At 43.5% G+C, this 72,089-nt stretch overlaps 1 protein-coding gene and 1 long non-coding RNA gene across 3 annotated transcripts; one reads left to right on the top strand and one right to left on the bottom strand.

The window, feature by feature from the left end:
• Nucleotides 1-26,470: 26,470 nt before the first annotated feature.
• Nucleotides 26,471-31,006, bottom strand: ADCYAP1 (adenylate cyclase activating polypeptide 1). The gene is given in 6 exon segments (XM_055559355.1): nt 26,471-26,801; nt 26,803-26,808; nt 27,866-27,897; nt 27,900-27,964; nt 28,367-28,498; nt 30,616-31,006. Coding segments are annotated over 6 exon segments (528 nt in total). The 5' UTR covers nt 30,726-31,006; the 3' UTR covers nt 26,471-26,618.
• LOC129636084 (uncharacterized) lies at nt 29,651-31,886 on the top strand. Of its 2 annotated transcripts, none has more exons than XR_008706626.1 (3): nt 29,651-30,165; nt 30,909-31,012; nt 31,751-31,886. It is a non-coding gene; the product is annotated as an uncharacterized LOC129636084 (long non-coding RNA). The 2 variants fall into 2 exon arrangements; XR_008706625.1 differs by lacking the exon at nt 29,651-30,165 and adding an exon at nt 30,519-30,649.
• Nucleotides 31,887-72,089: the final 40,203 nt, after the last annotated feature.

Below are 72,089 nucleotides of genomic sequence, written 5' to 3'. Positions count from 1 at the left end.
ATGAGCTCCTTGAGGGTAATTTCTCTCCCTTATGGCCCTAGAACTTAGCTCAAGTGTTTTGAATGAAATGTTGAACAATGTATTATTCAGATCTTTCATTTTTCTCTTTGGAGCAAAAGCATTTCCTACCCTCCTCAATTGTCTCTAATTTCCATATCTAATTGCTGGAGGCCTTTAGCTTTGTCATAATTTAAAGGTAAAAATCAACTTGGTAACATCTTGCATCATGAATTGCAAAACAACCAAACTAAGCTCAAACTATTTGAATGGTGACCCAAAATAGAGCCTAAAACAGAGAACTGCACAAAGTGAACTAATTAAATAAGAAAAACAAGAATTTTGCATTACAAGAATTGCATTACAAGCCCTTGGTTTTACCTAATGAATGATAAAAACCAGTGTGGAAGAGCAAAATGACTTCACAGAAAAACTCTAAGCCCCAGAAGATCTAGCATTCCTTCTATTCTAAACTTAGCTCAGCCACTGGCCCACCATGTGAATGAGTCACTGCTCTTCCTTGACTTAAATCATCCCTCTTATAAAACTTGTTAAAGAAAGACGTCACTGCAAATTAGATGTTGTAGCTAAGTTTAGCCATCCTCAGGACATAAATATTGTAACTGATGTGAGTTCAATCATTTTTGGTTCATGATTTATATTTGGGCATGTGCTTCAATATATGTTTTTATACATAGTGTAGCTAAAGATATACCTTTTACATAGAGATAGGTTTTATGTATATAAATATATTAATATATATGCAAATATCCACAGAAAGCACCTTGCACAGAAACATACTTGAGCTATTTTAAGAGGCAGCATTATTTTACTGACAAATGTTCAGAATTTAACTCTCCAAATTGCCCCCAGCCTAAACTCAATGAATGACTGTTCTCTTTAGAGAGGCTGTGTCTGAGTGAGGGTGTGTGTGGCGGGGAAGGAAGGAAGACCTGCCCTCCCCCGTCCCAGGCATTGCCATTTGCACTGAGCCAGGCAGGCAGCTGCCGCACAGTGGGTCTTAGGGATTCTGTCTACAAGAAATACTCCTCCACAGGCTTCTCAGAGAAGCCTGAGGCGCCAGCCAGTACAAACCCCATTCTTTAAGGGCCTTCCTAAAGAGCTCATGCATTTAACCTGGGTCAGGACATTGTCACTTGGTCATGGTTGCCCATTTAAAATCTGAATGGTTGGAGGGTTTAGTTTGTCTGATCAGCCTATTGCCACCGATTTACAGTCACCCCTTTGAGATTAAGATTCTGAAAGAATGAAGAAGAGGTAGTGTCAGGCGAGTGTATGCTTCTCGGTTCTTGTCTCGTCACAACAGTGTTTGAGTGGACAGACATTAAAGCCCTCAGCGCATCACAGCTCTTGGGTCTTGAACAAACCGTGTCATAGCTCTTAGACAAATTAGTGTTACAGCTGTATTTTATTTAGAAGATAGCAGGAGAATCCCTCCTGAAAGAAGAGAAGAAAGTGGAGGAGCACACCAGCGCGCAGGGGGAGGAGAGGGGGTGCGGAGAGAGAGAGAAAGAGCGAAGGCATGCGGGAGAGAGAAGATGAGAAAGTGCTTGGCTCCTCCTTTTATATGTTTTCTTCCCCCTGGGCCTGCCCTATGCAAATTAGGCTCAGCCAGGAGTGCTGTTCTACCTGAAGTCCTCACTCCAGTCCTTGGACCTTTCTTTGACTTTCCTTTGTTCTATTTTCACGGGCTTTTCCCTTCCTTGTCTTTTGCTGCTGCTGCTGCTGCTGCTGCTAAGTCACTTCAGTCGTGTCCGACTCTGTGCGACCCCAGAGACAGCAGCCCACCAGGCTTCCCTGTCCCTGGGATTCTCCAGGCAAGAACACTGGAGTGGGTTGCCATTTCCTTCTCCAATGCATGCAAGTGAAAAGTGAAAGTGAAGTCGCTCAGTCGTGTCTGACTCCTAGCGACCCCATGGACTGCAGCCTACCAGGCTCCTCTGTCCATGGGATTTCCCAGGCAAAAGTACTGGAGTGGGGTGCCATTGCCTTCTCCGTCCTTGTCTTTTAGCCACCACCATTTTGGACTCCTTTTCCCTATTCTAACTACCTAACAGGTAGGCTACAGACAAGGAGACTGAGAAGTCCTGAATCTTGCTTAGAAAGAGGAAGTCAGAAACCTGGACAGTCTAGCAGCCACATGGAGGTCTAGGCATGAGGGGCAAGTAGCAGAGGAAACTAACAGGGACACCAGAAACCAATAAGTATAAGCAAAAGGCAAGCTCAGGCCAGTGACCACTGCAGGGGAATTTACAGTTTACAGAGATCTTTCTTATCACGTTTGAATCTCATAAAACCCCAGCAAACTAGGTATTATTATTTTCATCCTCATTTCATAGAGGAAGAACGTGAGATTCAAAAACTGAATAGCTTACCCAAGTTCACTCACCTGGTACATAGGTGGACCATGGCTGCTAACTATGATCTGCAAAGTCAGCAAATCTTCTTGATATACCTTCCTGCCTACCTGTGTCAGGCCACACAGTGACTGTCCCCCTCCAACACACACAGAGGTGGTCAGACTCCACCACTGTGTCTCTATCTGCTGTGGCCAGAACCAACCCATGCTCCCTAGCAATAGTCTACAAGCCACTCTTATCAGGGGAGCCAGTTTACCCTAAAACATGGGGTAAATGGCTAAAGGAGAAACTTAAGAGGGAGGCAAACATTCAGATAGGTAAGGAAGGTATCCCTGCCCTCCTAATCCAGGACAGTATGCTGCTAACATCTTCCGGGAATTCCCTGGTGGTCTCGTGTCTAAGACTCTGAGCTCCCAACGTAGGGGGCCCAGGTTCCTTCCCTGGTCAGGGAACTAGATCCCACATGATGCAACCAAGAGTTCAAATGCCACAACTAAAGATCCTGCATGTCAAAACTAAGATCTGGAGCAGTCAAATAAACAAATTAAAAAAAAAAAAAAGTTGGAGAAGGAAATAGCAACCCACTCCAGCATTCTTGCCTGGAAAATCCCATGGACAGAGGAGCCAGGCAGACTACAGTCCATGGGGTCTCAAAGAGTCAGACACAATGGATCACACATGCACACATTATTGGAAAAAACTTGTATCTAAAAATTATATATCTTATATCCAAAAAACTATATCTATATATATATATATTTAGATATATAAATATAATTCTTATAAGAAACTAAAAAAAAAGATAAGTGGATCAATTTTGGACTTTCATGGCAGTCCAGTGGTTAAAACTCCACACTGCCATTGCAGAGGGCATGAGTCTAATCCTTGATTAAGAAACTAAGATCCCAAGGGCCATGTGGCATGGTCTAAAGATTTTTTTTAAAAATCTTCCTGTGGCTTAAAGGGAAATCTGAGACCACAAAACACAAGTTCTAGGAGAGGCCTCCTGGGTCCAGTGCCAATCCTCAATTATCCAGCCCAAGTGGTCATCCAGTCTGCATGAAAATAGTGAAAAAGAAGCATTCTTCAATTTTCCTTAAGAGACCCATTCCCATGTTCAGTCATCTTTTCTTTAAAAAATGTGCTGTTTTATATCTAAGTTAAATAGTTCTATTAGCTTTCTTAGGTCTCAGCTGGAAGAGACCTATGCTATTTAACTAACATATTTAATGTTTTAATGACTACTAAGAATCCTTTCAGGCTTTCCAGGTGGCTCAGCAGTAAAGAATCCCTGCCAATGCAAGAGATGTGGGTTGGATCCCTGGGTTGGCAAGATCCCCTAAGGAGGGCATAGCAACCCACTCCAGTATTCTTGCCTGGAGAATCCTGTGGACAGAGGAGCCTGACTGTCTATAGTCCATGGGGTCCAAAAGAGTTGGACACGACTGAGTAACTAAAAATTAACAAAAGCAAGAATCCCTTCAGTATTTCATCTCCCATAAAATAGGCACATATCCTTTGACAGCCCTATTTTTCATGCCTTTAATCAATTCCATGGCTCATCTGTGGTCCCTTTCCAATTTTACCATATGAACCTTTAGACATGAAGACGAAAACACAGTGCTCTGCTTGTAATACTCTCAGGAACAAACCAATAAAAGGTTGGTATCCAAGCTCCTGAAAGAAAACCACACAATAAAAGCAGGGGTCATGTCCTTGCCCAAATATCACTAATAACAGCACCATTTTGTCGATTCCTTCAACGTGGGCTCCACTTGCGGGGCCTCTCCTGGTGCCCTGCCCTCCTCAGCTGTGCCCCTGTGGCCTGTTGAGTGGTCCTATTATTGTTTACCCCTACCCTGACCCTTCCAGAGCAGGACTACCAGAGAGGAGAGATCAGTTCAGTCTCTCAGTCGTGTCCAACTCTTTGCAACCCCACAGACTGCAGCACACCAGGCTTCCCTGTCCATCACCAACTCCCAGAGCTTACTCAAACTCATGTCCAAGGAGAGACTGAGGCAGCTCAAAATAGAAGGAGGATAACCACTTCTCTCTGTCACAGGTGGAGGGCTTCCCTGGTGGCTCCATGGTAAAGAATCGGCCTGACAGTGCAGGAGACATGGGTTCGATCCCTGGGTTAGAAAGATCCCCTGGAGAAGGGAATGGCTACCCACTCCAGGATTCTTGCCTGGGAAATCCCACAGACAGAGGAGCCTGGCGGACTACAGTCCATGGGGTCACAAAGAGTCAGACACAGGCAAACAACTAAACAACAACAGTCACAGACAACTGGAGAGTCACAGAATTTCAGAACAAAAGGGATGCTGAATCTGGCAACAGAAAGGGACAGAAGGAATTCGCGGTAATGTAACTGCTCAGTGAAGCCTCCATAGGTACAAACAGCCCAGGAAATTGCGTGGATGACTTCTACACCTAGATCTGTCTGTACAAAGGGAAGGGAAGGCCTTGTCCTGATTCCCCAGCTCCCAGGTTTGATCAGCAAAGAGGCTAAAGCTGAGAAGGCCGGAAGTACCTGGAACCTGTTAGGACATCTATCACGGCAGGGCCAGCAGTCACTCAGCCTCCCTTCTAGCTTGTTTTCCCTTTGCACCTGCATATTAAACCAAGCTATTTCCTCCTCACAAAGGGAAGCTGCAGCAACCTAAACTTTCCCATTTTTCTCCCTGAAGCAAAACAAGATTGTGTAAGTAAAAGCCCCAGAAACACTCTAATCAAGAATGAGAACTAAACTCCCCATAACCAAGGTTTAGGCAAACAAGAAACAGCTTCCAGAATCAGCTAAGAGCTGGAAGATGCTGCTAGAGGCATTGCTTGCACATGAAAGTCAGGCCTTGGCTCTTAATAGTGAGGCCCTCACAGCTGGATGCCCCAGGCCTCTCTGCCTGGGGGGACAGAGGCCCTGCAGGCAAATATGTATTCAGGCTCCAAGTGTCCTGTCCAGAGTGGTATTCCTCTTTACTCCGCTGATGGAAGACAGCCACATGGACACCAGGGAGGCAGCACTGTGTGCCACTGACCCTCACAGAACATCCAGCGTGCAGCCTCAGATCAGATCAGATCAGTCGCCCAGTCGTGTCCGACTCTTTGCAACCCCATGAATCGCAGCACGCCAGGCCTCCCTGTCCATCACCAACTCCCGGAGTTCACTCAGACTCACATCCATCGAGTCAGTGATGCCATCCAGCCATCTCATCCTCTGTCGTCCCCTTCTCCTCCTGCCCCCAATCCCTCCCAGCATCAGAGTCTTTTCCAATGAGTCAACTCTTCGCATGAGGTGGCCAAAGTACTGGAGTTTCAGCTTTAGCATCATTCCTTCCAAAGAAATCCCAGGGCTGATCTCCTTCAGAATGGACTGGTGGGATCTCCTTGCAGTCCAAGGGACTCTCAAGAGTCTTCTCCAACACCACAGTTCAAAAGCATCAATTCTTCGGTGCTCAGCCTTCTTCACAGTCCAACTCTCACATCCACACATGACCACAGGAAAAACCATAGCCTTGACTAGACGAACCTTTGTTGGCAAAGCAATGTCTCTGCTTTTCAATATGCTACCTAGATTGGTCATAACTTTCCTTCCAAGGAGTAAGCGTCTTTTAATTTCATGGCTGCAGTCACCATCCACAGTGATTTTGGAGCCCAGAAAAATAAAGTCTGACACTGTTTCCACTGTTTCCCCATCTATTTGCCATGAAGTCATGGGACTGGATGCCATGATCTTTGTTTTCTGAATGTTGAGCTTTAAGCCAACTTTTTCACTCTCCTCTTTCACTTTCATCAAGAGGCTTTTTAGTTCCTCTTCACTTTCTGCCATAAGGGTGGTGTCATCTGCATATCTGAGGTTATTGATATTTCTCCTGGCAATCTTGATTCCAGCTTGTGTTTCTTCCAGTCCAGCGTTTCTCATGATGTACTCTGCATAGAAGTTAAATAAGCAGGGTGACAATATACAGCCTTGACGAACTCCTTTTCCTATTTGGAACCAGTCTGTTGTTCCATGTCCAGTTCTAACTGTTGCTTCCTGACCTGCATATAAATTTCTCAAGAGGCAAATCAGGTGGTCTGGTATTACCATCTCTTGAAGAATTTCCCACAGTTTCTTGGGATCCACACAGTCAAAGGCTTTGGCATAGTCAACAAAGCAGAAATAGATGTTTTTCTGGAACTCTCTTGCTTTTTCCATGATCCAGAGGATGTTGGCAATTTGACCTCTGGTTCCTCTGCCTTTTCTAAAACCAGCTTGAACATCAGGAAGTTCACGGTTCACATATTGCTGAAGCCTGGCTTGGAGAATTTTGAACATTACTTGACTAGCGTGTGAGATGAGTGCAATTGTGTAGTAGTTTGAGCATTCTTTGGCATTGCCTTTCTTTGGGATTGGAATGAAAACTGACCTTTTCCAGTCCTGTGGCCACTGCTGAGTTTTCCAAATTTGCTGGCATATTGAGTGCAGCACTTTCACAGCATCATCTTTCAGGATTTGGAGTAGTTCAACTGGAATTCCATCACCTCCACTAGCTTTGTTCGTAGTGATGCTTTCTAAGGCCCACTTGACTTCACATTCCAGGATGTCTGGCTCTAGGTCAGTGATCACACCATCGTGATTATCTGGGTCGTGAAGATCTTTTTTGTACAGTTCTTCTGTGTATTCTTGCCATCTCTTCTTAATATCTTCTGCTTCTGTTAGGTCCATACCATTTCTGTCCTTTATCGAGCTCATCTTTGCATGAAATGTTCCTTTGGTATCTCTGATTTTCTTGAAGAGATCCCTAGTCTTTCCCATTCTGTTCTTTTTCCTCTATTTCTTTGCATTGATCGCTGAAGAAGGCTTTCTTATCTCTTCTTGCTATTCTTTGGAGCTCTGCATTCAGATGTTTATATCTTTCCTTTCCTAGACCATCTCATATTCACCCGAAATGGGTTTAGTCCCTTCGAATGTTAGTTCAATGCCTGCATTGCCAGCTGGGAACCCTGAGATGATCCTCTCAATAGAAAACTGACTGAAAAAAAATTAGTAAAATTATTCTTTTATTCATTTAAGAGTTAAACACTATCTAGTCCAAAAGAATGTACTGTTATTTATTAGTGTTATTTAGTCCAATTAAGGGCTTCCCTGGTGGCTCAGACAGTAAAGAATCTGCCTGCAATGCAAGAGACCTGGGTTTGATCCCTGGGTCAGGAAGATCCCCTGGAGGAGAAAATGGCAACCCACTCCAGTATTCTTGCCTGGAGAATTCCATGGACAGAGGAGCCTGGCAGGCTATAGTCCATGGAATTGCAAAGACCAATTTAAACAATGAAGAGAACTCCCTGATGGTCCAAAGGCTAAGACTCCATGCTCCCAATGTAGGGGACCTGGGTTCCATCCCATTGAGGAACTAGGTCCCACATGCCACAACTAAGACTGGTGCAGCCAAATAAATAAATTTTTAAAATAATAAAGTTAAAAAACACAATGAAGATAAGAGAGATTTGCACTCCCATGTTCACTGCAGCATTATTCAAAATAGCCAAAAGATTGAAACAATCCGAATATTCATTAACAGATATATGGAAAAAGAAAATGTGGTGCATACATACAATGAAATACTATTCAGCCATGAAAAAGAAGGTAATCCTGACATAAGCTACTTATTAAGATAAACTATGGAGAAGGCAATGGCACCCCACTCCAGTAGTCTTGCCTGGAAAATCCCATGGATGGAGGAGCCTGGTAGGCTGCAGTCCACGGGATCGCTAAGAGTCAGACAGGACCAAGCAACTTCACTTTCACTTTTCACTTTCCTGCATTGGAGAAGGAAATGGCAACCCACTCCAGTGTTCTTGCCTGAAGAATCCTGGGGACGGGGAAGCCTGGTGGGCCGTCTATGGGGTCGCACAGAGTCAGACACGACTGAAGCGACTTAGCAGCAGCAGCAGCAGCAGCAAGATAAACTAGTTGTTGTGCCTTCCCTGGTGGTCCAGCAGTTGAGAATCTGTCTTCCAATGCAGGGACATGGGTTCAATCCCTGGTTGGGAAATTAAGATCCCACATGACACAGGGCTACTAAGCCTGTGTTCCACAAGAGAAAGCCCATGTACTGCAATGGGCTGCAATTATAAAGAGTTGCAATTATTTTAGCACATCCAAAATAATAAAAATATTAAATAATAAATATTAATTGTCTTAAATAGTAAATTATATTTAATAATGTTAATATAAAAATATTAAAATTATAGACCAAATGTCAACTTTAAGCAATTTTTTTTAAGAAAGGGAATTCTTCTTTGATACATCTCAAACAAAGATCCAAGTAAGAAGAGACAGGATCCTCTCTCCATTACTGATGATCCTAGAGGAAAACATGCACTGATTAGATTTATGGAAAACAAAGGACTCGCTTTGGCAGCTTCAGTATCCTTTTTCACCAGGATGCCTAGCCATCAGCAGATTGAACGGGTTCACATTTTTGTTTCTTTTCCTTCCCTCTCACTAACTGAAGCACAATAAATAATCTCATGATCAGAAGATGGTATCTGCAAATGGGATCATCAGCTCCTTACATAATGATGAAAGTTATGTGAGCAAAATGGGTCCCTGCAAAATCACAGTCCCAAGATAGCTTCCATCTAATTAATGCTAAAAGCATCATTTGTTTCCCCAGCTCACTGTAGGATGAAGCATCTGGCTTCCACAGGCAAGTATGTGACACTAAGGGAGTCAGACGGCCTCTCCCTGACTCTCCCTATTTACACTCAGAGTGGGAGAGCCAGAAGAGATCTTAGTAGGGGCTCATCCAAGAACATCTGCATATATCAGCAAGCTGGAAAACACTCAACCACTCAAGAAAGTCTCGTGTCCATTGTTTGAATGCCTTCCTTTTTTTTTAATTTAAATTTTTCATCAAAGTTTAAGTTTTGGAAACATACAAGTCAAGGCACAAGATCAAATATATTGGGGCTTTTGGGCAACTCCAAGGAATCTGGGCTCTAACTTGGTGGCCTATGTTTTCTCAGAAAACAAATTCATTAAGTCAATGGACAACTTGGGAGCACCCAAAGTTCTGTGTGCAAGTTCTGTGTTACTGTTCCCATCTTTCACCTGAGGGCATAAGATTTATCACCTGCTAAAGGAAGAAGAGAATAAGAAAAACACAGAGGGAAACAATCCCAAAGAACTCAGACAACCTCGGCACACAAACACTGGCTATTCAAAGAAGTCTTTGACTCAGGCTTCCCAGGTGGTGCTAGTGGTAAAGAATCTGCCTGCCAATGCAGGAGATGTAAGAGAAGCAGGTTCAATCCCTGGGTCAGGAAGATCCCCTGGAGGAGGAAATAGCAACCCATTCCAGTATTCTTGCCTGGAGAATCCCATGGACAGAGGAGCTTGGTGGGCTACAGTCCATGGATCACAAAGAGTCAGACACAACTGAAGGGACTTAGCACACACGCATGCTTTGACTCAGTCATTCAAAAAGCATTTGTGGCTGCCCAAATCCTTCCCAATAAAAAAACCAAAATACTTCATGTTAGACCTTAATTTTTTTTCCTAGTCTCTCTACAGAGAATAAACATTCACGAACCTCCATGGAATTAATTTCAATTCAACATGCAGTGACTAAGTGTCCATTACGTGCCAGAAACTACAGGCCCTAAGCCTTGGAAGTTGAATAATCATGGTTCTTAGGTTCGCACCCTATCAGCTAAATACACGTACACACTTCTCATAGTATGAAGAGACGCAGCAGGGAAACACAGAAAGGAGCTGCTCCTTCCTTGAAAGATAAGTAGCATTTCCCAGGGGGAAAAAGGACAGAAGAGCATTCTAGAGAGAAGGTGCCACAGATATAGGGTGATTCAGTTCAGTTCAGTTCAGTCACTCAGTTGTGTCCGACTCTTTGCGACCCCATGAACCGCAGCACACCAGGCCTCCCTGTCCATCATCAACTCCCAGAGTCCACCCAAACCCATATCCATTGTGTCGGTTATGCCATCCAACCATCTCATCCTCTGTCGTCTCCTTCTCCTCCTGCCCTTAATCTTTCCCAGCATCAGGGTCTTTTCAAATAAGTCAGCTCTCTGTATCAGATGGCCAAAGTATTGGAGTTTCAGCTTCAGCATCAGTCCTTCCAATGAACACCCAGGACTGATCTCCTTTAGGATGGACTGGTTGGATCTCCTTGCAGTCCAAGGGACTCTCAAGAGTCTTCTCCCACACCACAGTTCAAAAGCATCAATTCTTTGGCACTCAGCTTTCTTTATAGTCCAACTCTCACATCCATACATGACTACTAGAAAAACCATAGCCTTGACTTTTGTTGGCAAAGTAATGTCTCTACTTTTTCATATGCTATCTAGGTTGGTCATAACTTTCCTTCCAAGGAGTAAGCTTTTAATTTCATGGCTGCAATCACCATCTGCAGTGATTTTGGAGCCCAGAAAAATAAAGTCTGACACTATTTCCACTGTTTCCCCATCTATTTGCCATGAAGTCATGGGACCAGATGCCATGATCTTAGTTTTCTGAATGTTGAGCTTTAAGCCAACTTTTTCACTCTCCTCTTTCACTTTCATCAAGAGGCTCTTTAGTTCTTCTTCACTTTCTGCCATAAGGGTGGTGTCATCTGTATATCTGAGGTCATTGATATTTCTCCCAGCAACTTGATTCCAGCTTGTGCTTCTTCCAGCCCAACGTTTCTCAAGATGTACTCTGCATATAAGTTAAATAAACAGGGTAACAATATACAGCCTTGATGTACTCCTTTTCCTATTTGGAACCTGTCTGTTGTTCCATGTCCAGTTCTAACTGTTGCTTCCTGACCTATATACAGGTTTCTCAAGAGGCAGGTCAGGTGGTCTGGTATTTCCATCTCTTTCAGAATTTTCCACAGTTTATTGTGATCCACAGAGTCAAAGGCTTTGGCATAGTCAATAAAGCATAAATAGACAGTTTTCTGGAACTCTCTTGCTTTTTCCATGATCCAGCAGGTGTTGGTAATTTGATCTCTGGTTCCTCTGCCTTTTCTAAAACCAGCTTGAACATCTGGAAGTTCACGGTTCATGTATTGCTGAAGCCTGGCTGGGAGAATAGGTATGAAGAGAAAGAAGGTTAGTGGGAAATTACTAAAGTCATACTAAAACTTTGGACTGCATCCAACAAGCCAGAGGAAATTGTAAATATTTTTCAAGCCAATGTAAGGAGGTAAGATGACCAGAATTATTTTTCTGGCCATGCCATGTGGCACGTGGGATCTTAGTTTCCTGACCAGGGATGGAACTTGCACCTCCTGCAGTGAAAGTGTCAAGTCTTAACCACTGGACCACCAGGAAAGTCCCCAGAATTTTATTTTAGATAGCTCTTTCTGGAGGCAGAGGAGAATGACTAGGAAGAAGTAAGTGGAGCCAGGGACTTCCTTGTGGCTGTGGTCCAGTGGCTAAGACTCCATGTTCCCAATGCAAGGAGCCCAGTTTGATCCCTAGTCAGGGAACTAGATCCCACACGCTGCAATGAAGATCAAAGATCCTGAATGCTGCATAATTAAATAATTTTTTGTTTTAGAAAGGCAGAGCCAAAGTGGTAGGAGGCTGTTGCAAAAACAGCAAAAGATTATGTGAATATGGAGTTGCAGAGAAGATAGGATTGAAAAATCTGTTAAGACTTAGTGGCTGATTAAATAGATAGAATAAGGAGCAGGAAGGGCTTCCCTGGTGGCTCAGCTGGTGAAGAATCCACTGGCAATGTGGGATTCCTGGGTTCGATCCCTGGGTTGGGAAGATCCCCTGGAGAAGGGAACAACTACCCACTCCAGTATTCTGGCCTGGAGAATTCAATGGACTATTCCATGGGGTCACAAAGAGTGGGACACGACTGAGTGACTTTGACTTCAAGGAGGAAGAAAAGGAAGGGAAGAATACTCTGAAGTATTTACATTGGGAAACGTGATGGATAATAATGCCACAAGCAGAGAGAAGAAATGAATGCAGATAATGGTTTCATATTGAGCTTGGGGTGCCTGGGGAGCTTGGACATCCAGGTGAATATGTCAGCTGGACATTCAGACTCTGACAAGGACTGCACCAGACAATCATAGATGAGATCACCTAAAGTAAAGGTATAGCCCCAGGAGAAAGGCAAGGACAGAACTTGAGACCATCCACATTTAAGAAGGAAGAGGAGACAATGTGCAAGATGGGAAAAAGAAGCAGATGGTGAAAAAAAAAAAAAACAGTAGAGTCAAATCCCTGGAACCAGGAGAAAAAACAGTTTTAGGAATGAAGGAGATGCTATAAAGATGTAACATAGGGTGCATGCATGCTCAGTCACTCAGTCGCATCCAACTCTTTTCAACTCCATGGACTATAGCCAAACAGGCTCCTCCGTCCATGGAATTCTCCAGACAGGAGTACAGGAGTGGGATGCCATTTCCTATTCCAGGGGATCTTCCCAACCCAGGCAGGGATCAAACCCATGTCTCTTATATCTCCTGGATTGACAGGCAGGTTCTTTACCACTAGTGCCACCTGGGAAGAAACCACAAAGATACTGGTTTTGGAAAATATGGGGCAATATGAAGACATTTCAATACAGTTTTAGAAGAAATAAAGACAACAAGGAATTGAGATGGAAATTTGAAATGAAAAAAACATGCAGAAGTAGAGGGAAAGAAACTGAGGGAGTTTTTTTGTTTTGTTTTCAGGAAATGGGCAAAGGCTACAATGATTCAAGGGCAGATGGGCTGGGGATCTTGAGAAGAACTTTAGGAAAAGGAAAGAGAACTGATTAGAAGTAAACGCATAAGGGATTTCCCTGGCGGTCCAGTGGTTACAACTCCACGCTTCCAATGTGGGAGAGGGAGGGCACAGGTTCAATCCCTGGTCGGGGAACCAATATCCCACATGCTGTGAGGCTAAAAAAAAAAAGTGAATGCATTATACATCTAACAGATATAGAAAATCATATGTTTATACTCGAGCTGGAGCAAAACAGCCAAGATTTTTCCAGGAGCCCTCAGCAACTGAGATCAGTTGATCTAAGTTTGAGAAAAGTTAATAAGGTGAGTGGTGAAAATAGTCAGGGAAGCATTTAGAGGCCTAACAGGGTCATTAAACTGACCCAAGATGAGTGAGGAAATAGTGAAGGGAGAAAGAGGCTGGTAGCCTGGGGAAATGAAGCACAAGGCATCAGAAGACTAGAGTGAGACTCCATTGAGTTCTCACTGGAAAAAAAAAAAAAAAAAAAAGACTTTTATAGAGCAGTTTTAGATTTACAACAAAACAAAGAGAAAGTTAGAGATTTCTCACATACCTCCTACCTCTACACAGGCATAGCCTCTACTATTGTCAACATGGTTCACCAAATCAGAACTTTTTTATTTTTCCACCAATGAACCTACACTGATACACCCAAAAACCACAGTTTACCTTAGGACTCATTCTTGTGCATTATGTGAATCTGGACCAAATATAGTGACATTGGATATGGACATTGGTATTATACTTGTTAAATTATATTTATTATATTTAAATATCATATTTTATTATAATATTATATTTATTATATATTATATAATAATATATAAACTCTGGGAGTTGGTGATGGACAGGGAGGCCTGGTGTGCTGCGGTTCATGGGGTCACAAAGAGTCGGACATGACCGAGTGACTGAACTGAACTGAACTGAAGAGATTTTATAGTATAATAAATATAATTAAATACAATAGTATAATTATAATATATAATAATACATTATATTTTATATTATATAATGTATATTATTATACACTACATATTATATGATGTATATTATTATACACTACATATTATATGATATATATTATTATACATTACATATTATATAATGTGTATTATAAATTACATATTATATAATGTATATTATTATACATTACCTATTATATAATGTATATTATTGTACATTACATATTATATAATGTATATAATATAATAGAATATATAATATATTATAATGTATTATTATATATTATAATTATACTATTATATTTAATTATATTTATTATACTATAGAATCTCTTCAGTTCAGTTCAGTCGCTCAGTCGTGTCTGACTCTTTGTGACCCCATGAACCACAGCACACCAGGCCTCCCTGTCCATCACCAACTCCCGGAGCTTACCCAAACTCATGTCCATTGAGTCGGTGATGCCATCCAGCCATCTCATCCTCTGTCATCCCCTTTTCCTCCTGCCCTCAATCTTTCCCAGCATCAAGGTCTCTTCAAATGAGTCAGCTCTTCACATCAGGTGGCCAAAGTATTAGAGTTTCAGCTTCAACGTCAGTCCTTCCAATGAACACCCAGGACTGATCTCCTTTAGGATGGACTGGTTGGATCTCCTTGCAGTCCAAGGGACTCTCAAGAATCTTCTCCAACACCACAGTTCAAAAGCATCAATTCTTCGGCGCTCAGCTTTCTTCACAGTCCAACTCTCACATCCATACAAGACCACTGGAAAAACCATAGCCTTGACTAGATGGACCTTTGTTGACAAAGTAATGTCTCTGCTTTTTAATATGCTTTCTAGGTTGGTCAAAACTTTCCTTCTAAGGAGTAAGCGTCTTTTGATTTCATGGCTGCAATCACCATCTGCAGTGATTTTGGAGCCCAGAAAAGTAAAGTCAGCCACTGTTTCCACTGTTTCCCCATCTATTTGCCATGAAGTGATGGGACCAGGTGCCATGATCTTAGTTTTCTGAATGTTGAGCTTTAAGCCACTCTTCAGTGCCCTAAAAATCCCCTGTGCTCAGCCTGTTCATCTCTTGTCTTCCCCTCCTAAACCTGACAACTGCTGATCTTTTTACTGTCTCCATAGTTCTGCCCTTTCCAGAATGGCATATAGTTGTAATCCTATAGTATATAGCCATTTCAGATGGCTTGTTTTACTTGCAGGCATGCTCAGTTGCTAAGTCATATCCGACTCTGCAACCCCATGGACTGTAGCCCACCAGGCTCCTCTGTCCATGGAATTCTCTAAGCAAGAATATTGGAGTGGGTTGCCATTTCCTTCTCCAGGAGATCTTCCTGACTCAGGGATTGAACGCCTGTCTCCTGCATTGGCAGGTGGATTCTTTACCACTGAGCCACCAGAGACTTAGTACTTTCACTTAGTACTATGCATTTAACATTCCTTCGTGTCTTTTCATCTTGATAGCTCATTTCTTTTTGATAATATTCCATTGTCTGTATGTACCACCAGTTTTTTTACCTATTCACCTACTGAAAGGTCTCAGTTGCTTGATTTGGCAATTATGAATAAAGCTTCTCTAAACATATATGTGCAGGTTTTAGCGTGGGCAGACATTTTTAACTCCTTTGGACAAATTCAAGGAGCCTGATTCCTGAATTTTATGGTAAGAGTATGTTTACTTTTGTTAAAAAAAAAAAAAAAAAAAGAACAGTCAAACTGTCTTCCAGAGTTACTCTCTACTGAGCTTTATCACAAGTTTCATGGGTACAAGGAAAGGCAGAGATTCAAAAAAAGTTTCACAGCAGAGCAGTTCTAAGATGCTAGTGGGCTTCCCAGGTGGCACTAGCAGTAAAGAACCCACCTGTCAATGCAGGAGACATAAGAGAAACTGGGTTCAATCCCTGGGTTGGGAAGATCCTCTGGAGAAGGAAATGACAACCCACTCCAGTATTCTTGCCTGGAGTATCCCGTGGACAGAGGAGCCTGGTGGGCTACAGTCCAGAGTCACAAAAGAGTCGGACATGAATGAAGTGACTTAGCCCATACACACACACAAGGTGCCAGCGATTCAGAGAAGTAGCAGGGTTAATGGAAAAGGATGGTGAGGACTCCTCCCAGGATATTTCTTTCTATAGTTAAAAGCAATTATTAGGGTTCAGTTCTACAAGTTTTGCAATATTTAAATGTTAAATTTTTAGCAGAGTGTGAAGTCTTTGGAACACTTGGGCAATGGAAGCTCTAATGCCTCCTATTGGTTGGAACTTCTGCAGACTAGTTTTAACACTTATCTGGTTTTGAAGAATAGATGCCCAGCCAGCACGAGTCGGGTTCTCATGCCTTGCAACACATACTGATACTACAAACAACAAACAAAACTGACTTAAACGATGCAGGGAATTTATGAGCTGATTTAACAGGAACATTCAATTCGGGCTTCAGGGTTGGTTTGATTCAAGGGCTTGCTGGTGTTTTCAAGGACATGTTACTTCTTGTCACTTCTGTCTTTCATGGTGTTGGTTCAGTTGCAAGGCTGGCTTCTTAAATGCTGTGTTAAATTACACACCATGCCATTCAGAAGGAAAGAAAGAGTTTCCTTCCTAGAGGTTTCCAGCAAAAAAAGAAAATCTCTAATCCCACTATCCTGAAATGGGTCACATGTTAAGCCCTGAACTGTGGTCAGGGGACCTTATACCTGGAAGTGGAGTTTTTATTGTTTAGTCGCTTTGCAACCCCATGGACTGTAGCCTGCCAGAATCCCCTGTCCATAGGATTCTCCAGGCAAGAATACTGAAGTGGATTGCCATTTCCTTCTTTAGGGGATCTTCCCAATCCAGAGATTGAACCCGAGTCTCCTGCACTGGCAGGTGGGTTCTTTACCACTGTGCCACCAGGGAAGCCAGAGTGGAGTTAGCATCCTGTTAAAGGCAAATCCTGCATGAGGGATGTGTGTCAAGAGCAAATCCAGGTAGTGAACAAGAAGAGGACAGATGTGTGTAGATGCACACCACATTGTCTATTTTCTTTAAGGCTTATAGGTAATCCTCCTCCCTGAATTAGGCTTTTGTAATACAAGGCAAATTGACAGCTAGAAGAAAATAAACTTAGACCAAATGAAATCACCTAGGGTGATGGTCCACTGCTGTTAAAAAATATCTTTCATTACGTCCCTTTTTCTGTCTATGAACTAACGTTCCAAATCAGATTTCTATAGATGAAGAAACTTCTGTTGAGAAGTTTCTTTGGCAGCTGCAGACAACTAGTAAGCATCACTTTGAGCGCAGTCCAGGTCCCAGTCTTTGTCTCAAGAAATTCCTTTTCCTTGGTTCTTGGAAAAAGTATGATTTTCCTGAGACATAAAGTAAATTCTAATTTGGAAATACAGTTCTTCTTTATCAGGATGAAAAAATTAAGGCCTGGTAGGTAGCTTGAGTGTATCGCAGCCATTTGCCTACATATGAATTTGAAGTTCATTTTATACTGGAGTGGGTTGCCCCTTCCTTCTCCAGGGGATCTTCCCAACCCAGGAATCAAACCCACATCTCCTGTGACTCCTGGATTGGAGGCAGATTCTTTACCACTGAGTCATCAGGGATGTCTAAGGCAGAAACATGCCTAATTAATTTGGCATTCTTTTCTATGTAGCTTTTCCTAGAGGAAGATCTAGTTTGATTTACAATGAGCACCTAATTAACAAGTTAATTTTACTTCCTATATATGCTTTGTAGCCATCCTATTAGACTAAGCAGGGGGATTGTCAAGGTAAATTCTGCAAGTCCTCTGGTTATTTCCATCACTCAAAAGAGGTATTTATTATGTTCCCAGAAGTGTGTTGGGCATTAACGTGCAATTTGTCATCCAGGCCTTCCGGGAGATCATCGAGCTGGGGAGACAAACCATGCATTTACAAAGCAGTTCAGGAATAGAGCAGAGCAGTGTGGAATTAGAGATTAGACCTAGTGCTGCAGAGAGGAAGGGTTACAGGGAGAAAAAGTGCAAGGATGGTGATGAGAATGAAGAGAAGGTTGCTCAGAGAGGCTGAGGAAGATTCCTATAGAAGGAGGTTGTGAGTTGGCCCTTACAGAATATTTAGTTTGGGTAGGTTGAGAGAGGGCATTCCAACCATGGAGCAACTGTGGGAGATGAAAGGAAGCATTCCAGTTTCCAAGACTGATAAGAACCTGTGCTACTAAAGAAGAAGGATTATGTTGGGTCCAGAGTATGAGGAACTCTGGACTCTGGGACAGGGCAGGCTACCCCAGAACATCAGAGGGTAATGAGAAAGAAAAGGAGCTAAAAATACCTGGTTCATGGGAAATGACTGAGGAAGGGTGACCAGTTACAAACCAATGTAGGAAGCCAGGGGTAAGGTGTGGGCTGCAGCAAGAGGAGCAGGCATCTTCCTTCTTCAAAGAAGGGTTACAATGGAAGAGAAGAGCTCAGACTTGATGTTGACTTCCAGTCTTGTAACCATGCAAACAGTTCAGCGGAGTGTGAGGTCACAGGGGGCCTCCAAGTAAAATCATCTTGTTAACAGCCAGATTCAAGCCAAACGTGGACATGATCCAGTTGCAAGTTGACTTCTGGACCCGAGGTTACTGCCAGCTAGCTGCACAGTTTCTATTATTTCATTACTCTCCCAGTCATGTGACTGAATTATTTTACAGGATCACACTTCCTCCAGAAGCTCCTTTAACAGAGAGGTCCAACCAGAATGTAAAATAATGATAACTAAGCCCATAGTTAGCATTATTTTACATTCTGGTTGGACCTCTCTGTTAAAGGAGCTTCTGGAAGAAGTGTGATCTGATGTTGTAAAGAGCAATATTGCATAGGAACCTGGAATGTCAGGTCCATGAATCAAGGCAAATTGGAAGTGGTCAAACAAGAGATGGCAAAAGTGAATGTTGACATTCTAGGAATCAGCGAACTGAAATGGACTGGCATGGGTGAATTTAACTCAGATGACCATTATATCTACTACTGTGGGCAGGAATCCCTCAGAAGAAATGGAGTGGCCATCATTGTCAACAAAAGAGTCTGAAATGCAGTACTTGGATGCAATCTCAAAAACGACAGGATGATTTCTGTTCGTTTCCAAGGCAAACCATTCAATATTACAGTAATCCAAGTCTATGCCCCAACCAGTAACACTGAAGAAGCTGAAGTTGAATGGTTCTATGAAGACCTACAAGACCTTTTAGAACTAACACCCAAAAAAGATGTCCTTTTCATTATAGGGGACTGGAATGCAAAAGTAGGAAGTCAAGAAACACCTGGAGTAACAGGCAAATTTAGCCTTGGAATAGAGAATGAAGCAGGGCAAAGACTAATAGAGTTTTGCCAAGAAAACGCACTGGTCATAACAAACACCCTCTTCCAACAACACAAGAGAAGACTCTATACATGGACATCACCAGATGGTCAACACTGAAATCAGATTGATTATATTCTTTGCAGCCAAAGATGGAGAAGCTTTATACAGTCAGCAAAAACAAGACCAGGAGCTGACTGTGGCTCAGACCATGAACTCCTTATTGCCAAATTCAGACTTAAATTGAAGAAAGTAGGGAAAACCACTAGACCATTCAGGTATGACCTAAATCAAATCCCTTATGATTATACAGTGGAAGTGAGAAATAGATTTAAGGGCCTAGATCTGATAGATAGAGTGCCTGATGAACTATGGAATGAGGTTCGTGACATTGTACAGGAGACAGGGATCAAGACCATCCCCATGGAAAAGAAACGCAAAAAAGCAAAATGGCTGTCTGGGGAGGCCTTACAAATAGCTGTGAAAAGAAGAGAAGTGAAAAGCAAAGGAGAAAAGGAAAGATATAAACATCTGAATGCAGAGCTCCAAAGAATAGCAAGAAGAGATAAGAAAGCCTTCTTCAGCGATCAATGCAAAGAAATAGAGGAAAACAACAGAATGGGAAAGACTAGGGATCTCTTCAAGAAAATCAGAGATGCCAAAGGCACATTTCATGCAAAGATGAGCTCGATAAAGGACAGAAATGGTATGGACCTAACAGAAGCAGAAGATATTAAGAAGAGATGGCAAGAATACACAGAAGAACTGTACAAAAAAGATCTTCATGACCCAGATAATCACGATGGTGTGATCACTGACCTAGAGCCAGACATTCTGGAATGTGAAGTCTAGTGGGCCTTAGAAAGCATCACTACGAACAAAGCTAGTGGAGGTGATGGAATTCCAGTTGAACTATTCCAAATCCTGAAAGATGATGCTGTGAAAGTGCTGCACTCAATATGCCAGCAAATTTGGAAAACTCAGCAGTGGCCACAGGACTGGAAAAGGTCAGTTTTCATTCCAATCCCAAAGAAAGGCAATGCCAAAGAATGCTCAAACTACCGCACAATTGCACTCATCTCACACGCTAGGAAAGTAATGTTCAAAATTCTCCAAGCCAGGCTTCAGCAATATGTGAACCGTGAACTTCCTGATGTTCAAGCTGGTTTTAGAAAAGGCAGAGGAACCAGAGGTCAAATTGCCAACATCCTCTGGATCATGGAAAAAGCAAGAGAGTTCCAGAAAAGCATCTATTTCTGCTTTATTGACTATGCCAAAGCCTTTGACTGTGTGGATCACAACAAACTGTGGAAAATTCTGAAAGAGATGGGAATACCAGACCACCTGATCTGCCTCTTGAGAAATCTGTATGCAGGTCAGGAAGCAACAGTTAGAACTGGACATGGAACAACAGATTGGTTCCAAATAGGAAAAGGAGTACGTCAAGGCTGTATATTGTCACCCTGCTTATTTAACTTCTATGCAGAGTACATCATGAGAAACGCTGGACTGGAAGAAACACAAGCTGGAATCAAGATTGCCGGGAGAAATATCAATAACCTCAGACATGCAGATGACACCACCCTTATGGCAGAAAGTGAAGAGAAACTAAAAAGCCTCTTGATGAAAGTGAAAGTGGAAAGTGAAAAGTTGGCTTAAAGCTCAACATTCAGAAAAAGAAGATCATGGCATCTGGTCCCATGACTTCATGGGAAATAGATGGGGAAACAGTGGAAACAGTGTCAGACTTTATTTTTCTGGGCTCCAAAATCACTGCAGATGGTGACTGCAGCCATGAAATTAAAAGACGCTTACTCCTTGGAAGGAAAGTTATGACCAACCTAGATAGCATATTGAAAAGCAGAGACATTACTTTGCCAACAAAGGTTCGTCTAGTCAAGGCTATGTTTTTTCCTGTGGTCATGTATGGATGTGAGAGTTGGACTGTGAAGAAGGCTGAGCGCTGAAGAATTGATGCTTTTGAACTGTGGTGTTGGAGAAGACTCTTAAGAGTCCCTTGGACTGCAAGGAGATCCCACCAGTCCATTCTGAAGGAGTTCAGCCCTGGGATTTCTTTGGAAGGAATGATGCTAAAGCTGAAACTCCAGTACTTTGGCCACCTCATGCGAAGAGTTGATTCATTGGAAAAGACTCTGATGCTGGGAGGGATTGGGGGCAGGAGGAGAAGGGGACGACGGAGGATGAGATGGCTGGATGGCATCGCTGACTCGATGGACATGAGTCTGAGTGAACTCCGGGAGTTGGTGATGGACAAGGAGGCCTGGCGTGCTGTGATTCATTGGGTCACAAAGAGTCGGACACGACTGAGCGACTGATCTGATCTGATCTGATGGGCTTAGTGACCTAAAGAAAATATTGCATTTTTCCAAGAACCTAATGTCCATTCTAGGAGAATACAGCTTCTTGATGTATTTATTACTGTGTGCAGAGGGCATGGGCACTTCCCTAGTGGCTCAGTGGTAAAGAACTCGCTTGCCAATGGGGGACATTTGGGTTCCATCCCTGGGTTGGGAAGATCCCCTGGAGGGGGAAATGGAAACCCACTCTAGTGTTCTTGCCTGGAAAACAGAGGAGCCTGGTGGGTTACAATCCACAGGGTCACAAAGAGTCGAGGACACATCTTAGCAACTAAACAGATAGCATAACCTGTTGCTCATTAATAGGAAAAAAAAAAAAAAACAGTCCCACCACATGCACATGCCTACATATGTCCCCAAATTCTAAATTTAGGTAGTCTCAAACTTTAGTGTCCATCAGTCTAGGGTTTTTATTTAAGATGCAGATCCACTGATTCTAGTGAAACCCTGAAATCTGTATCATTAACAAGTTCCCCAGGTGATTCTGTTGCAGAAAAATATTCTTTTGAACAATACTAGCTTAATAGGCTTTCCCAACCAGTGTGCCTGGTCCATTTTACAGGTTCAGTAAATATATACTGTATTGAATCAATATGTCCCCAGCCCTAACAGCAGGAGGGCACACCTTATGACTTCTTGGGTACCTAAATATGCCAGTTCCTCCAAGGAGAAGCCATCATTTTGAGTTATCCCACATAAGAAAATACAGAAAGGTGCTGTATACATTCACTTTACTTGAAGTCAGCCATGTGTGTTAGTTGCTCAGTCATGTCCAGCTCTTTTGCGACCCCGTGGACTGTAGCCTACCAGGCTCCTCTGTCCATGTGATCTTCCAGGCAGTCCTGGAGTGGGTTGCCATTTCCTCCTCCAAGGAATTTTCCTGACCCAGGGATTGAACCCAGGTCTCCCGCATTGCAAGCAGATTCTTTACTGTCTGAGCCAGCAGGGAAGCCTCAAAGTCAGCCAATCTGGGGCTTATTTCTATTTTCTCAACAAGTCACTGGCCCTCAACCAAATTATCTTTTTCTTCATTCTTCCACTTAACACACTAGCACACTATATATATGTGTGTGTGTATATTCAGCAACTCCGTGGTTGGGAGATGGGGAAACAGCAGCAGAAGTGGTTCAAAGATAAAGAAAAACTCCTTATCCAATAAAATCCAATGTAAATATGAATTGTACCATTCATTTTTTAAAATACACTACAAATGAGGTCTCTAGATCATAGTCCCCTCCTTATATGATTCTGGGCCTGAAATACTGAGCTAAATTCTAAAGATAGTTTTTGAATCCTTGCAGATCTTTGCTGGTCTTTTAGTACTATGGTGACATATTTATTGATTTATTCATTGTATACATTAATATTTAGGATGAAAACTTAAATTAAATTGTATTTGACATGATAAGTGACTTTTAATACATTTTTAAGCCAGAAATAGCAAGGGCTGCAAAATAAACCCTACTGAGAAATTTATGTAACTTTCATATGAAGGTTTTGCTTTAAAGTTTGTTAATATGATTAGTAAAACAATCCACAAATGACTTTTCACATTTTGTCCTAGACTTCAAAGAACATTTTCTTTCATAGATATTGAATTAACTCTTTGAGTGTCTGTGCTCAGTCACTCAATCTTGTCTGACTCTTTGCAACCCCATGGACTGCAGCCCGCCAAGGCTCCTCTGTCCATGGAATTTTCCAGGCAAGAACACTGGAGTGGGTTGCCATTTCCTTCTCCAGGGGATCTTCTGGACCCAGGGATTGAACCCACATCTCTTGAGTCTCCTGCACTGCAGGCGAGTTCTTTACCACTGAGCCACCAAGGAAGCAACTCTTTGCTTACTCATGTTCTTTTCCCTTCTGCCCAAAGTATTTTAACCTGAGATAGTTGTCTGTAGACCTCTAAACATATTTTTAAACCTCCAAAGTTATTTTTATACAGAGTTTTATGGAGACCAATTTAATCTGCAGAGTTACTTATAAAAGAACAATGTCAGATTGCTATTTTAGAAGTGTAACTAATACCCAAGAACTATCTCCCACCACTGAATAGCAACTTTCTGAATACTTAGCAGTGCATTTACACACTAGGAGATGGAAATTAATCTAAATTCAGCATCCTATAAAGGTTCCAATATCTTTGCCTATTTATGAGCTTAATATCTTCTTAGGTGTCTCCATCTGAGTAGCTACTTTAAATTTTTAGTCAAATTCAGTAACCCATCAAGTAGATATTAAAGCACAATTTATGAAAATACATATTTAGATATTCTAGACATGAAAAATCCTCTGGTTGCTAAAGAAAATATAATATACTAAGTGATTTTAAAGTAGTTACTTCCTGAATGTCTTTTTTTCCCCACACATTAGACGAAGTTGCATTGTTTATAAAAATTTATTCATACAAATTTTACACACTTTATATAACAGTTATCAAAGACCTAGTTATAGATATCATGTGTGTAATAATACTTGGGTAAGATGTTTTTATAATCAGTTGCACACAAAATAAGAGCTTCAAGACTAACATCTACCTAAATTATCACTATATCATAAATCTGCTCCAGGTTAGTAAGGCTCTTGGCATTTCTAAAAAGTATACAAAAGATTAAACTGGGTGATCACTGCAAATGCTTGCAACTAGCCACGGGAACACTAAATTAGACTTCATAAAGAAAAGGTTAACTAGCGGCCTATTTCACCACTAACAGCTGACACAAATACAGAAAACTTTGCCCGTTATCCAAGAAACAAATAATTAAAGACTAAAATGCAAGCCAATGTGTTGCAGCATTGTAGGGCCACTAAATAGCCATCTGTGAATCGTGGCGATTTAAAAGGCGAAGAAAGGCACTGAAGCTGCAAACCCCATCCTGTGTCACATTGCCCGAGGAGACTGCAGAATTAAAGAAAGATTGATTCCGTACACAGGACTGAGGCACAGATCGAAGGCCTCTGTGCTTTCACTGTCTGCAACGTGATCTCGGGGCAGCATCCATCCCGCCTGGGGAATGCAAATCCAAGTCTGTTTTCTTTGATTTATGACTCCATACTGATCAAATCCGTAAAGGAAAAGGAAAGGTCCTTAACATGCTAATGTTTAATCTTTTCTTGTTTATTTTTTGTGTGTTTTTCAAAAGAACTTGTGCCTGAAATTTGGGGAGTTTGGCTGGCTGGTTTGCCTGCTGTTGCTTGATCTGGTTGCTGGGTGAAGGTTTCTTTTGTTATAGAGATTACCTGACAGGTTCGAGAAATTGACAGGAAACAGACAGACATGCTTTCTGTAGCCAAGAAAGAATACAAGGGGACATTCTCAGGGCCTGTTGAAGCTTGCTTACCTCACTCTTGACCACAAATACAAGATAGTACTCATACATATGAAGATGAGGTTTAAATGATTTATCAGTTAGTACAACTGAGCAACATGTGAACACTACACATTCTAATATCACAAAGGTTGGTTTTATGAAATAAATTTTACTAAGCAATAAGCCATAAATGTATAAAAATACATTTTACCTACAAACTCAATCAACAAGAAACAAAAGATTCATATATAGTGCATAATTACTTAGTGGTAACCACACAGGGCTTCCTACACTTTACAATAAGTGCTAGCATCAAACAACAGGAAAAAGAAGCATTCACAAGTTTAAGAGAAGTGAATAAAAAATGGCAAACAGTACTTAAACAGTGCGAGAAGGTGGGAAAGAGGAGTCTTCAGAAAAACCACGGAAGAAAAGGGAGGCTCCTACAGAGCAGGGTTCAAAGGGGAGGATCCTGGCCATTTCACAACATGAGCAGCATGGATAGCACTGGAGAAAAACACATTGTACTTTGCATCCATTTCCAATACCCAGCGCCCAAAGTCAGGCAGGCAGGGGACCTAGGGTGGGACTGGGCCTGGGGTTGCCTGCAGCCAGTCCCTCTCCAGGGTCCTCCCCCTACTGCCTTATGCTCTGCCTTTTCCAATGTTCCCACTTTGTTCCAATTGCCCTAACCTTGGGATACTGGGGTCCCTGGAAGTACAGAAAAGAGAGCTTCCTATTCAAGTCTCTCTTCTCTGTACAGTCCCCCAACTCCTCCCCCAGGGAGTAGTATGAATTCTGGGGAGAAGCACAATTTAGATCCAGCTGTTGTTTTATCAGGAGAATTTCCTTGTGGGCTGAGAGTCTGAAGAGAGAAAAATACACATAAAAATAGAATCAAAGAAAGCGGAAGTATTGGCATTGCCACCCAGCAAGGGGTAGACAGAGCCTCAGTTGAGTTCAGCTGGGATTGAAGCAGCCTGCCCCAGAGACTCCCTGGGAAAGACAGACCTTCAGCAATCCTCCCAAATCATTACCTCTAAGTCTCCCTGGAGCAGGGCATCACTGTTTATGTACAGTAGCAAATGGTCAGGATTAATATCTTCAGGCCTATCGTGGATAAAAATACTATCCTTTTAATTCCAGTTTACAAAAATAGGAGTAATATTCAAAACAATGATTGTCTATTTTTCTATTTATTTTATATAAAAACAAACAGCTCAGGCGAATCTTCAATCCTTATGCACACTGTATGAACGGCTCTCTATTATACTTTATATATATATATACTCTTTATATATTCGTAATATATATGTCAATATCAATAATTGGTCCACAAAGTATATCTGTGCATTCTCTAGTGCTTCGTAAAAAGAAAAACAATATTATTATCAAAATATTCATTTAATGGCTTGACTTCATACATAAATACATGTGGGACAGAACACAGGAGCGATGACAGTTCAGTCAGTTGGGAAAAACGACTTCTCATTGTGTCAGGGCTGTATACACAGGATAGCTGGCAACTCGTCGCTACAAGTACGGTATTCGCCGTCCTTTGTTTTTAACCCTTTGTTTATACCTTTTCCCTAGGACAGCCGCCAAGTATTTCTTAACAGCCATTTGTTTCCGGTAGCGGCTGTAGCTGTCAGTGAAGATGCCGTCCGAGTGGCGCTTGGAGAGCGGCTCCGAGTCGTCGTCCGCGCCGCCGCCCGGGGTCCCACTGCAAGGAGAGGGGTCGGGAAGAGGGTGGCGGGGCGGGAGACACCCGGTGAGTAGACGCGGGGTGAGCAGGCAGACCCCACCCATCGAGGGAATCTTCGGGGGAGGGCGCGAGCTCTCCGCGCCCAGCGTGCCACCCTGCCCGGCCAGGGAGCAGTCGCAGGGAGGGCGGCGATGGTAACCCTCGCTACTCCCTCCCCATCAAAGATCTCGGGCACCAAGTCCTTATAGGATGGGCCTGGGAAGAGGTCCCGGGCCTCCAAACGCTGCCCTCTCAGATCAGACCATCAGTGCTTTTGCGCTCAATTGTCCTAACCGTTCCCGGACGCCCCCACCCACCCAGAGAGAAAAGCACCAAAGAGCCCTGAATTTCCCGTTGGCTGTTGCCGTGTAGTTTACATCGATTCCGCAATTCCCAGTCAGAGGGGAGCACTGCTCTCCTACGCGCTAAGTTGAAAAACGTGATAATAATACAAGTCGACAGGCTGCAGGCAATACTTTTCATCACATGAATTATTCAGTGCGGAAAACGTATTCTGGTGTCCCATGGGCTCTATTAAAACATTGCCTTCTGGTGACAGAAGCTCCCGCAAATCCTGTGCTTTGGGTTTGTCTGGCACGAGCAAAAACTGTTTGCTTCCTTAAGTGTCCAAATTTGAGGATTTGTTTATTTCGATTTGAATTTAACAGTGAAAGAAATTTGAGGAAAGAAAAAGTCAATCGTCCCAAGAAACTTGAAGGTTTTGATGGCCTGGAGAGGGGGGACCTCTTTTTTTTTTTTTTAATTATTCAAAACGGATCAGACATCCCGATTTTCCTGCCCGCTGCCCTCCTCGCCTCATTCCCGAGCTCTCTGGCCAATCTTCTGGCAGGGTACCTAAACCTTAGCCTGTGGCAGGGGGCTGGCCTGTAGACCCTGCAGCGCAGACGCACCCTCGGCCCCACGTGCACGCAAGGACGTAGAAGCAGCCCCGCCCTCCCAGCGCGCACCGCCACACACCCGCCGCGGCGCGTGCGCGCGCGCCATCACGTGCCGATTAACTCTTGCAAACTCTTACCCCAAGCCCTTGGCCATGAGCGTCTGCAGGTATCTCCTGGCGGACAGCTGGTCCAGCACTTTGCGGTAGGCCTTATTAAGGATCCCATGGGCGACATCTCTAACAGGGAGGCAAAGTGCGCGCCCGGGGGTCACTGCCCAAGTGGCAGCCCCAGGTCCCCCGCTAATCACGCTTGCCCCCCGGCGCTCCGGAAGGCACTAGGGAATAACTCTTGGGATGTTCCCGTGAGTGCCAAGAACCAGAGTTCGTCCTGCCCTCCCAGGACCTCAGGTGTGGAGCCCGGCCGGGGCGCGCACTCACTGCCGCTCCTTGGGCCGCAGACCTTTTGGTCCCCATGCGGCCCTCCTGTCCACACAAACCGGCCCGCTCCTAACTTTCTCTCACTCTCGTGGGGACCACCCCGGGAGAAGAAACACTGGAGGCTTTTATGAAAAAAGCACCTACTCGATGGACCATCCCCTGCCCCTTTCTCCCTCTCAGTGCCCGGCTGCGCGGCGGTACCTTTCCTCCGCGGGGTAGTAGAGCGCGTAGGCATCACGCAGCGCGGAGGCGGGGCTCCCCACGCCCGGAGGCTCCGAGTCGTAGAAGTCCTGCTGCGGGTTTCCGTCCCCGTCGTACACCTCGTTCTCCGGCCTGCAGGGGGTAGCCAGGGGGCAGAAGGAGTGGTCAGTAGGGTCCTTCCCCGCCTCTGCGAGGACCCAAAGACCCAAAGGGGCTCTCAAGATGTTCCTTCTTCCAAAAGGCGCCCCTCGGAGAACTGTTTCTTCTAGGACAGGGGTAGGAGGAGGAAACGACACCCAAGAGAAATTCCCATCCCTCCTCTCGGGGGCGAGGGGTCGCCCTGCGGGGGCCACGGCCTCAACCGGCACTGGGAAGCCCAGACGTCTCTGCCGACCTCGCACACCTGGCCGCCGGGGAGAACCGCTCCTACCCCCGGCCTGGCTCTTGAGCCTCCCGCACAAGCAGCGGCGGGCGGAGACGGGAAAGGCCCTGGGAGAGAACTGCCGGCCAACTGAGGACCGGATGGGGAGAGGCCTGGAGCCAGAGGGGGTGGATGGCTGGGGAGTCCGGCGGCCAACGCGGGCAACCACCCCCACCCAGCCTCCGAGCCCAGGGGAGCCCTTCCCCGCACAGATGTAGGTCACGGAGAACCTCCGGCTTCTATTTCGGGCGGGAGAGGATCTGGCAAGAACATGAATAATAGATGCCCCTAAACTTAGCCTGTTTGGCAACGGCTCATTCCGTGGCGTGCCCGTGCCCTCCGGTGCGTCTTGCCCGGAGAAAGTACCAGGCACACGGGACTTTGAAAATAGCTGGGGGTGAAATAGGGCTTTTAAGTCCAGTAAGTCGGCAGTTAGCGCTAATCGGTTAGTGGTGGCCGGGCGGCGGGACGACGTCTCAACCCCGAGGCAAAGGGAAAGGATCAATAGGGCACCGAAAGCCAAAGATCTCCCAGTCGCCCTTGCCCACCACCTCAATCCCTGATAGAGGACGGGAGAGGCGGGTGAATAAACAAAACCCCCTCGCTTTCTGCCTCTGGAGAGACTCGGAAAGCGGCCCAGGCAAGTAGCGCTCTTTAGGTGGATCAATCACATTCGATCCTCCCCTCGCCTTTCCTCCATCCCTGGAGAGGTAGGGGCAAGGCAAGCACACCAGCGACCCCACCCCACACCCAGCCTTTCCTCGGCGACGCGCCTCTCTGCCCTGGCCCCGCTGCCCGGAGTCTCCAGGTCTTTCTGGGCACCTCCACCCCTCCTCCGTGCCCAGATGCTGAAATCCTAATACCGAAGCCAGAACCCATCTCTCCGGCCAAATCAGTGGTCAGCGACCTCTAAGGAAATCGCTCTTGGTCGCTGCTCGGAGGAGCAGCTTTGCGGGCAGAACGCGCGCTCCTCGCCTCCCGGAGCCGGGTGCGCCGTGGAGCACGGATGCTGCGCCGCGCTGCGAGCTTCCACTCGCCCACTGACAGGCCCGGGACTCTGAGGCTGCGGCGGAGAACCTGGGCAGCACCGACCGATTAGAAACCAGGAATTAAGAGGAGAAAAGAAAAAAAAAAGAGGCAGGGTTACTGCAGCCTGGGGTGGGCAGGGCTACCCTCCCAGTACTGCCTGCCAGCTGGCTTTCTTTTCCTCCTTTGCATCCGTTTCATCTGTGTCTCCCCCTCCCATCTTTGTTTCCCTTCTCACAAATCGCTTCTCAACTCTACCCGGCCAGCACTCCCCCTCCCCAAGACTCTAAAAGCAACTGGAAAACCTATCGCTTGAGAGAAAGCTCTTCCAGTGGAAAGAATTCGAACTGAGGTGATGGGGAGAGCCGGGGAGAGAGGGGGAGACCCCGCCCCGATAGCCTAGAACAAGCCGTAACAAAGCCAAGTCCACGGGAGCATCACTCTCAACCCCCCAACCTGGCTGCGGGAGCCAAAGTTCTCGGAAGTCGAGCTAAGAATCGGGGCCCTGCCCCGGGGGAGGGGCTGGGGGAGGGGAGGTTTCTTCGGCCGGTTCGAGGTGCGCTCGCTCCACCCAGGACCCCGGGGCTGCGGCGAGCTGGGGGAGGGGTGCCAAGCCCGGGAGGAGTCCGGCCCAGATCCCGCAAGTGACCGGCGACCGGACCCAGGCTGGTGGCGGCGCAGTGGGGGCGCATGGGGAGACGGCAGTAGCCGGACCGAGGAACTGCAGGAGGGCGACCGCGAGGAGGGGTCGGGGGGGACGACAAGTCCCAGCCTCCGCTCCGCTCAGGCGGCCAGCACCTACCTGATCCCCGGGAACCGGAGTCCGGAGGCGGCAGGTGAGCCGTAGACGCTGCTGTGCATCAGTATCCCGTAAACGAGCAGGGCCAGCCTCGCTCCGCTACACATGGTCATTCTGCGCAGGACGGGAAAGACATCACGCAGCAGTCCCAACGCCCCTGGCCTTCCACCACCCCCACCCCCGACCCCCTAGAAACTCCTCGAACTGCGGGAGGCCCAGAGCTCCCCTCCGACTCCCAGGGTTGAATCCTGCTTAACGACAAGCCGGCTCGCCCCGCCACTTCCTTCTCGTTATAGTTAGAAAATACGCCTGTATGTATCCAGTGCCCAGTAACTCGCCAGAGCTGGCGCCCAGAAAAGCTAACTCGTACCCCGATGCCAGCAAAAGAATTAACAACCAGGTGAGTTGTTTGGTAAGATTTTTTTCCCTCCTTGCCATCCAACTCTTACCGCTGCCAGGAGAGGGTTTGCTGCCAAGTAGGACGGCGGGCAAAGGGCTTCTCCAAGTTTGTGCGCTGCAGTCACAACCCAAGAGTCATCGCCGTCTGGCGTTAGCGTCTGAGCAGGAGCCGCAGGAACGAGCCGGAGCCGCGGGAGGAGCTGGAGGACTTGTTTGCTGAGTCCTGTTATTCTGTTCAAAAGTTTGACGACGCTGGGAACTAGGACGGAGCGTGACACCGAGAGAAGGGGGGCGAGGGGAGAGATGGAGAAGGAAGACGGAGGAGGCGACGAGCTGAGTGGGGGTGGGAGACAAAGTGGCCTGAAGTCCACCGAGAAGAAAGAAGTGATAAGGAAAGAAGCAAAGAGAGAGAGAGAGAAAGAGAGTCGAAGTCGGCGTCTGGGTCAGCCGCCCGGCCAGGCAGCTCGAGCAGGCAGCGCCTTCGCTGCTCAGAAGTCTCTCTGGCTGCGTCTGAAGCTGCGGTTTCTTCTACTGCTGCCGGTGGTTATTACAGAGGTGACCAGCCCTCTGCTCCTATTTATCTGGGCAGTTAGCAGAAATCTATCCGAACGTGGTTTCAAAAGAGATTTTCTTGTCAACATCTGTCTGCCTGTGGCCTTTTAAGTACAGAATATTTTGTTGCACTGTTGCGCTCCGATTTTTATACGTGGAATGACTTCCTTTTTTTTTTTTTTTTCAGTCACGTAATGATCGGGTATCAGAAAAAGACGTCAGCATCCTAGTCCCTCAAGGAACATATTAACTATCCTCTGCTGTCCTCCTGGATAAGATCCGGAGTCATCGACTTCTCATAACACCTTTCACTCATACTGTACAATTTAAAGGAGTTTAATTACCTCGATGGTTTTCAGTTTTAACCACTTCTCAAGGATGGGTAAAGAATTCATAGAATCTTGAGAATGGTAAAAAAAAAAAAATGTTTTTAACTACGTCTCTCTTGTTTTCTTTTTGCTTTTTCATCAAGCCCCAGCAATCAGAGCTCTGGGCTCTGGAATTAAAGCACCATCAAGCTCTCCTATTAATAAATTTAATTTAGATCTCCTAATTTTTCCCTATGTTCTTTTAGATAGACAATTAAATGTGGAAGTCGTTTTGTTTCTAAAGGGAAGTCTTGGAGGATTTTCAGTAAATCGCTAATGAGTCTGGCTGTGGTTGACAGTCTGGCTCTGAGTGGAATTGATTAGAGTTATAGATTAGAAAGAAAGAGTCCTAAACCCGGCTTGTGGTGCTGTCCAGGCTTGGAGTGCTGAACTATTTGGTTGCAGATGCTGCAAGCGTTGAAAATTGCTACTAGTTGAATTTTTCACCAGAGCTTCTAAATCGGAAGATTTGGTAGCGGCACCCTTACAATGTGGCAATTCATTGTCCAGGTACCCCCCACTGCAGTGTCCACAAATGCCCTTAATGATGACAACTGTCTGACCCCTGCCTTTACTGTGGGAAGAAAGAGCATTCTATGTCTGCCCTTTAGTTCTGGTTTGGGGATCTCTACATGGCCTATTTGGATACCTTCACACATTCTGTGGCTCTTACTAATGTTAACAATGAAATGGCGAAATTGTATTTTACAGAAAAACTGAAATTTTAAGAATTGGGGGGTGAGAGATATGTTTCCCCATTTATTTACAACTTGAGTTCTGTGTGAGGAAAGGCAGACAGACTGGGGAAACGTGATGATACCTAGTACAAGTTCACTCCCTGAGGGTTTCCAACAGGAATCCCTTCCATGGGGGTGGCTAAAAATGTTTAATTGAAAATGAGGTGGAAAGAGGAAAGCCCAAAGGGAACACCACATCCACCCAGAGGCTTCCAAGGCCTGGAGTTATTTAAGAAGATCTGTAAATTTCTACTCCAGTAAGAGAACTCAGGTCTATTTCTTTTAAAAGGGAAGCAGAGCCGTCAATAACCATTAGTATGCATTTTAATTATTTGGATCTTAAACAAAAATTAGAGGAAATGGCAATTTCGTGGGAGTGCTTCCTGTTACTATGATTTAGATCTAACATTTAAACAAGCTATATTAGTTCTGCATGCTTCTTCTAAGACAAAATTATAATGCTTCTCATTCTCAATGCCTTTCCTGCTTATTGGAGATTTAATATTTTCTCCAAGATGACAAACTTTAGATTGCTTCGTTCTCCCCACGAATGGCCAGAAACGGTCACTTCTTCTTAGTTTATTCCTGGGAATACTCAGATTGCCCGTTTGCAGTAAAGATTAAAACCACATCTACAAAGGAATGGATCGCTTTTTCTCCATCTCCTGTGTTCGCTGATCTGGGCTGCAGTGTTTACATGCGTGTGCTCCGTGTCCACCTCTGCCTCTGGGTAAGCTCGCATACAAGGAGCCGGCGGTGAAGACACGACCGAATAATCCAGCGGAAATAATCCAGCTCTCTCACTAAAGCGCCCGCAGCTATTACCGACTGTGGCTTTCCTGTCTTCCGCCTCGCTTCACGTCAAAGGTGAACCCGATTAAAATCCTTCCTCTTCCCTCCCACGCGAATTCTGAAATGAGTTCAATCTGTAGAAACATCTGAAAATTTCCAAGACTCCTGGTACTGGTTCACGACTCAACTTGAGTCAAGGGAGCCCCCGTGTGGGGAGTTTGTTGACTTCACGGCCTATTAAAGGGAGAAAATCACAAATACTATTAACTTCGTGCGGAGGATAGCGGAACCCCACCTCCCCCGCCGCCGCCCCTCCCCCACACACACAAGAACCCGACCTGCGCCTCTGGTTCACAAAGCCTGTGCCACCTCGGCGTGGACCCAGTGAGCGCAGACCTCGGGATCCCGCGCCCCAGGATTACCAGCTTCCAGGCCCGAACCCGTCCCCTCAAGTGAAAGACTAAGAGAATTTGAGATTCTGGGTCACTGAATTTCAAAAACAACAAAGCTTCCAAGACCCACGCATTGCTTAACACCATCCAAAGACCCGCCCAGCCTCGATCCACAGCTGTCTGGGGCAATCGAACCCGAGATGACAGGGTCGTCCTGCAGAACTTTCCTCCCACTGAGCATATCCAATTAGGCGAGTTTGATGTCCCACGGGCAAAGATGTTATCGTGTTCTCGAAAGTTCCTGGGCCGCTGGGAGGGGAGATGCTGGGAAGGCTGAAGAAGAAAGGGATCTGGAAGCTTTGGACCCGGCTCCAGAACTTCATGGGTCTGGGGCTGCTCCGCTGCTTCGGCAGACCCTGGGCGCGAACGCAGGCCCTTCCTGCTCCCTATTCGATGGAGAGGAATAGGGGGCGACCGACGTCTCAAAGACCAAAACTACCCCCGTGCCCGAAAATGGTCGCTTACTTCGAACCTCGGGAGTGATCTAATTAGAGCATCGATGTTGCTTTCGGCGGGGGTGGGGAGGGGACCTTGTGTCTGAGGGTTTAGGGATGCAGAGAGGAGGAGGCGCGCATCACGCCCGGGATGGAAACACTCAGTCACCCCGCGCGAGGTGACAGGGGGTCCCGGCCAGGGCCGCGCAGGAGACCGCGGCGGCAGACATGGGCTCGTTCACTCACTACATAAGCAAAGAAGAGAGAAACCATCAGATCGCCCAGGTGTAATTGACAGTGACACAGGGAGAAGGGGAGGGTCCGAAGAGGGGACTCGGGAGTCAGAACTTCCTGTTTATAAATAACGCAAAGCAACACCAATCGTCTCTCCAATCGCCCCACCCCTTACCCTCAATGTTCACCAGACCAGGTAGAAGGATTCCAAGGAGGCAAAGTTTCTTTCCTGATTGTGGAAGCGAAGAATGGCCCGCAACTGGAATCATGCTCGGTTAGAAGAACTGGTGGTACCGCGGAAATCTTCCACCTGAAAAGTCTCACGGAGGTCTCTCCGGAGGGTCAGAGGGCAGGCAGTTTCCGGCTAAGCCGGGACCTACCCAGAAGAAACTGTTTGGAAGTATTTGTTGGAATATATGTTGGTGTTTGATCAAAGACCTTGAATTTCAAATCCGTAATGTATCAACTCCTTTGTGTCCCATTCATCCTTAGGATATGGAAGCATTCAAACTTCTGGTCTCAAATAGTGGATGCTAGCTAGCTACAAGTCAGACTAACACTTCCCTAACTTGTTTTCCCTGGTCACAGACATATCAGTCTCCTTGAAGTGTCAAGCCTTGAATCCTTAAACAGCTCTCGCTTTTAAAGAACCCTTGAGCCCTTGAAAAAGTGTGATTTGTATTCAAATAGGAGGAATAGGTCTAGTCTATGACCGAGAGTTTGAATTTACAGATGGCTTCATAGCATTGGCAAATTTCTGGCGTAAACAAGACTCAGTTTCCTAGGCTAAGACTTCCACTACTTTCCTTCTGGCCTAGCTACTCATCCTGCACAATTACGATGCATTCATTTTTCCTTTCTTGGCTGTGTAGCTCTCCCCATTGTTCTGTACCACCGCCATCCGCATCCCCTACACCATGGATTTTTTTTTTTTAACCACATGAAAGGACATGTTTGCGCACATTATCTTCATACACTCCTAGTATAAGTAACATCAAACCAGATTGGAAAAGTCTTATATTTTCATTCCATTCATTTCTATTCAGTACCTAGCTAGGAACCAGGATACAGTAAGCTTTTTCAGTGAGCAAGCTCCTTGCAAAACTTCTTCCTCTCTTATAAGAGACAAGAGTAAATTGCAACACTGTATTCAATTTCACTGGAAACTTTTTCTCTTCTGACTCTTCAGTAAATGTGATGACTCATGACTCACTTCATACCGATTATACCTGTAGGGAACCCCAAATGTTCTGCAGTGGAACATCATGACCATCATTTACTGGACTGTCTGCATCATGCTCCTCTGAACTCACGATGCAGAAGGGAGCTGATGAGCTTAGCCAGAATGTGTCATGGCTTCTCTGACCTTCAGAACTCAGTGCTTCACCCACTCTGAAAACAGTCAGCCAAGGGAAACCTTTCCAAACCACATGAACATAAGTATTCCTCTCAATTCAAGAATAGAATTGCATGTTCACAAAGCCAGGAAATTTTGCTAGTTTTTTCTTCTTTCTTCTTTTTTTTTTATTAAACTTTTTAAACTTTTATTTTCTATTGGAATATAGCCGATTAACTATGGTGTGATAGTTTCAGGCAGACCGCAAGGGGACTCAGTCATACATATACGCCAGTTGTTTTAAGACGAAGCAGATGCTCAAGAAGCAAAAACTGGGCCCGAACCTTTGCTGCAGGTTTGGGTGATTTCAATCGCCTCATGTATATGGTTCTTCTAAGGTCTGGTTCTCTGACCATAGTTTACTGGTGATGGGGTTCAGGGCATGCTGCCCCAAATATGCCACTTTGGCATATTGATTATTTTGAATTAAAGCTACTTAAGAAACAACCGGTGCAAGAAAAACACTCTGAGCCTCCTTTGTCACCCTGAAAGCAGGAAATAAATCTGCAATGTGAAAGGTACCCTCCCTGTCCCAAGAAGTAGAAGGGGCATGTTTATCATCAGAGATAGAGAACTGAGGGCCAAGAAGGCTATCTAAGCAAACCTTGTTGCTTCTACGCTAATTTACTACCCAAGTCCAAACTTCTCTGTCTTGTCAATTCCTCACTAATTTATTTATTTTCTTTATCTGGAAGGTATAAAACTTCCTGCTTTGGTTTTATGTTGCTGTTGTCGTTGAGTTTCTAACTCCTGTTTGACTCTTTGTGACCCCATGGACTGCAGCATGTCAACCTTCCCTGTCCTTCACTATCTCCTGGAGTTTGCACAGATTCATATCCATTGAGTCAATGATGCTATCTGAACTCGTAGTCTTGTAGTACTCTTGTAGTACTCTTCTTGTCATCTCATATTTCTATACGCTTCCATATACACGAATTAAATTTGGATTTTTTTCCTTTTGTTAATGTGTCTTACATCAATTTAATTAGCTCAGCCAAAGAACCTAGAAGGGAAGAAAAGAAGGGCTTTCCTCCCCTATCCTGGGTACCAAAAATATATACCCCATACTTCACTGTGCAGCATCTTCCAGATTCTCCTGAGATTTCCAGAACATGTCCTCTTAAAAACCAAGGAAAAGAAAGTCTTCTCTCTACTTCAGCCTAAATATTCTGCTCATATAAGTCTTAAATGCAGGAAGGAAAGCTTGGATAGGATCCAGGAAACCCAATATCTTAAATTAGTTTTTGTGACAGCCTCTGAAAAAGTTTGAAGGAAGATCTGTGTACAAAACAAAACAAGACTTTTTTGCATACATCAAAAAGGGATATGGCTGTATGAGTTCATAGCATCCCAAACCTCTGTTCTTTGGATTCAAACTTAGCCTTATCTATCTGTGAAGAAGGCTGAGCGCCGAAGAATTGATGCTTTTGACCTGTGGTGTTGGAGAAGACTCTTGAGAGTCCCTTGGACTGCAAGGAGATCCAACCAGTCCATTCTGAAGGAGATCAGCCCTGGGTGTTCTTTGGAAGGAATGATGCTAAAGCTGAAACTCCAGTACTTTGGCTACCTCATGCGAAGAGTTAACTCATTGGAAAAGACTCTGATGCTGGAAGGGATTGGGGGCAGGAGGAGAAGGGGACGACAGAGGATGAGATGGCTTGATGGCATCACTGACTCGATGGACGTGAGTCTCAGTGAACTCCGGGAGTTGGTGATGGACAGGGAAGCCTAGCGTGCTGCGATTCATGGGGTCGAAAAGAGTCGGACACGACTGAGCGACTGATCTGATCTGATCTGATCTGTGAATATAGGCCTGTTTGTAATATTTTGGAGCTTTTGTTTTTCATTAACCTTATTACTAGCACCTTGTGTTAATAATACTATCTCTGCAAGTACTTTTTAAGCAATTCTTCTCTCCCCCAAACATACACAGGCATGATTTAATTTTTAAAAAAAAACTATCATCTGCTTGAAATACAACTATTTGCCATGAGTTTACTATTTTAAAGCTTCAATTATTGTTTCTTTAAATTATTTTAAGTCCTTCCTTCCAACGGGGCTGCATGATTTTGCTCCTTACCCGTCAATATCAGCAATAACAGTCCAATAGCAAAAATAATTATCTATTGAACACTTACTATGATAAGTGTTTAATTAGAGTTATTTCCTTTACCCTCAAACAATCTCCTTTCTCGATACTACTATTAATCCATTTTACAGATGAGAAACTAAGACTCCAAGTGCTTAAGAAACTTACCCAAAGTCACACAACTACTACATTGTTGTTCAGTTCAGTTCAGTCAGTTCAGTCGCTCAGTTGTGTCTGACTCTTTGCAACCCCCTGAATCGCAGCACGCCAGGCCTTCTGTCCATCACCAACTCCCGGAGTTCTCTCAGACTGACGTCCATCGAGTCAGTGATGCCATCAAGCCATCTCATCCTCTGTCGTCCCCTTCTCCTCCTTCCCCCAATCCCTCCCAGCATCAGAGTCTTTTCTAATGAGTCAACTCTTCCCATGAGGTGGCCAAAGTACTGGAGTTTCAGCTTTAGCATCATTCCTTCCAAAGAAATCCCAGGGCTGATCTCCTTCAGAATGGACTGGTTGGATCTCCTTGCAGTCCAAGGGACTCTTAAGAGTCTTCTCCAGCACCACAGGTCAAAAGCATCAATTCTTCAGCTCTCAGCCTTCTTCACAGTCCAACTCTCACATCCATACATGACCACAGGAAAAACCATAGCCTTGACTAGACGGACCTTTGTTGGCAAAGTAATGTCTCTGCTTTTCAATATGCTATCTAGGTTGGTCATAACTTTCCTTCCAAGGAGTAAGTGTCTTTTAATTTCATGGCTGCAGTCACCATCCACAGTGATTTTTGGAGCCCCCCAAAATAAAGTCTGACACTGTTTCCACTGTTTCCCCATCTATTTCCCATGAAGTCATGGGATCGGATGCCATGATCTTTGTTTTCTGAATGTTGAGCTTTAAGCCAACTTTTTCACTCTCCTCTTTCACTCTCATCAAGAGGCTCTTTAGTTCCTCTTCACTTTCTGCCATAAGGGTGGTGTCATCTGCATATCTGAGGTTGTTGCTATTTCTCCCGGCAATCTTGATTCCAGCTTGTGTTTCTTCCAGTCCAGCGTTTTTCATGATGTACTCTGCATAGAAGTTAAATAAGCAGGGTGATAATATACAGCCTTGACATACTCCTTTTACTATTTGGAACCAGTCTGTTGTTCCATGTCCAGTTCTAACTGTTGCTTCCTGACCTGCATACAGATTTCTCAAGAGGCAGGTCAGGTGGTCTGGTATTCCCATCTCTTTCAGAATTTTCCACAGTTTATTGTGATCCACACAGTCAAAGGCTTTGGCATAGTCAATAAAGCAGAAATAGATGTTTTTCTGGAACTCTCTTGCTTTTTCCATGATCCAGTGGATGTTGGCAATTTGATCTTTGGTTCCTGTGCCTTTTCTAAAACCAGCTTGAACATCAGGAAGTTCACGTTCACATATTGCTGACGCCTGGCTTGGAGAATTTTGAGCATTACTTTAGTAGCGTGTGAGATGAGTGCAATTGTTGTTAGGGAAATTAAAATGGAGGTAGTCCTGTTCAGGAACAGAACAGAGCAGGCCTCTGACCTACCTGGACACTGCCTGATTTATGTGCCCGAGAGCTCACCGACTGCTACTAGCAAGTCACACTGGGCTTTTGATGAGAGTGGAAGTGAAGCTTGGAATTTTCTCAACCCGCTGGAGCCCTGGCCAGCCCCCAGGGTCTGGAAAATCTTGTGACTCACGATATGAAACAAAGAGCATTGTAAAAAAAAAAAAAAAAGGTAAAGTAAAATGGCAACCCACTCCAGTGCTCTTACCTGGAAAATCCCATGGATGAAGGAGCCTGGTAGGCTGCAGTCCATGGGGTCGTGAAGAGTCCAACACGACTGGGCGACTTCACTTTCACTTTTCACTTTCATGCATTGGAGAAGGAAATGGCAACCCACTCCAGTGTTCTTGCCTGGAGAATCCCAGGGACGGGGGAGCCTGGTGGGCTGCCGTCTATGGGGTTGCACAGAGTCGGACATGATTGAAGCGACTTAGTAGTAGTAGTAGTAGTAAACCCAGTGCAAACTGATAAATGGTATCAGTTTTCAGCCTGGGATTACAATCGAGAGTCCCCCAAAACTGCAATTTGAAGTCTTACCCATGGGATGGACGCACCACCAGAGACCTTCTCCCAGCTGGGACTCCAGATTGCTGTTAACCAGGGTCTTCTCAGCAGTTTTCAAGTCTGGATATTTGTTGGTCAGCCCAATTTGGTGATGTATGTGCTGTTACTTTTCTCTACTGTTTCTATTTCTCTTCTTTTAATGATTGTACAACGACATTAAGTCAAATAATCCTCTACCAAATATTCAAATTGTTTATTGTGTGCGGCAAGTGGTTTCTTTTGTAACAAATCCTTCGAACCTAAAACAAAAGTTAAACTTTGGGCAAAGTAGAGATCCAAAGTCTCAGTGACTTCAGATAGTACTATATTATACTAATATATATTGACAGTATATATCATACTAGTTTACATGTTCATTTGACTTCAGACAGTAGTATAATATATTAGCCTACATATTTATTTATTCCAGAGTTGTTATACAAATTAAAAATACAAATTACTAATTTAATATGAGAGGTAACTTGTAATTTGTCTTAACTGAAAATACGTTTCTTTTCTTATTAATTTTTAAATAAAAATTGTGTTTAATGGGAATCAAATGCTACTAACACAACAGAAATTGGTTTTGTTAGACTACAAACATCACATACTTATGAACTTTGCTTTATGGAATAAATATGTTTCTAAAAATATGTGCATTAATGTGCACACATTCTTACTTATGTCATCAAATTGTTGAAAGGTTAAAAACATTGCCATCCTGAGTCATTATTTAAAATGATTTAATATCTAAGAGTGTAGCAGAAGTTTCAGTGATGTGTTTAAGCTAAAAAAAAAATGAATTATTCTATAAGATCACCATTTAATACCCATCATATCATTCATCATCATATCTTATTAAATCATTGTGTAATTTAATACCACAGAAATCATATGATTGCCAGTGAGTCAAGACTTTTGTGAGTCAAATGAGATGATATATATAAAAATGTTTTACAAAGAATAGATCCTAGACCAGCATAAGAGAAGGAAAATTACATTTTCTGGGCTGGTTCTTTAACAGCAGTGACTTGCTCTGTGTTAGCAATGTCCCATTTAATCCTCTGATTGTCCTGGGAGGTAGATTTGGTACTTTTATTTCTTTTTTTTACCAGTGGATAAACTGAGACTCTTGAAAGTGAGCTAACTTCACTGAAACACACAGCTAATAAATGACAAAGTGAAATTTCCTACTCAGAACTGGCTGTTTCCAAAGTTACTGTGCTTCCTCCTACCATTTGGTCTTCACATTATTACTGTACAATTACCATTATTTTTAATTACTTTATTATTCTGATTGTTATTTATTTATTTTTGGCCATGTCTAGAACTTAGTTTCTAGACCAGGGATTGACCCCACACCCCTGCACTGGAAGAGCAGAGTCTTAACCAGACCAACAAGGAAGTCCCACCATTATTATTAAAGGGGAAAAAGCATCAGCTTTCATAAAAAGCACGTGATTATTTAACAAAATATGAGTTTTAAGCCAGTAGTTTGAACAACTCTTCTTGCTTTTTCTGAACATTTTAAATAAATGAAGAGGTTATGTTATGTATCATTTTAAAGACATTTAAAAAAGTATCATTTTAAAGACATTTTAATGGTTGTACTGACAGGTATTAAAAAATGTGGTAAAGTTGCAATAACTAAAACAATGTTGTGCTGATGAATAATACATAAGAGGAATAAATATCAAGTATATAAACACAAAGAAATAAACACTGCTGGGACTTCCCTGGTGATCTAGCAGTTAAGAATCTGCCTGCCAATGCAGGGGACATGGGTTCAGTCCCTGATCCTGGATGATTCCACATGCCTTGGAGCAATGAAGCCCCTGCACTGCGACTACTGAGCCTGTGCTCGAGCACCCAGTGCTGCAATTACCGAAGCCACCTCTCCCTCGAGCACGTGCTCCACGACAAGAGGGGCCACCGCAATGAGAAACTTGTACTCCACTAGAGAGTAGCCCCCCTCACCACAACCAGAGAAAGCCTACACACAGCAGTGAAGACCCAGTGCAGCCAAAAAGAAATAAATAATTAAAACACACACACACACACACACACTACTATGTAATTTTTAATGGAAAGAATAGAATACTGGGACATGGGATGTCTGGGACTTCCAGAAGCTGGAAGAGGCAAGGAAGGTTCCTTCCCCAATAGCTTTCACCAAGCAGATGGTCCTGTCAACTTGACTTGGACTTCTAACCCCTGGACCTGTGAGACAATGAATTTCTGTGGTTCTGAGCCACCTGGTTTGTGCTACATTGTTACAGCAGCTCCAGGAAACTAATATATATGGTATAATTCCTTCTCCCACAAAAGGCGTAGGTAATTCCCAGAAAGAAAGTGAAAGTCACTCGGTCATGTCTGACTGTTTGCAACCCCATGGGCTATACAGTCCATGGAATTCTCCCGGCCAGAATACTGGAGTGGGTAGCTGTTGCCTTCTCCAAGGGATCTTTCCGACCCAGGAATCAAACTGAAGTCTCCTGCATTGCAGGTGGATTCTTTGCCAGCTGAGCTACCAGGAAAGAACCCACTCCAGTATTCTTGCCAAGAGAATCCCCATGGAGAGAGGACCCTGATGGGCTACAATCCATTCCCAGAGGATGCTGGGAAATACTGACAACTACCCTGATGCACCACCATAAAGCAATTTATAGAGAATTGAGGAGCTACTCCTACTTGCAAGACCTACAGACCTTTTAGAACTAACACACACAAAAGATGTCCTTTCATTATAGGGGACTTGAATGCAAAAGTAGGAAGTCAAGAAACACCTGGAGTAACATGCAAATTTGGCCTTGTAGTACGGAATGAAGCAGGGCAAAGGCTAATAGAGCTTTGCCAGGAGAACACACTGGTCATAGCAAACACCCTCTTCCAACAACACAAGAGAAGACGCTACACATGGATATCACCACATGGTCAACACAGAAATCAGATTGATTATATTCTTTGCAGCCAAAGATGGAGAAGCTCTATACAGTCAGCAAAAACAAGACTGGGGGATGACTTGCTGAGAGAAATATCAATAACCTCAGATATACAGATGACACCACTTTAATGGCAAAAAGTGAAGAGGAACTAAAAAGCCTCTTGTTGAAAGTGAAAGAGGAGAGTGAAAAAGTGGGCTTAAAGCTCAACATTCAGAAAATGAAGATTATGGCATCCGGTCCCATCACTTCATGGGAAATAGATGGGGAAACAGTGGAAACAATGTCAGACTTTATTTTTCTGGGCTCCAAAATCACTGCAGATGGTGACTGCAGCCATGAAATTAAAAGACACTTATTCCTTGGAGCTGGTTTTAGAAAAGGCAGAGGAACAAGAGATCAAATTGCCAACATCCGCTGGGTCATGGAAAAAGCAAGAGAGTTCCAGAAAAGCATCTATTTCTGCTTTATTGACTATGCCAAAGCCTTTGACTGAATGGATCACAATAAACTGTGGAAAATTCTGAAAGAGTTGGGAATACCAGACCACATGATCTGCCTCTTGAGAAATTTGTATGTAGGTCAGGAAGCAACAGTTAGAACTGGACATGGAATAACAGACTGGTTCCAAATAGGAAAAGGAGTACATCAAGGCTGTATATTGTCATCCTGCTTATTTAACTTCTATGCAGAGTACATCATGAGAAACGCTGGACTGGAAGAAACACAAGATTGCCAGGAGAAATATCAATAACCTCAGATATGCAGATGACATCACCCTTATGGCAGAAAGTGAAGAGGAACTAAAGAGCCTCTTGATGAAAGTGAAAGAAGAGAGTGAAAAAGTTGGCTTAAAGCTCAACATTCAGAAAATGAAGATTATGGCATCCGGTCCCATCACTTCATGGGAAATAGATGGGGAAACAGTGGAAACAGTGTCAGACTTTATTTTTCTGGGCTCCAAAATCACTGCAGATGGTGACTGCAGCCATGAAATTAAAAGACGCTTACTCCTTGAAAGGAAAGTTATGACCAACATAGATAGCATATTCAAAAGCAGAGACATTACTTGGCCAACAAAGGTTCATCTAGTCAAGGCTATGGTTTTTCCAGTAGTCATGTATGGATGTGAGAGTTGGACTTTGAAGAAGGCTGAGTGCCGAAAAATTTATGCTTTTGAACTGTGGTGCTGGAGAAGACTCTTAAGAGTCCCTTGGACTGCAAGGAGATCCAACCAGTCCATTCTGAAGGAGATCAGCCCTGGGTGTTCTTTGGAAGGAATGATGCTAAAGCTGAAACTCCAGTACTTTGGCTACCTCATGCGAAGAGTTGACTCATTGGAAAAGACTCTGATGCTGGGAGGGATTGGGGGCAAGAGGAGAAGGGGACGACAGAGGATGAGATGGCTTGATGGCATCACTGACTCGATGGACGTGAGTCTCAGTGAACTCCGGGAGTTGGTGATGGACAGGGAGGCCTGGCGTGCTGCGATTCATGGGGTCACAAAGAGTCAGACACGACTGAGCAACTGATCTGAACTGAACTAAATTCCTGCTTGCAAGCACAGGCAACATCTCTATCTGTTTTATACATATACCCTCAGCTTCCATTTTGCTATTGCTTTTCATCTTTAAATTGGTATATAAGTCTGGTCGCCCTCAAAGGATTTCTGCATATAATTAATATCTTGTGGGGAAGCACCTTGAAAAGAAAGGAAGGGACTTTTCTGGAAGTAAAGTGGCTAAGACACTGCACTCCAGCTGCAGGGGGCCTGGCTTCAATCTCTGGTTAGATCCCACATGCCCAACTAAGAGTTCACTTGTGGCAACTAAAAAGATCCAGCATGCTGCAACTAAGACCTGGTGTAGACAAATAAATAACTAAATGACTTTAAAAAATAAAAGGAGGCACATAAATACAATAAAACCAGGTAAAAAAGTGATAACCTTAATAAACATGCTGAACGTAAGTGGCTACAAGGCTGTATTTTGTTGTTGTTAAGTTGTTAAGTCCTATCCAACTCTTGGAACCCTCCATGGACTGTAGCCTGCCACTCTCCTTTGTCCTCGGAATTCTCCAGGCAAGAATGCTAGAGTGGGCTGCCACTCTCCTCCTCCAGGGGATCTTCCCAACCCAGGGGTCAAACCGGTATCTCCTGCATTGCGATTTAAGGTAATTGTCAGCTAGGTCTAATGCTTTTGAAATGGCTTGCAATCTCATGATGCAACACTAGCCTGTTAAAACAAGGAGCTACTGGGCCAACTCAATGCATGGTGTAGAGACAGACCACTCTGAATAAAGCTGTCTGTGTGGTTTACATGCACTAGAGCAATAGGATGTGATGGCCATTCCCTGGAGGTGCACACAACAGACACTTCTTACATAAGGCTGTCACTGGAAGGGAAAGGTATTGCTAAATTAATACAATCTCAAGACTTCCCTGACCATTCAGTGGTTAAGACTCTGAGCTTCCAATGCATGGGCTACAGTTTCAGTCTCTGGTCAGGGAATTAAAATCCCACATGCCACAGGGCACAGCCAAAAAAAAAAAAAAAAAAAGATAAGAGTGTAGCAGGTGAGGCACTGCCACTCACGATGATAGCTCACTATCCTAAGACAGTTGACTTGAATGTGAGATGTGACTGCTTTGCAAACTGTTTTTTTTAATTGGAGTACAGTTTATTTGGGCTTCCCTGGTGGCTCAGACAGTAAAGAAGCTGCCTGCATTGCAGGAGACCTGGGTTTGATCCCTGGGTCAGGAAGATCCCCTGAAGAAAGGAATGGCAACCCACTCCAGTATTCTCGCTCAGAGAATTTCATGGACAGAGGAGTCTGGTGGGCTAAGTCCATGGGGTTGCAAAGAGTCTGTTTTGACTGAATATTGTTTCAGTTGTACAGCAAAGTAATTCAGTTATAGATATACATATTAACCTGCTTTTGAAAATCACTGTGCTTATCATAAAAATTAAAAAAAGGGAGGAGAATGTTGAGAACCATTGGTCTAAGGCATTGATTTCCTATCAGTTATTCCTGACAAAGTGCAGAGAAGTCTGTGGGGAGAGTTTAAACTTCGTTTGTTTTCAGTCATGGTATGTGCAGCCTCAATCTCAAAGTCATTGGAATAAAGAGTTGTTTTTAGCTGATGGTTTTGAAGTTCTAGAAATGGGCATATCTGAATGGATGTTAAGTAGGGTGGACAACGGTCTCGTCCACCCTATGGCTGAGAGCCTTAACCCAAGGAGGCCCTACTGTGTGTTGTTTTCACCAGAGGCAATCACTGGGAGTGTCTCCATGTGACCTAAACCAAAGTGGTTTTAAAGAGTGTTAGAGTGTTCTTTGAAAATATTGAAGCTGGGGCTTCCTTGGTAGTCCAGTGGTTGAGAATCTGCTTGCCAATGCAGGGGACGTAGGTTTGATTCCTGGGCTGGGAGAATCCCACATGGGCCTGGGAGCAGCAACTCCTGACGCCCACATGCCCTAGAGCTACAGCAGGAGAACCATCACAAGGAGAAGCCCCTGCTTGCCACAACTAGAGAAAGCCCACAGGCAGCAACGAAGACCCAGGGCAGCCTTAAATAAATAAACAAATACCTTTTCTTTTTTAAAAAAAAAATGTTAGAGTTGGACTTTGCCCAGTGACTTAGCATGCACATCAGTGGTTAAGACTCCACACTTCCAATTCAGGGGGATGTGGGGTTGATCCTGGTTGGGAAATTAAGATCACATGCCACATGGCCCCCCAAAATAAAACAAAATAATCAGATTTTTTTAATTGGATATGTTAATCACATTTACAAAATACCTTTACAATGAGACTTAGTGTTTGGATAACTAGCTGCCATAGCCTAGCCAAGTTGACGTATAAAACTAACCAGCACAATTTCTAATAGTGACTTCTGGCCACCACATCACAAGGAGACATTGCAAGTTTGGTCTAAATTGGATTCTTTGTTCCTGTTTCTTCCAAAATCACAAAGAAACGATCATGTAAATTTAATTTACATTGATAGTATTTATTCAAGGTTAAACACTACTTACAGAGTCAACAATTTAATATATAACAGCTCTACCACCATAAAAAAAATCCCTTAGACATTTGTGGATAAGGTTTTGAAAACATTTATTTATAGCCAAGAATTGCCAGAAATAACAACCAAATTAATAATTAAATAGCAAGTTTTTATTGCAAAAGAAACAAAGCTAAAATAAATAGGCACCATCTAAAATTTTTCAATATACAAATTCATAGAGCTTTTATTTAACCAAACAGTTATTACAATAATAACTAACAACCTGACATCTTCCACGTTCCCTGGCATGCCTGGCCTCTAAATTCGAGAAAGCTGACAGGGGCAGCCTAGCAATTCATTCTACATGGGAGGAAGTAAGAGAGAAATCAATGAAAAATTATGGGAAAACATGGGGGCAGGTGGGAAACACTCTAATTTGGTTTGTATTATTTAACTTCTATGCAGAGCACATCATGAGAAACACAGGGCTGGAAGAAGCACAAGCTGGAATAAGGACTGCTGGGAGAAATATCAATAACCTCAGATATGCAGATGACACCACCCTTATGGCAGAAAGTGAAGAGGAACTAAAGAGCCTCTTGATGAAAGTGAAAGAGGAGAGTGAAAAAGTTGGCTTAAAGCTCAACATTCAGAAAAAGAAGATCATGGCACCTGGATCTGTCACTTCATGGGAAATAGATAGGGAAACAGTGGAAATAGTGGCTGACTTTATTTTTGGGGGATCCAAAATCACTGCAGATGGTGATTGCAGCCATGAAATTAAAAGAAGCTTACTCCTTGGAAAGAAAGTTATGACCAACCTAGATACTATATTGAAAAGTGGAGATATTACTTTGCCAACAAAGATCCATTTAGCCAAGGCTATGGTTTTTCCAGTGGTCATTTATGGATGTGAGAGTTGGACTGTGAAGAAGGCTGAGCGCCGAAGAATTGATGCTTTTGAACTGTGGTGTTGGAGAATACTCTTGAGAGTCCCTTGGACTGCAAGGAGATCCAACTAGTCCATCCTAAAGGAGATCAGTCTTGGGTGTTCTTTGGAAGGAATGATGCTAAAGCTGAAACTCCAGTACTTTGGCCACCTCATGCGAAGAGTTGACTCATTGGAAAAGACTCTGATGCTGGGAGGGATTGGGAGCAGGAGGAGTAGGGGACAATAGAGGATGAGATGGCTGGATGGCATCACTGACTCAGTGGACGTGAGTCTCAGTGAACTCCAGGAGTTGGTGATGGACAGGGAGGCCTGGGGTGCTGCGACTCATGGGGTCACAAAGAGTTGGACACGACTGAGCAACTGAACTGAACTGAACTGAAAGAGTCGGACACTACTGAGCTACTGAACTGAACTAAACTGAACTTCTGCTTGCAAGCACAGGCAACATCTCTATCTGTTTTATACATATACCCTCAGCTTCCATTTTGCTATTGCTTTTCTACTTTAAATTGGTATAAAAGTCTGGTCGCCCTCAAAGGATTTCTGCATAGAATTAATATCTTGTTAGGAAGCACCTTGAAAAGAAAGGAAGGGACTTTCCTGGAAGTAAAGTGGCTAAGACACTGCACTCCAGCTGCAGGGGGCCTGGCTTCAATCCCTGGTTAGATCCCACATGCCCAACGAAGAGTTCACGCGTGGCAACTAAAAAGATCCAGCATGCTGCAACTAAGACCTTGTGTAGACAAATAAATAACTAAATGACTTTAAAAAATAAAAGGAGGCACATAAATACAATAAAACCAGGTAAAAAAGTGATAACCTTAATAAACATGCTGAACGTAAGTGAGTACAAGGCTGTATTTTGTTGTTAAGTTGCTAAGTCCTATCCAACTCTTGGAGCCCTCCATGGACTGTAGCCTGCCACGCTCCTCTGTCCCCGGAATTCTCCAGGCGGGAATACTAGAGTGGGCTGCCATTTTCCTCCTCCAGGGGATCTTCCCAACCCAGGGGTCAAACCGGTATCTCCTGCATTGCGATTTAAGGTAATTGTCAGCTAGGTCTAATGCTTTTGAAATGGCTTGCAATCTCATGATGCAACACTAGCCTGTTAAAACAAGGAGCTACTGGGCCAACTCAATGCATGGTGTAGGGACAGACCACTCTGAATAAAGCTGTCTGTGTGGTTTACATGCACTAGAGCAATAGGATGTGATGGCCATTCCCTGGAGGTGCACACAACAGACACTTCGTACATAAGGCTGTCACTGGAAGGCAAGTTCCGTTCAGTTCAGTTTCCTTTTAGGAGTTTACAGTTTTAGGTCTTATAATCAGACCTTTACTCCATTTTGAGTTATTTTTTGTGGGTCTAGCTTCATTCTTCTGTGTGTGACTCTCCAGTTTTCCCAACACCATTTATTGAAGAGATGATTCTTTCCTCACTGAGCATCTTTGTCTCCGTTGTCAAATATTAGCTGACTGTAAATACAGTAGTTGATTTGTAGTATAGTTTGAAATTAGAAAGTGTGATGCCTCTAGCTTTATTCTTCTTTCTTGAGAGTGCTTTGTCCATTCAGGGTCTTCTGTGGTTCCATGTGAATTTTAGCATTGCTTATTTTCTATTCCTTGGAAAAATGCCATTGGAATATTGATAGAGATTACATTGACTCTATGGATGGCTTTAGATAGTATGGACATTTTGACAATATTAATTTCCTGATCCATGAATGCAGGATATCTTTACACTTAGTTGAAACTTCCTCAATTTCATTTTGTTTCAAAATTTTTTACACTAATGGAAAATTCACAATGACTTTTTGACAATTACTGTCTTCTTTCTACCTAGGCTGTCTTTTTTTGGGTGCATTTCAAATTGTTTTTCTACACTTCCTGGGGACACCTGGGAACAGCACCTCTTACTTCTGCACACGTGTGTAACATCCCTCTGTGTTTCATGACTTTGCTCAGTTATTCATTTCTCGTTAGAGCTCCTGTGTTTATAATGACTCCACCGCAGATATCTTTTCACATACGGGAGAGATGTGGGTGAGGATCTTATTTTGGACCCTGAGCCCCTGCTTTCAGGATGCTGTGTGAGCAGCTGCCAGCCCCATCAACCACAAGGGCTCCAGTGCTTGACCAGTGATGTGAGAGGTGATGTCCTGAGAGTCTTACATTCTCTGCACAGACCTGAGTTTCTTTTTTTTTTTTTACATTTCTTTTTTTTAATATAAATTTATTTATTTTAATTGGAGGCTAATTACTTTACAATATTGTATTGGTTTTGCCATACATCAATATGAATCCACCACGGGTGTACATGTGTTCCCCATTCTGAACCCCCCTCCCACCTCCCTCCCCATACCCATACTTAGAAAACTAAGATCATGGCATCGAGTCCCATCACTTCATGGCCAATGATGGGGAAACAGTGGCTGACTTTATTTTTCTGGGCTCCAAAATCACTGCAGATGGTGATTGCAGCCATGAAATTAAAAGAAGCTTACTCCTTGGAAGGAAAGATATGACCAACCTAGACAGCATATTGAAAACCAGAGACATTACTTTGCCAACAAAGGTCCATCTAGTCAAGACTATGGTTTTTCCAGTGGTTATGTGTGGATGTGCGAGTTGGACTATAAAGAAAGCTGAGCACCAAAGAACTGATGCTTTTGAACTGTGGTGTTGGAGAAGACTCTTGAGAGTCCCTTGGACTGCAAGGAGATCCAACCAGTCCATCCTAAAAGAAATCAGTCCTGAATATTCATTGGAAGGACTGATGCTGAAGCTGAAACTCCAATACTTTGGCCACCTGATGCAAAGAGTTGACTCATTGGAAAAGACCCTGATGCTGGGAGGGATTGGGAGCAGGAGGAGAAGGGGACGACAGAGGATGAGATGGCTGGATGGCATCACTGACTCAATGGACATGGGTTTGGGTAGACTCCGGGATTTGGTGATGGACAGGGAGGCCTGGTGTGCTGTGGTTCATGGAGTCGCAAAGAGTTGGACACGACTGAGCAACTGAACTAAACTCACCTAGTCCTAACCTCCCTGGAATATAATGTCATCACACATTGTCAGATACACACACAGCACCAGGGCAGGAGGCAGGGCTCTGGGACCCTTTTCACCAATGGTCAACTCTATCCTCAGCTATCATTGAAACTCTAGTTTTTCCAGCTCATCCCCTCAGATGGGGCAATGGTGCAAGCATAGACCCTCGCCTCAGTATGCGGGGACTTTTCTTGCTAATCTATTGTTTCTGTAGAAGAAACTTTTAAGGTTATTTTTTACCAAGATTTTTATTTTGGCTGTATTACCCTTTGCCAAAATAACAATGTTCCATTGATATAATGAGTTAAAAGTTTGGGCAGACTTCCCTGGTGGCACAGTGGATAAGAATCCACCTATCAGTGCAGAAGACCATGTGTTCTATCCCTGGTTCCAGGAAGATTCCACATGCCCCTGAGCAACTAAGCCCTTGAGCCACAACGATTGAGCCCACCCGGTACAGCTACTAAAGCCTGAATGCCTAGAGCCAATGCTCCACAAGGAGAGAAGCCACCGCAATGAGAAGCTCACACACCACAACTAGAGAGTCACCCCTCTGCTTGTCACAACTAGAGAAAGCCTGTGTGCAGCAATTTCATGGCTGCAGTCACCATCTGCAGTGATTCCGCAGCCCAGGAAAAGAAAATCTGCCACTGTTTTCATTTTTTCTCCATCTATTTGCCATGAAGTGATGGAACCGGATACCATGAACTTGGTTTTTTGAATGTTGAGTTTTAAGCCAACTTTTTCACTCTCCTCTTTCACCTTCATTAAGAGTCTCTTTAGTTTCAGCTTGGAGCCATTTACAAATATCTAACGACCTCCTCAAAGGAAGCTCTACTTAATGTCCACCGAAACATCCTTGCACAATGCAGTTTAGAGGATAACTACCCAACTCCCCAGGCTTCCTCTGTGGCTCAAAGTAATAAAGAACCCATTTGCCAATGCAGGAGATGCGGGTTATTCGATCCCTGGGTCGGGAAGATCCCCTGGAGAAGGAAATGGCAACTCACTCCAGTGTTCTTGCCTGGGAAATCCCATGAACAGAGGAGCCTGGTGAAGTACAGGGCAAACCTCCACTGGAACCCCTTCACTTGAAATACAAGATCTGGCATTCCTAGACTTCTGTCCAACTGGCTAAAAATTCGGAATTTCCTGCTCCTCCCTTCTAGTTTGATAATTTAATAAAAAGACTCAGAAGACTGAGGAAAGTGCTATATTTATGACTGTGTTTTATTATAAAGGATGAACTCAAGACCAGACAAAAAAAGAAATCTTTAGAGTGAGGTCTAGGAAGTTCACAAATATAAAACTTCCACATCCTCTCCCTGTGCAATTAGGGCACATGACCCTCTTGGCACTGCAATATGGTCACCAACTGGGAAACTGACCGAACTTGTCTAGAATTCTTACTGTTGTTGTTCAGTCGCTCAGTCGTGTCTGATTCTTTGCAACACCATGGACCACAGCACACCAGGCTTCCCTGTCCTTCACTGTCTCCCGGAGTTTGCTCAAACTCATGTCCATCGAGTCGGTGATGCCATCCAACAATTTTATCCTCTGTCACCCCCTTGTCTGCCTTGGCTCTTTCTGTCAGGTGGCCAAAGTATTGGAGCTTCAGCTTCAGACTCAGTCCTTCCAGTGAATATTCAGGGTTGATTTTTTTAGGATTGACTGGTTCTTATTAGGGTTTCATTCAGTAGGTATGAACACTTGAGTCATTGACCATGTGACTGAATTCAGTCTCCAGCTATTCTCCCCTCTGCCAGAGGTCAGGCTGCTATCACTTGACTCAAAGCTGCACCCCTCTCATCACATTGTTGGTCTTTCCAGAACAGCCAGCCCCAACCCTAAAGCTATTAAAGGGGCCCACTTGACTCATCTCATTAGCATAAATGTGGGTGTGGTCTGAGGGATCCTCCTTGAATAAGAGTCATTTCTCTCCCGGGGGAAATTCCAAAGGCTTAAAAATCTCCACCCCAGGACTTCCCTAGAAGGTCCGGTGATTAAGAATCTGCCTGCCCCTGGGTGGGAGGGGAATTTGGGAGAGAATGGATACATGTATATGTATGGCTGAGTCCCTTCACTGTTCACTCCAAACTATCACAACATTGTTAATGGACTATACCCCAATACAAAATAAAAAGTTAAAAAAAAAAAAGAATCCAGCTGCCAATGCAGGGGACACAGGTTTAATCCCTGGTCTGGGAAGATTCCACATGCTGCCGGGCAACCTAGCCCATGTGTCATAGCTACTGAAGCCCATGTGCCTAGAACCCATGCTCTGAAACAAGAGGAGACGTAGCAATGAGCAGCCCACATGCTGCAACTAGAGAGTAGCCTGTGGGCAGCAAGGAAGACCTAGTGCAGCCAAAAATAAAATAAAATAAATAAGTAAATAAAAATTGCTACCCCAGGAACCTCCAGCAAAGACCAGACAAATTCTTTATTATCCAATACCTTCTTACTGCACTTAAGATAGGTAAGTAGATAAATGGAGACTCCTGAAATAGGTCTTACGAAAGCTTAATAGATGGCTTTGTTTTATTCCCTCTAGGTATCATTTTACCAGTGAAATTACTTCTAATTCAAGGTCCCAAGACAAGTATTAACCAGCAATTAGTTATCAAATTACCTCTCATTAAAATTTTAAGAAAAATGTCAAGCAGGCTTTCATTATGTCATTGTGTGATCTTTATTTCTCCTTTGAACTATTCAGAAAACTTTTAATAATTTGAAGATAAAAATCTTCCTTTCGATACCCATATTTCTTCCCTTCTACTCAGAGCCAAAAAGAATTAGATTTTCTGATGTGACCCATATTTTAGATAGAAACAAGGGTATGAGAGACTTTCCTGGTGGTCCAGTGGCTAAGACTCTGAGCTTCTGCTGCAAGGGAGCACGGATTCGATCCCTGGTCAGGAAATGAAGGTCCTGCAGGCCTCGCAGGGCAGCCAAAGAAGTAAAATGATAATAACAATACTTGGAAAAGTTTTCAATGGTTAAAAATACTTACTGCCATTGTTTACTGTTACTATGGCAGGGAATCAGTGAAAAAACAAATATCTCATGTTTCACTGAAGTGAATATAAATTGATAGAAACTCATGAAAAATGAGAATTTGGCAGCATGTATCAAAAGCCCTTAATCTAGCAATTCTATCAGATTTTAATACAGAAATCTATCAGAAGGAAGGGCTTCCCAGGTGGCACTAGTGGTAAAGAACCCACCTGCCAATGCAGGAGGCATAAGAGAAGCTGGTTCCATCCCTGGGTGGGGAAGATCCTCTGGAGAAGGAAATGGCAACCCACTCCAGTATTCTTGCCTGGAGAATCCCATGGACAGAGGAGCCTGGCGGGCTACGGTCCATGGGGTCACAAAGAGTCAGACACGACTGAAGCAACTGAGCACACACACATCAGAAAGAAATTTATAGAAAACAGCACAAAGTTTAACATGCAAGAATGTTCATTTCAGGGACTTCCCTGGTGGTCCCGTGGCTCAGGCTCCAAAAGCAGGGGCCCTGGGCTCAATCCTTGCTGAGGGAACTAGACCCTACATGCTGCAGTTAAGAGTTCGAATGCCTCAACTAAAAGAAAGAACATGCTGCAATGCAGATTGAAGATCCCGAGTGCCACAATGAGGACCTGGGGAGACAAATAAATAAATTAAATTTTTAAAAAAAGAATGTTCTTTGCAGCAACGTTCATGAGGATGAAGAAATTCCAAACAGTCCCCAACAAAAAGAAGTTAAATAAACTGTAGCTCATCCTTACAATGAACAGGATGCCATGTAGTCGTTGAAATTACTTTGAAGAGCTTTATTAACTGGAACTTAAAATGTTAGTGATACATTGCTAAGAGGGAAAAGGACCACTGAAATGTTTAAAGGGCATGATTTGTTTTCACAAAATAATAAGTATATGCACATATTTGCAAGGAAATGTATCTAGAAAGACATCACCAAAAAAAAAAAAAAAAAGAGTTTGTTGCAGACTTTATCATGACAACGGTGAAAGTAAAAATTACAACACTCATTCAAGATTCCACATTTTGTCCAAACAAAGTCATTTCATTCTCCATGTTCACTTTGATTTGTCTCAGAAGCAAATAAAATTTGACAGAGTTAAACCAACAACAAAAACTTCCTTAGGAGGCAATTGTGTCAGGAAGAGGGAACAACCCCTAAGAAAATTAGTAAAAGGATAGAAAGATGGATGGGTGGATGGATGGATGGACAGATAGACATTCACCCATATATAAGCAAGCCAACTTGCCATTTTAGGATTGTGGTTCATAGGAAGGAGAAGTCACTGTCAATGTCGAAGTTTCCATGGACTTCTACCAAGATTCAGAAGTGTGGGCTGGAAGAGAAAGCAAGTTGTCACTCTCTCAAGCACAGTTTCACGATTGTCTACATTTTTTTTTCCAAGAAAAATATGTTGACAGACCTGTTGTTCCAATTATGACAAGAAAATCACCAGAGGAAGCAAGAGCAGGAGGCCCCAGAGAAATTGGTCAAAGGGCAGGATGTTGTCCCTTTGTCCTCCCACCAAGCCATCCAGCCTCACCCCCAGCTGCCCTCCTGGAAGCCAGCACCGGGCCGGCCAAGCCTCTGCAAGGACCATCCCCATAGGAAGAGACGCTGCGACGTTCACGTCAAATGCGGCACAAATGACCCACCCTGTCCTTCACAGCTCGTCAGGGTAATCGCACATCTTTTTGTGCAGCTGTCTAAATGGTATCTGTCTCTGCAGCTAAGCCATAAGTGACTTAAGAGTCCACCTCTGACTGCACACTTTCAAGTCCCCAGCCCAGCACCTGGCACAGATCAGCTCTTGATATTTTTAAATGAATGAGTGAAAAGCCAGCTAACGTGGATTTGGACTACTATCCCTTACTTTTCTAGTCTTAACCTCTTTGTCTGAAAATAAGGATTTTCTGGGAGTTCCCTGGTGGACCAATGGTTAGGATTCGATGCTTTCACTGCCATGGCTGTGAAAGCTGTTCAGACTCTAGTCGGGGAACTGAGATCCTGTAAGCCATGTGTGTGTGCCTGCTAAGTTGCTTCAGCCCTGTCTGACTCTGCGACCCTATTGACTGTAGCCCACCAGGCTCCTCTGTCTGTGGGATTTTCCAGGCAAGAATACTGGAGTTGGGTTGCCATGCCCTCCTCCAGGGGCTCTTCCCAACCCAGGGATCGAACTTGAGTCTTATATGCCTCCTGCATAGGCAGACTGGTTCTTTACCGCCACTGCCACCTGGGAAGCCCCCTGTAAGCCACACGCTCTGGCTAAAAGAAAAAAAAGGATTGTCTGATGACATAAGATTATTATATGGACAATAATTAAGTGATGGGTCCACAGCTATCACAGTAGATTCTTTATACAAACAAAGTCTCTTCTGGTTTCTCCACTCTGAGTTCTAGTTGGAGTTCCACAGCCTATCAGATATGTAACTAAACTCCTCAAGATTTAATTTTTCATCTGTAAAATACGGGATTAGATAGATGATCTTTAAAGCCATGGCCCATCCCTAACATTTTTCTGATTCGAGAGGATCACCCTGAAAATTGTCCCTGGGAGAAGACGGTCACAATTCATTCTGGTTGTAAGAACTGGGTGTGACACTTAGAAGGAGGCCAAGGCTTTCCAGGTGGCACTAGCGATAGAAAATCTGCCTGTCGGTGCAGGAGACGCAGGTTCGACCCCTGGGCCAGGAAGATCCCCTGGAGAAGAAATTGACAACCCACTCCAGTATTCTTGCCTGGAAAATTCCATGGACAGAGGAGCCTGGCGGGCTACAGTCCATGGGTCCACAAAGAGTCGGACACGGCTGAGTGACAGCACACACAAGCTGCGGAAATGATACCAAAACTATTAGTATTAAGAAAGAACGAGAGCAAACTTCAAACGTTCTATATGGGGGAGGTGAAAAGAGGGGTTAGTTGTCAGAATATATGTATCTCAAAGGATCATCCTCAGAATCACATTACTCATCATCAAGGAGTGGCATATTATAAATGTAATATTTCAATTGCATCAAAACCGTCCTTGTGAAAAATACTTTTTTCCTCCTCCATTCAGTTACGAGTGTAGCCTGTAGCATCCAGTGCACCATGACCTTTGTTCATTGAACCATTTTCCTTCTCAAGAGATGGTTTTTCACCCCAACAAAAATAGCTATGAATCACTGTGCTTAATCACTCAGTCATGTCAGACTCTTTTGCAACCCCATGAACTATAGCCCACCAGGCTCCTCTGTCCATGGGATTCTCCAGGCAAGAATATTGGAATGGGTTGTCATTTCCTTCTCCTATGAGTCACTGGTTCTCTGAATATTTTCTTCCTTGTTTTGTTCAGAGTATAAATGAGAGATTTCAGTGTATTTCTTGCATAAGCAAAAGTTGCCATTAACCTGAAATGATTTAGATTGCAAATACAAACTGTTGCCTTCTAATTTCAAATCCAGGGTAACTATGCAGTTCTAATTAGGAGTTCATAATTCTCCTAAAGGAGGGATATGAATAACAAGAGGAAAAAAGAAGTTTGACAAAGAATAGAAAGCCGACTGATATTTAACGTTTCTGTTTCCCTAGATTCAACTATGTGACTTAAAAACTAAGTGAAAAATATTTCCTTAATATTTAGTATTAGTTAGTATTTAGAATTAGCTTTTCTATGGCATCTATGATCAAAATGGTCAAAGCATTTTATATGTTTCCAGGCTTCCATAAAGAAAAGAACCACTTAACACAGACACACAATGCTTTTTACTGTTTACTCTGTTAAAGGATTTTTTTTCTACAAACATCCCTGAATAATCTAATCTAACATTCAGTTTTTTATAGATAGTAATTTTCAATCTTAAAGTTTTGTTCTCTCAGAAAATCTTGTATTTCTCCACTTAGCTCACTTACCACACATTCTTTGAATTGCTTGCCCAGTTTGCTGTCTGTCCAGAAAAATGTAATTCCCTTGAAAGCAATATCCCAATGTTCATTGGAAGGACTGATACTGAAGCTGAAGCTCCAATAGTTTGGCCACCTAGTGTGAAGAGCCGACTTAATGGAAAAGACCCTGATACTGGGAAAGATTGAAGGCAGGAGGAGAAGAGGGGGACAGAGGATGAGATGGTTGGATGGCATCACTGACTTAACAGACATGAGTTTGAGCAAACTCCAGGAGTTAGTGAAGGACAGGGAAGCAACAATTTGAAGTCAGAGCCCATTACTGGTTCCCTCAATAAGTAAACAAATTATTAAAAGAAAAGTAATAAGTTCATTTATAGGAAATAGATATGTAAAATATATCATGTCCTTAGACAAAAAATGTATATAATGTATGTAATTCTTTAATGTCAGATATATGATTCAAAAATAATAATATGATTTGGTTTTTTTTCAGCTTTATTGAGATACTATTGACATATAATATATGTGAGCTTAAGGTGTACAATGTGATGATTCTGATACATGTACATATTGTGAAATGACCACAATAAGATTAGTTAACAGCTCCACACTTTCACATGTATGTATAAGATAAGATCTACTCTCTTAACAACTTTCAATAATATAATACAACATTGTAATTATAGTCACTGGGCTTCCCAGGTGGCACTAGTGGTAAAGAATCCACCTGCCAATGCAGGAGATGCAAGAAACCCAACTTTGATCCCTGGGTCAGGAGGATCCCCTGGAGGAAGACATGGCAACCCACTCCAGTACCCTTGCCTGGAGAATCCCATGGACAGAGGAGCCTGGTGGGCTACAGTCCACGGGGTTGCAAAGAGTCGGATACGACTGAGTGACTGAGCACGCACGCAATTGTAGTCACATGCTGCACATCCCAGAACTCATTCATCTTACAGTTGGAATTACATACGCTTCGACCAGCATCTCCCTGTTTCCCCCACACACCCAGCCCCTGGCAACAATCATTTCAACTCTCCTTCGAGCTTGGCTTTTTTAGATTCCACATGTGGGTGAAAACACAGTCTTTGTCTTTCTCTGTCTGACTTCTTAATGCAATTTTAAATGTAGCAAATAGAAGGCCGGCAGTTTTCAAAACATTTAGAGCAAAGATAAAGCACTCAGATAATACCATTATGGACAATTCCATTAACTGCTCAACTAAAACTTCAAAGTTTTCCTCTATCTTGGAGTTCTAGGAAGGATCATCACTTCTGATACTGAACAAGAGTAGTATTCACATAGCTACCATATTACAAACATTCACATGCCTTTACAGTAAACTGGAATCAAATTAAATGGCTTTTGAGAGCTCTTATACTTTGAAACTGCTGAAAATTAGCTCATCACAGACTGTTAGAACCTGAAGGGACCTTTGGGGTCTCCAGTTCTGATGTCTCCTGTTGCAGCTGAGAACATGTGGACGAGTACCTGCTTCACCACCCAATCACTCCTCCTTCAGAACCCACGATGCCACTCTCACACCAGCTGGTTACTTCTCTAGTCTCAGGAAAATGTTAATCATCCAATGGAAAACATGAACTAATGTAAAATGTAGGGGGTAGGGAGACATAAATTAGGAGTTTAGAATTAAAATACATACACTGCTATATATCCTGGAGAAGGGAAAGGCTACCCACTCCAGTATTCTGGCCTGGAGAATTCCATGGACTATATAGTCCATGGGGTCGCAAAGAGTCAGATTTGACTGAGTGAATTTCACTTCACTGCTATATAAAAATAGGCAAACAAGAAGGACCTCCTGTATGGCATAGGGAACTATACTCAGTATCTTGTAGTAATCTATAAGGAAAAAGAATCTGAAAAAGAATATATATATGTGTGTGTATATACATATATGATATATATATATATATATATCAGGGTCTTTTACTTGATATATAAATACTGGGAAAGATTGAAGGCAAAAGGAGAAAGGGGCAGCAAGGGATGAGATGGTTAGATAGCATCACTGACTCTAAGGACATGAATTTGAGCAAACTCCAGGAGACAGTGAAGGACAGGGGAGCCTGGCGTGCTGCAGTCCATAGGATCCCAAAGAGTCAGACACAAGTTAGCAACTGAACAACAATAAAAAATATATATATGTCAAGAGGAACTAAAAAGCCTCTTGATGAAAGTGAAAGAGGAGAGTGAAAAAGTTGGCTTAAAGCTCAACATTCAGAAAATGAAGATCATGGCATCTGGTCCCATCACTTCATGGGAAATAGATGGAGAAACAGTGGAAACAGTGTCAGACTTTATTTTTGGGGGCTCCAAAATCACTGCAGATGGTGATTGCAGCCATGAAATTAAAAGACGCTTACTCCTTGGAAGGAAAGTTATGATCAACCTAGATAGCATATTGAAAAGCAGAGACATTACTTTGCCAACAAAGGTCCGTCTAGTCAAGGCTATGGTTTTTTCAGTGGTCATGTATGGATGTGAGAGTTGGACTGTGAAGAAAGCTGAGCGCCGAAGAATTGATGCTTTTGAACTGTGGTGTTGGAGAAGACTCTTGAGAGTCCCTTGGACTGCAAGGAGATCCAACCAGTCCATTCTGAAGGAAATCAGCCCTGGGTGTTCTTTGGAAGGAATGATGCTAAAGCTGAAACTCCAATACTTTGGCCACCTCATGCGAAGAGTTGACTCATTGGAAAAGACTCTGATGCTGGGAGGGATTGGGGGCAGAAGGAGAAGGGGACGACAAAGGATGAGATGGCTGGGTGGCATCACTGACTCGATGGACGTGAGTCTGAGTGAACTCCAGGAGTTGATGATGGACAGGGAGGCCTGGGGTGCCGCAATTCATGGGGTCGCAAAGAGTTGGACACGACTGAGCGACTGAACTGAACTGAACTGAATAAATATATATAAATATATATCTGAATTACTTTTCTCTACACTTGTAACTAACACAATGTTACAAATTACTTATTTACTTAATTAATCACTATGAAAAATAAATTAAAAATGTAAAATGTTATTTATAATCTTGACAAACTCTGAATTTTGCCTTTATATTTCCTTTCCAATTAAAAAAAAAAACCACCCCAGCCTATAGACTTATAATAAATCACAGCCTTAACAAAAGCTTAACAGAAAATATCTTCTATAAGGACCACCTCTGCTTTGGTTAACTCGATCGCTTTGGTTCACATACATCAGGGATCAGGGTTCTGTCCACAAAGCCTCGCGGCCCTGAAGTCCAGGGGCTTCAGCCGGCTAGCACTCACGGCGCAGCACCGCCACCTCGTGGTCATTTTGAGGAACTTGCTCGCTGCCAAAACCACCGCCCTTTCTAGCTTGGCCATCTTTTTAGGAGCATAGGGCCAATGACGGGGGTCCTGAAACGACTTCTACATCATTACAGGAAATCCTCTGACTCACAAATCACAATCCATCAAGGAAATAGGAACCATCTATCATAAAGCCAATGGAGACCAGCAGCAATTCAGAGCAGGATCTTCAGTCTTCATATCTTTCGGTTTAAATAAAGATCTCAGTTATTTAAATTGCACTTTTTCCTCCCAACTGCTGCCTGAGTAAAAGCAGGCAAAACTGGACTTGACAGCAGCGATTTCAAGTGCACTATATCACAGAAACCCTCAATGAGACAGAAAGAAGAATGCAAAAGTGAAACAGAAAAATACAACATGTGTTTACCGAAGTTAGTGTCTGAGCCAAGGGAGCTATTATCTAACTATTATCTCTGAATATAGTTAGGAAAGAGAGAAAATATTTTTTTCAGGTCTCCTTGGATGTTAATGGAATCCTAACTTTGAGCTTGAATGCGCTTGTTCTTCTGCTGTGTGTTTACTTGGGCTCAGGTTCTTTGGGTGTAAGGCAAAATAACATGTTTTAAAAGCAAATACCCTTCCCCTTAAGGATAGATTGATTCTTCTTTTCTTTTTCTTTTTAGGACTGATTGATTATTGAGGGATCAAGCCTTCACTGGAGGGCCGGTCCCATGTCCACAGCCAACCATCTTTGCTTTGGACACCTTATCTTCTGGGTAGTGAAAGTGAGAGTCACTCGGTCGTGTCCGACTCTTTGCGATCCCATGGACAATACAGTCCACGGAATTCTCCAGGCCAGAATACTGGAATGGATAGCCTTTCCCTTCTCTAGGGGATCTTCCAAACCCAGGGATAGAGCCCAGGTCTCCCATATTGCAATCGAATTCTTTACCAGCTGAGCCACCATCTGGGTAATACATGCATTCTACTTCACAGAAACAGTTTGCTGTTCTCTAAGGCAGTGGTCCTTAATCTTTCTGGCATCAGGGACCGGTTTTGTGGAAGATAATTTTTCCACAGATGGGGCAGGAGTATGGTTTGGGGACGACTGAGGCACATTATATTTCCTGTGAACCTTATTATTATTACATCAGCTTCACCTCAGACCATTAGGTATTAGATCCCGGAGGTCTGGGACCCCTACTAGGGGCTGATTTCCCTGAAGAAAGACTGTAAGAGTGAATTTGGCCAATTCAGACAGAAAAATAAGAGAACTGCTTGCATTAGTAACTTAGTGAAGTGAAGTGAAAGTGTTCAGTTCAGTTCAGTTCAGTCGCTCATTCGTGTCTGACTCTTTGCGACCCCATGATTTGCAGCACGCCAGGCCTCCCTGTCCATCACCAACTCCTGGAGTTCACTCAAACTCATGTCCATCGAGTCGGTGATGCCATCCAGCCATCTCATCCTCTGTCGTCCCCTTCTCCTCCTGCCTCCAATCCCTCCCAGCATCAGATTCTTTTCCAATGAGTCAGCTCTTCACATGAGGTGGCCAAAGTATTGGAGTTTCAGCTTTAGCATCAGTCCTTCCAAGGAACACCCAGGACTGATCTCCTTTAGGATGGACTGGTTGGATCTCCTTGCAGTCCAAGGGACTCTCAAGAGTCTTCTCCAACACCACAGTTCAAAAGCATCAATTCTTCAGCGCTCAGCTTTCTTCACAGTCCAACTCTCACATCCATACATGACCACTGGAAAAACCATAGCCTTGACTAGACGGACCTTCATTGTTAGTCGTGTCCAACTCAGACTCCATGGGCAATAACTCACCAGGCTCCTCTGTCCACGGAATTCTCCAGGCAAGAATACTGGAGCGGGTTGCCGTGCCCATTTCCAGGGGATCTTCCCTAACCCTGGATTCAAACCTGAGTCACCCGTATTGCAGGCAGATTCTTTACCGTCTGAGCCACCACGGAAGCCCTAGTATCTTAAGGGGGACTCATTAATAAGAAGGAAACCCAATTAGTCATGTCTGGGTTTAAATGAAAACAACACTGCCGGAATCAGAGGGTCTCTTGCTTTCCCAGTGTGTGTGACTCCTCAGATAACTGTCGGCCATTATTCAATTACATCCAGATGCCTCATGTTGAAAGCACTTTGTGTTTTCAGAAACTAGAAGGTTATGTGTCAGGGAATGTTTAACTTTAGGATTCCTGTCTGTTGTTTTCTGTTTCTCATGAACCCTCTGTTCCTTTTCAGTTCCTGGTAGACAGGAATGAGTGGAGCGGCACGCTGTTCCCAGGACTGAGGTCATGGGATGGAACGCATGCATGGATTTCCTTCAGTAACCTTTTACCCTAAGGTAAAACTGTTTAGTAACGACCCTCTTACTCAAGTTATGGACTGTCTTCTGGCCTTGTGACAATTGTTATTTCTTGTTATTCCCTTGGTAATGGTTGTTATATGTCTGTTTTTTTTTCTTTGCCTAACTTTATTTTTTACCTAAAGCCTCCTTGTACAACAATATATAAACTCATGCAAACATGAATTAAGCACCCTTGTTCCACTAGAGACTTGGGTCCCCGTGTCCTTCTTTCCCTCTCTGGCTAGTTCTTTGGAGTGTGGAGGCCTGCCAAGCTCACTTTCCTGCCCGGGCTTTCAAGACCTCCTCGAGAGGACGCCTGGTGCCTTTGCTAGCAGTACAAGCCTTATTCTAGGGCTTTATTGGTTTTCCACATAACCCGAAGAATATTAGTCTCTCTCTCTTTTCCTTTCTTTTCGTCGACTCTGATCCACAAGGTCCCCGGTCTGTAAAAAAGACCACAACAGTTATGAAACCAGATGTGAATTCCACCAGAGGAGACGGTCTGAGAAACTCCTTTGCATAACCTGGGCTAATTCTTTATTCTGCATTTCATGAAGGAACAGTGTCCCCCATGGGCCTGGGAAGCCTTATTCAGAGTGAGATTTCCCAAGCTGCTCGCCCTTATTCCACTTGGAAACACACGTTGTCTGAACTATAAATGTCACTTAACGGTCAGACAGCCAAGAAAAGGTGAAAAAAATCTCCAGTTTGGGGGGTGTCAGTGCAGAGGGTTCTCCTATAAGTGTGAACAGCCAATTCTAGGAAATTTTTCCAGTTAGGCAGGTGCTAAAAAGATGCAGAGACCAAAAATGTCTACCAAAACAGGCAAGCCGAGAAAGGAGGGGTTTTGTTTTTCTCACAATCTCCCTCTCCCACTTTTCTTATTCACAAAAATTAGCAGGTAGCTCTGACCTATTGAAAATTAAGTAGCGTCAAAGCTGCCTCTAGTCAGGAAGACCCTTCTTCTTTCATGGCCTCAAACTGGGACATTCCCTTCAGGAGAAAAAGGGAGGGACTTGTAGGGTCTCCAAGGAATACTTGGCCACCTGATGCGAAAAGCCAACTCACTGGAGCAGACCCTGATGCTGAGAGAGATTGAGGGCAGGAGGAGAAGGGGGTGACAGAGGATGAGATGTTTGCATGGCACCACTGACTTGATGGACATGAGTTTGAGCAAACTCCAGGAGATAGTGGAGGACAGAGGGGCCTGGCGTGCTACAGTCAATGGAGTCGAGAAGAGTCAGACATGACTTAGCGACTAAACAAAAACAGCAAGGAATTTTAAAGGCAATATACTTTCTGAACATTTTTCCCAACCAAGTTTGAACTGCCATAGAAGCAGGGGAAATCCCTTTGATTGGATAAACCACCAATTTCAGAATAAAATTAGAAAAGAGTCTCCATTATTATTTCTCAAGTGCACCCGAACATGCCTATCTTGGGGGCTCATCATTCCTTTTTGTCATTGTTGTTCTTTTTTCCCCCCCACGATGACAATTTGTAAGAATACACATTTTGCTTTCAGGTGGAATTCTATTTTCATTTTGAATTTTTGTAATTAAAAAACCTTTTTTTTATTCCTTCCAGTATTCCGATTTGCACTTGGGGACCAGTCAAGCCCCATTTTGAATTTTTTTAAATGCTCCGTGAAGCTTTTAATTTTCCCTTTGTTTTCCCTGGGGTTATAATGAAATGCCAGGCTTCCTTTGTTGGGCAGCTTTGCAAGAAGAGGCTCTGATGAAAGATAAGAAGAGGGGGCTGAGAGGGGGAGGCCACCAGGCACATGGGCACGTGGCCTAAAGCATGTCCCACTTCTTATTCAAATGCTGTGGCCCGGGAGCTTTTGCTTTCAGGACTCGCCATCTGGGTGCTTATTATCGTTGTTGGAAAGGAAAAGCAAATCCAGGGTCGGGCAGCTGAATCTATAGAAGGATGGTCTGGGGTCTATTTTATATAACTCGACAATGATCTGGTTGCCAAGGATACCTTTTCACAACAAATATGTAAGGCAGAGAGACCTTGACAAAAGGTTAAAGAAGCTGAATAGGATTTTACATCAGGCTGTCTGTTTCTTAATATTTTTCTTACACCTGAGTGTCTTTTTTTTTAATGGCATAATGTGTGACAAGCCCAATGGTACAAAAATAAGTCTAGGAATTTAAGAAATCAGTCTTAATAAAAATCAGATTCTTCAGCCTAACCTGCCAAACTAATTATTACAGCTAGGGCTAGAATGTTTTGAATTTGTACACTGTTAAAAGTGAAGTTGAGGGGCTTCCCTGGTGAGCCTGTGGCTAAGACTCCACACTCCCAATGCAGGGAGCCCAGGTTTGATCTCTGGCCAGGGAACTAGATCCCACATGCTGCAACTAAGAGATCTAACACGCCACAATTAAGGCCCGGCACAGCCAAGTAAATAAATATTTTCTTTAAAAAAAGAATGATAACTTTATTTCTTAAAAAAAAAAAGTGAAGTAGAAACTAGAACTGAAGCAACCAGAGTAATTGCCTGAAAAGCTAGAATGCACTAAATATCTGCTCTGTTAGCTTCATTTTCTGCTACCTACTATGGTCCAGAAAATAATGCCACACAAACTACAAAGGAAACGAAGAGAGAGAAAATAATCATAATGTGAATTCTCTTTATAAATATGTTAGATGGACTTTGTTTCCTGTACTGTGCACAAAGAAATTAATCATTGAAAAGCCTAAAATGGCAAAAGGAAAGTGTAATGAGCTTCAGCAGGTTCAGAGGATTCTACTGCTCTGAGAACACCTACATGAAAGATAGTGGGCGTAAGAAAAATAAATGAAAAAATGAGTAACTCCTGAGTTTTGTGTATTAAATAAAAGATTTATCAAAAAACACACTGAACAGGATGTCACTGGTATAAAACAGAAAAGGTGGTTTTTCAGGAGTTTCAGATGAGGATGTTTTGGAGATCTTGCCATTTGATCCTCTTTTCTTTCAGTCGTGTTGAGATATATTTGGCATCGAGCACTATATCCAGGGCTTCCCTGGTGGCTCAGATGGTAAAGAATCTGCCTGCAATATGGGAAACCTGGATTTGATCCCCAGGTTGGGAAGATCCCCTGGAGAAGGGAATGGCAACTGATTACAGTATTCTTGCCTGGACAGTCCCAAGGACAGAGGAGCCTGGCAGGCTACAGTCCATGGTGTCACAAAGAGCTGGACACAACTGAGCGACTAACACTTTCACTTTCACTTCACTGTTTTAAGGCACACAACATAATGATCTGACTTACATACATCATGAAATGATTACTACAATAAGTTTAGTTAACATTCATCATTTCACATAGACTCAAAATTGTTTTTTTTTTTCCTTGTGATGAGAACTCTTAGGATCTATTAACAACTTGCAGATATTTCATAACTACAGTCACTTGGAAGGAAAGTTATGACCAACCTAGATAGCATATTAAAAAGCAGAGATATTACTTTGCCAACAAAGGTCCATCTAGTCAAGGCTATGGTTTTTCCTTTGGTCATGTATGGATGTGAGAGTTGGACTGTGAAGAAAGCTGAGCGCTGAAGAATTGATGCTTTTGAACTGTGATGTTGGAGAAGATTCTTGAGAGTCCCTTGGACTGCAAGGAGATCCAACCAGTCCATTCTGAAGATCAGCCCTGGGATTTCTTTAGAAGGAATGATGCTAAAGCTGAAACACCAGTACTTTGGCCACCCCATGTGAAGAGTTGACTCATTGGAAAAGACTCTGATGCTGGGAGGGATTGGGGGCAGGTGAAGAAGGGGACGACAGAGGATGAGATGGCCAGATGGCATCACTGACTCGATGGACATGAGTTTGAGTGAACTCCAGGAGTTGGTGATGAACAGGGAGGCCTGGCGTGCTGCGATTCATAGGGTTGCAAAGAGTTGGACACGACTGAGTGACTGAACTGAGCTGAACTGACAGTCATCATGTTGTACCTTACAGCCCTGGTCCTTATTTATCTTATAGCTGGAAGTTTGGGTTTTTTGATCACTCTCATCCAATTCCCCCTCTGCCCACCCCCCACCCCCATCTCTGGGAACCACACATCTGCTGATCCCTTCTTATATAAATGGAAGCTGGGGTTCAGAAGATGAAGTGCCTTCTGTAAGGGCCGGGTGGTTAAGCGTGGCAGCCCAGAATCCATTCTCTTTCTCATCAGTATCAATGCCCCATATGGCTCTCTCATTCCAGTCAGCCATACACAACAGGTTTCTTTTGAGCCAAGAGGTACATTTCATGAAAACTGAGCCAACATTTAAAAATTGATAGAGACACAGAAAAATATATGGACATCAAAGGGGGTGGTGGGAGGAACTGGGAGATTGGGGTTGACACATACACACTATTGACACTATGTATAAAATAGATAACTAGTGAGAACCTACTGTTTAGCGCAGGGGAACTCTACTCAGTGCACTGAGGTGTGAATGGGAAGGAAGTTCAAAAATGGAGGAATACAAGTATATGTATGTAGCTGATTCATTTTTGCTGCACAGTAGAAACTAACACAGCTTTGTAATGCAACTATGTGTGTGTGTGTGTATTTAGCTGCCAAGTCCTGTCTGATTCTTCATGACCCCATGGACCATAGCCCACCAGGCTCCTCTGTCCATGTGATTTCCCAGGCAAGGATACTGGAGTGGGATTGCAGTCAGATTCTTTACCACTGAGCCACCTAGAAAGCAATCATACTCCAATAAAAATTAATTTAAAAAAAAATCAAAAGATCTCATACAAAACAGAGCACAGATTTCTTCCTTTATTAAAAATGAGAAGATTTAAGAAGACATACAGATGGCCAACAGGCACATGAAAAGATGCTCAACATCACTAATCATCAGAGAAATGCAAATCAAACCACAAAGAGATATCATCTCAGACCTGTTAGAATGGCTATCATCAAGATGACAAGAGATGACAAGTGCTGGGGAGATATGGGGAAAAGAAAACCCTCGTACCCCGTTGGTAGGGATGTAAATTTAAAAAAACAGTATGGAGACGTCTCTCTTTTCTTTGCGTCTTTTGGGTTGGCCTGCCCTCACACCTAGAGGATGTATTTTCCTTTGCTTACCAAATAAAACTGAGCTGTAACACTGAGGTGTAACACTGAGGTGTAACACTGGTCCGTGTCCATCGCTTCAAATTTTTGCTGTGACAAGACGGAACCGAGGAAATTGCACACTCCCCTGACATCTATGGTGCATTTCTTGGATATAACCTGGCTGAAACAACCTCAGCTCGGCCCCCATGAGGCAGAAGCCAAGTACAGCAGAAGCCCAACTCAGCAAAAGCTCCCATGTGGAAGCTGAACGCAAAGAAAACCCAGTGCAGGGGAAGTGACAAGAAGCCCAGTGTGCTGGAAACTGGGACAGCAAAACCAAACTTAGCAGAAAGCTCATGTGACACAGTCTCAGATTCCAGAAGACCTCCGATAAGAAACCTTGGGCCACTGGACAAAATCCCGAGAGGGATTGTCAGAAGATCCTCTGACCAATCCTGAGGAAATCTGGTACACTGATGGAAGCAACTTTGTCTTGGATGGAAAAAGAAGAGCCAGATGTGCAGTAGTCTCCAATTTTGAGACCATAGAGGCTAAATCCTTGCCACCAGTAGTCAAGGTACCAGGACACAACTCCTGAATTCACTACTCACAAGTCAAGCCATGGAAGAAAACAGAAGAAGACACTCAATACATCTGTCAAGTTACAACATGCAGTGCCAGTTCAACAAGGATATATAAAACTACCATTGACCATGGAAAACATCACTGACCCTTAGATGGACACTGCTATAAGGACTCTGAGGCTTGAGACTAGCAACAGGGAGAGACCCAAAGAAACCTCGCCATCCCAGTCCAGCAGGAAGTAGCCAGAGAAACCTCGACATCCCTATTCCCAAAGAATTGGGCCTCCCATCTCTTGAGGGGGGAATGTTAGGTAGTTGGAATAGGAAAAAGGAGTCCAGAATAGTGGAGGCTAAAAGACAAAAAGGGAAAAGCCCACAAAAATAGAACAAAGGAAGGTCCGAGGACCATACTGAGAACCTCAGGTAGAACAAACAGCCCTCCTGGATAGCCCAATTTACACAGGGCAGGCTCAGAGGGAGGATAAAAAATCATATAAAAACAGGAGCCAAAATTGAGCCATGGGCCTCTCTTCTCTTCACGTCTTTTGGGTCAGCCCACCCTCACGCCTTGAGGAAGTATTTTCTTTTGCTTGCAAAATAAAACTGAGCTGTAACACTGGTCCATCCATTGCTTCAAATTTTTGCTGTGATAAGACAGAACTGAGGACATTACACACTCCCCTAACACTTCCAGTGAACATTCAGGACTGATTTCCTTTAGGATTGACTGGTTGGATCTCCTTGCAGTCCAAGGGACTCTCAAGAGTCTTCTCCAACACCACAGTTCAAAAGCATCAATTCTTTGGTGCTCAGCTTTCTTCACAGTCCAACTCTCACATCCCTACATGAGTACTGGAAAAACCATAGCTTTGACTAGACAGACATTTGTTGGCCAAGTAATGTCTCTGCTTTTTAATATGCTGTCTAGGCTGGTCATAGCTTTCCTTCCAAGGAGCAAGCATCTTTTAATTTCATGGCTGCAGTCACCATCTGCAGTGATTTTGGAGCCCAAAAAAATATAGTCTCTCACTCTTAAAAAAAAAAAAAAGTATGGAGATGCCTCAGCAAATTAAAAATAGCACTACCATATGATCCAGCAAATCTGCTTCTGGGTATTTATCCAAAGGAAACAAAATCACTATCTCAAAAAATATCTGCACTCCCAAGTTCATTGCAGTATTGTTTATAGTAGTCAAGAAATGAAAGATATGGCTTCCCTGGTGTCTCAGTTAGTAAAGAATCTGCCTGCAAATATGGGAGACCCAGGTTTGACCCCTGAGTTGGGAAGATCCTCTGGAGAAGGCAATGGCAACCCACTCCAGTATTCTTGCCTGGAAAATCCCATGGACAGAGAAGGCTGGTGGGCTACAGTCCATGGGATCACAATATTTTATATATATATAATTCAGCCATTAGAAAAAGGAAAATCCTGCCATTTGTGACAACATGGATGAAACTTGAGTATCATGGTAAGTGAAATAATTCAGACAGAGAAAGACAAGCACTAAATGATCTCAGGTGTATATGTCCTCTACCATCTCCCAGAGTTTGCTCAAGCTCACATCCACTGAGTCAGTGATGCTATCTAACCATCTCATCCTCTGCTGTCCCCTTCTCCTTTTGCCTTCAGTCTTTCCCAGCATCAGGTCTTTTCCAAAGAGTTGGTTCTTTGCATCAGGTGGCCAAAGTCTTAACAATCCTGTATTATGTATTTGAAAGTTGCAGATGGGAAGCTGAGTGAAATTAGAAGATCAAGAGGTACAAACTTTCAGTTATGAAATAACTACAGGGCTGTAATGTACAGAGTAGGGATTGTTTCAATAATATTGTGATAACTTTGTGTGTGACAGCTGGTTACTAGACTTCTTGTGGTGATCAGTTCATAATGTGCGTAAATGCACAAACATGATGTTACACAGTTGAAACTAATAATGCATGTCTACTATATTCAGTTAAAAAGAGAAAGTTGCTAAGGTCATCAAAATTACAAGTTCTCATCATGAGAAAAAAAATGTGTAACTATGTGAGGTGATCTATGTTAACTAAATTATAGTGGCAATCATTTCTCAATATAAACATATATCAAATCCTTTTTTAAAATGAGAAGACTGGGAAACAGCAGCAATCTGATAGAGCAGTGACTACCAAGAGCCAGAGCTACACTAAACTAACTGGAGTTAAACCAAAACTAACTAGATCCAAACTAAACTAACTAGAACTAAACTAAAACTAACCTAGTCTTCAAATTTTTTAGGCAAAGTCATTCCACCGGAAATTATCCCACCTGATTAGTGTGTTAAGGTGAAATCTATTCAAATTTCACTTAATTCCCCAGAAATGAATCCTCCATGATTTGCTTTTAGATGGAGTGTTGAAAGGTTGTTGCTGAACAACACAAAGACGCCAGGATTCTTGGCCTCCAGAAGAGAAGAATTCAATCCGGGGCCAGAGGCGAGGTTTGATCGCTCAGAGCTTTTGTGTAATAAAGTTTTATTAAAGTATAAAGGAGATAGAAAAAGCTTCTGACATAGGCATCAGAAGAGGGCAGAAAGAGTACCCCCTTGCTAGTGTTAGCCATGGAGTTATATACTCTCTAATTAGTTATTGCTGCTGCTACTGCGAAGTCACTTCAGTCGTGTCCAACTCTGTGCAACCCCATAGATGGCAGCCCACCAAGCTCCTCTGTCCCTGCGATTCTCCAGGCAAGAGTACTGGAGTGGGCTGCCATTTCTTT

The sequence above is a fragment of the Bubalus kerabau genome, chromosome 21, assembly GCF_029407905.1.
Source record: "Bubalus kerabau isolate K-KA32 ecotype Philippines breed swamp buffalo chromosome 21, PCC_UOA_SB_1v2, whole genome shotgun sequence".
Classification (NCBI taxonomy): Eukaryota; Metazoa; Chordata; class Mammalia; order Artiodactyla; family Bovidae; genus Bubalus; species Bubalus kerabau.
The sequence above is the reverse complement of the archived record's forward strand: the minus strand, read 5'-3'. Positions and strand labels throughout refer to the sequence as shown.